Source organism: Triticum urartu, chromosome 6 (assembly GCF_003073215.2).
Source record: "Triticum urartu cultivar G1812 chromosome 6, Tu2.1, whole genome shotgun sequence".
Taxonomy (NCBI): Eukaryota; Viridiplantae; Streptophyta; class Magnoliopsida; order Poales; family Poaceae; genus Triticum; species Triticum urartu.
Window position 1 is genome coordinate 250,607,503 of NC_053027.1, and position 72,089 is coordinate 250,679,591.

General features: G+C 44.5%; 1 protein-coding gene and 1 pseudogene across 2 annotated transcripts; one reads left to right on the forward strand and one right to left on the reverse strand.

The window, feature by feature from the left end:
* The first annotated feature begins 31,126 nt into the window (after positions 1–31,126).
* On the forward strand, positions 31,127–50,093 carry LOC125512997. Of its 2 annotated transcripts, XM_048678044.1 has the most exons (7): positions 31,128–31,306; positions 31,439–31,528; positions 32,425–32,601; positions 38,381–38,551; positions 38,628–38,837; positions 48,712–48,797; positions 48,998–50,093. In XM_048678044.1, exons 1-7 carry the CDS (start codon positions 31,207–31,209, stop codon positions 49,643–49,645), a joined length of 1,482 nt encoding a protein of 493 aa, XP_048534001.1. In that variant the 5' UTR covers positions 31,128–31,206; the 3' UTR covers positions 49,646–50,093. The 2 variants fall into 2 exon arrangements, with proteins under 2 accessions (XP_048534002.1, XP_048534001.1); XM_048678045.1 differs by lacking the exon at positions 31,439–31,528 and having other exon boundaries at positions 31,127–31,306.
* An 18,247-nt stretch (positions 50,094–68,340) lies between these two features.
* LOC125516728 lies at positions 68,341–69,079 on the reverse strand (annotated as a pseudogene).
* Between the last annotated feature and the right edge of the window lie 3,010 nt (positions 69,080–72,089).

Here is a 72,089-nt window from a genome sequence, read left to right on the forward strand (position 1 = left end):
GACTTATATACCAGAAGATGGGCACCGGAGGTGGGCCGAGGAGGCCACAACCCACCAGGGTGCGCCTGGGGGGGCCTGGCGCGCCCAGGTGGGTTGTGCCCACCTGGTGGCCCCCGTCTGGTGTTTATTGGCTCCAATATTTCTTAAATAATCCATAAAAAATCTCTGTGAAGTTTCAACTCATTTGGAGTTGTGCAGAATAGGTGGCCTGACGTAGTTTTCCTGGTCCAGATTTCCAACTGCCGGAATTCTCCCTCTTGGTGTGTTCCTTGCAAATTATGAGAGAAAAGGCATTAGAATTACTCCAAACAGCATTATTGTGGATAAAAACATTATAAATAACAGTAAGAAAACATGATGGAAAATGGACGTATCATTTACTTTTGTTGAATTATTTATATTTACACTCGCAACATCATTTCCATCACTTTACCATTGATTTGTATCTTTAATAATTTACAGGCATTCTACTCGAACCATTCAAGAGAAAAAAGATTGATTCATGTGCTCCTTATGGGGTCGATACTCTTACTTTGAAAAAGTTACAACTAAACCATGTGCACTTGCAGGACATCAACAATCAATTTTAAGCTTGGGGAGTTGATAAGTGATATCTTTACACTCATTCACCCTTTGTTTAAATCTAGATATTTCATTAAAAGCAAGATATTCACCCCGATATTGCTACTAGTGACTAATGAACGCAAAGGATTCCACAAATCCTCTGCTTGATGTGTTTCCACATGAAATGGGCTAAAAAGGGAAGAAATCACGTGTGAACATGGAAAGGAGTGGAAAAGTAGATAGAAGAAATTAGGAGGAGGCGCACTGGAGAAAACAGCACAAAAGACGACGTTCCATACGACCGCGAGCGCTTGTATGAGCAACCATATGGCATGGATTCTGAGGCTCCTTGTCCACCTGAACAACTTTTATAAAGATGACCACGCCAAAATGCCAAACATAACATCCGCCAGCGAAGCCATAACATACCCCACCCCCTCTCATCAACCCTAGCCGCCACCATTTCCATTTCCATAGCCACCATCACTAGCATAGTTCATCTTCCTCGGGCTCATACTTGTAATCGTGCATCACACAACGCATCATTGTAAGACATATTATCAATCAATAGATCTTCAATATGTTCTTCATCGATCTGATCTCCATGTGTGAGTAGTTTGGTAAGGTATGGGTTGAGGCATAGGCCTTGCAACCCGATGTATTTGTTGTGGGGGTCAATGGAAGTACTTTGAATTAACGCCCCATAGGTGTGAAATAAAATTGCTCCGCAGATGTCTCTTGTCTCGTCTGCATTCTTCATCCCTGTAGGTACCCAAGATCATGGAGAGTGAGTAACGGGGAGGCTAAGGGCAGGGAAAACGTGAAGTGTTATTCTAAACACCAGTTACAGAAGGGTTTAGGACGGTAACACGGATCCAATCCTTGGGGATTCATGAGGTGTAGTCATTAAACGCCCAAAGCTCTTATCTGATTTTTGTAATCTTAATTATCGAGGCAACCCCGTGCGATGGATACGGCCTTCAGTTGGACAATTGATTCTTGATGCAGGACTCATGCCGGTCAAGATGTTATTTGGACACATCCCCCACTTTGGTTCGTAACAAGCACATCTCGATGGGTGACTTCCAACGCATAAATTAATATCATATTTGGTCCCAGCGCAAATACATGGTTGTAAGCGTTAAGACCTGATACATCTCCAACGTATCTATAATTTTTGATTGTTCCATGCTATTATATTATCTGTTTTGGATGTTTTATATGCATTAATATGCTATTTTATATGTTTTTTGGGACTAACCTATTAACCTAGAGCCCAGTGCCAGTTCTCGTTTTTCCTTGTTTTAGAGTTTCGCAGAAAAGGAATACCAAACAAAGTCCAAACGGAATAGAACATTCGTGATGATTTTTCTTGGGCCAGAAACACCCAAGAGACTTGGAGTGCAACTCAGAAGAGCCACGAGGCGGCCACAAGGGTGGAGGGCGCCCCCCAACCTTGTGGGCCCCTCGGTGACCCCCTTACCTAGATCTTCATCCTATATATTCTCAAATACCCCAAAAACTTCGAGGGGAGCCACTAAACCACTTTCTCACCGACGCAACCTTCTGTACCCGTGAGATCCCATCTAGGGGCCCTTTCCGGTATCCTGTCGGAGGGGGATTCGATCACGGAGGGCTTCTACATCAACACCATTGCCTCTCCGATGAAGCGTGAGTAGTTTACCACAGACCTACGGGTCCATAGATAGTAGCTAGATGGCTTCTTCTCTCTCTTTGATTCTCAATACAAAGTTCTCCTCGATGTTCTTGGAGAACTATTCGATGTAATACTCCTTTGTGGTGTGTTTGCTGAGATCTGATGAATTGTGGATTTATGATCGGCTTATCTATGAATATTATTTGAATCTTCTCTGAATTCTTATATGCATGATTTGATATCTTTGCATGTCTCTTCGAACTATCGACTTGGTTTGGCCAACTAGATTGGTTTTTCTTGCAATGGGAGAAGTGCTTAGCTTTGGGTTCAATCTTGTGTCCTTTCCCAATGACAGTAGGGGCAGCAAGGCACATCTTGTATTGTTGCCACCGACGATAAAAAGATGGGGTTTACATCATATTACTTGAGTTTATTCCTCTACATCATGTCATCTTGCTTAAGGCGTTACTCCGTTCTTTATGAAGTTAATACTCTAGATGCACGCTGGATAGCGGTCGATGTGTGGAGTAATAGTAGTAGATGCAGAATTGTTTCGGTCTCCTTGACATGGACGTGATGCATATATTCATGATCATTGCCTTAGATATCGTCATAACTTTGCTCTTTTCTATCAATTGCTCGATAGTAATTTGTTCACCCACCGTAATAATTTCTATCTTGAGAGAAGCCTCTAGTGAAACCTATGGCTCTCGGGTCTATTTTCCATCATATAAGTTTCAGATCTACAATTCTAGTTTCCTATTTATTTTCTTTGCAATCTTTTACTTTCCGTTCCATAAACCAAAAATATTACTTTACCGTTTATCCATCTATATTAGATCTCACTTTGCAAATAACCATGAAGGGATTGACAACCCCTTTATCGCATTGGTTGCAAGTTGGTGTTTGTTTGTGCAGGTATTCAGTGGCTTGTTGCATTGTCTCCTACTTGATTGATGCCTTGGTTCTCAAAATCTGGGGGAAATACTTACTCTACTTTGCTGCATCACCCTTTCCTCTTCAAGGGAAAACACAACGCACGCTCAAGAGGTAGCAGCAAGAATTTCTGGCACCGTTGTCGGGTAGATCTATGCCAAGCCGAGACATACCAAGTACCCATCATAAACTCTCATCCTTCGCATTACATTGTTCGCCAGTCACCTCTCGTTTTCTTATCCCCTACTTCTAAAACAACTTTTGAAAAGATTCACCTTTTCTTCGCCCCTCTTCCGTTCGTCTTCTTCGTTTGATTTTTGTGTGCTCTTGTGTTGGATTGCTTGCTTTGTCACGATTGCGCAAGATAATACCAAATTATGTGACTTTTCCAATACCAACAACAATGATTTTATTAGTACTCCGATTGCTCCCGATGCTAATGTGGAATCTTGTGAAATTAATACCGCTTTGCTGAATCTCGTTATGAAAGATCAATTTTCCGGCCTTCCTAATGAATATGCCGCATCCCATATTAATAATTTCGTTGATTTGTGTGATATGCAAAAGAAAAAAGATGTGGATAATGATATCGTTAAACTGAAGCTATTTCCGTTCTCGCTTAGGGATGGCGCTAAAACTTGGTTTTCATCTTTGCATAAAAATAGTATTGATTCATGGAACAAGTGTAAAGATGCTTTTATTTCCAAGTATTTTCCTCCCGTTAAGATCATCTCCCTTAGGAACGATATTCTAAATTTTAAGCAACTTGATCATGAACATGTTGGACAATCTTGGGAGAGGATGAAATTAATGATTAGAAATTGCCCTACTCATGGTTTGAATTTGTGGATGATTATACAAAAAATTTATGCTGGATTGAATTTTGCTTCTAGAAATATTTTAATTTCGGCCGTGGGAGGTACTTTTATGGAAATTACTTTAGGAGAAGCTACTGAACTCCTAGATAATATTATGGTTAACTATTCTCAATGGCATACCGAAAGATCTTCCACTAGTAAAAAAGTGCATGTGATTGAAGAAATAAATCTTTTGAGTGGAAAGATGGATGAGTTTATGAAATTATTTGCTAGAAAGAGTGCTCCTATTGATCCTAATGATATGCTTTTATCTACTTTGATTGAACACAATAATGAATCTATGGATGTGAATTTTGTTGGTAGAAATAATTTTGGTAGTAACGTGTATAGAGGTAATTTTAATCCTAGGTTGTTTCCTAGTAATTTCTCTAATAATTATGGTAATTCCTACAAAAATTCTTATGGAAATTATAATAAGATGCCCTCTAAATGTGGCGCCTGGATAATCATGCTACAGTAACTCCTCTCTAATGATGCCAAGTGATCATTATTTTGTCCTAAGAAAAATGATTAAGAAATATTTCAACCTCAAATTTAAAATAAAGTTAAACTATTAATTATCCAAACGGCAAAACAAAAGTGTTCATAATATTCAAGAATTCCAAGGCCATTATAAAAACAAAACCAACATTATTTGAAATTCCAACTTGACTCTAGCAACCAAAACAGTGGACCAACAGGAATTATTTTTGCCTTTTTAATTTTCCAAAATAGTTAAACACTCCCAAACGCTTTGAGACTTTTTGGACCAACTCAGAATATTGGAAGGTATTTAATGTGTCAGTCACTTATTACAAAAATAATTTGGTACCAAATAAAAATGCAAAACAAAAATAATAAAAGAAATAGAAAAGAATAAAGGTAAAAGAAGATACAGGGGAAAGCCTAATCTATTCGGCCGCTAGGCCCAACAAGCTAGGCCGGCCCACCCATCCCCCATAACCCCCACTCCCCACCAAACCCTAGCCGGTCGATCCCCACTCGCCCCACTTCGCGCCCATGTCTCTCTCCCTCTCACCCCCGATCCAGATCAGGATCGGGACGCTCAGGCCCGCCCCACCGTCGTCGCTCGTTGTCCTCACCGGAGCCCCCTCGCTAGAGCCGTCACCCTCCGCCTCGACCTCGCCTTCCCGACTCCTTCCTGGCCCGTCGACATCAACCCTCGCTGACTCGAACATCTACAATGCACGTGAGTGCCATCCCCATCTCCATCTTCCTCTCTTCCGCGGTCACCGTGCCCGGTTACTGCTCCGCCCGCGACCAAGAATGTCGTGGCCGTACTCGAGACATCTGCGCGCCTCGGACCGTCCGTCGCCTCCCCCATGCAGCACGCACTGCCCGCGCCCACCGGTGTCGTTCGCGTCCGCGCCTCGTGCCCCGACCCCCTGCTTGCTCCAGCCGCACCCCCCCCCACTGGTGGCTTTGGCAGGCGCCCAGACGGGCTGACGCCCGCATCGCCTACTCCACGACGGTCGCCCCGTGGCCTCGCCACCCCTCGCTGCAGCTCACACACGAGCCCCGCCGGTGCGCCTTGCCTCACCAACCTGCGCCGCAGCCTTCCCGCCGCTCGTCGCCGCCTCCTGTTGCTGCCGCCCAGCCTCTGCCTCCGCTCCCCCTACCGCCCGCTACCTCCCCCAGCTACGGCCAGCGCTCCCTCCGCCCCTGGCCGACACTCTCCTCTGCCCCGGCCGGCACCTGGGGCCAACCGGGTTCGCCCGCTCCAGACGCCCGTCGCGCCCGTTCGGGCGCCCCGCCCCGCTACTCGCCCGATTCGCTAGGCCCTGATGGGCCTATGACTAGGGGGGGCATGCCCAGAAGTTAAAAAAGGAATTAAAAAATAATAATAATACAAATGTTAATTAATTAATTAATTCGGATTAATTAACCTAATCACCTAGTTAACTAATTAATCGTGATTAGTTAGTCTTAGTCAATGACGAACGGGACCCACACGTCTATTGACCCAGTCAACATATGGTTGACTGCTGACATCACGCTGATGTCATAATTACATTTTCCAATTAAATTAATTTTGTTAATTCTAAAAATTAATTAAATCTTTAAAAATTAATATAAAATAATCCGTAACTAGGATGAAAAAACTTTGTACATGAAAGTTGCTCAGAACGACTAGACGAATCCAAATACGCAACCCGTTCATACGCCACACATCCCTAGCATAGCGAACCTGCAACCGTCCCCCTCCGATCCGTTTGTCCGAAAACGTGAAACACCGAGGATACTTTCCCGGATGTTTTTCCCCTTCGCCGGTATCACCTACTACTGTGTTAGGTCACCCTAGCACCGCGTATTTCCATGTTATATTTTGTGATGCTTTGATTGCTCTGCTATTTATTGTTTCTTCCCCCTATTCTCTCGTTAGACACTGAGACCCACGCCGCTACTACCCAGTACGACTACGGTGTTCACAACCCCTCCTTGCTAGAGCAACCAGGCAAGCCCCCCCTCCTTGATCAACCCAATATCGCCTATTCCTTCTCTCTACTGCTTGCATTAGAGTAGTGTAGCATGTTACTGCTTTCCGTTAATCCTATTCTGATGCATAGCATGTCTTTGCTACTACTTTTGTTACCTTTACCTGCAATCCTAAATGCTTAGTATAGGATGCTAGTATTCCATCAGTGGCCCTACATTCTTGTCCGTCTGCCATGCTATACTACCGGGCCATGATCACGTCGGGTGTTGATCACGGGTACATATTATACATATTACACATGATACATGTGGTGATTAAAGTCGGGTCGGCTCGTTGAGTACCCGCGATTGATTCACGGATTGGGGGCTGAAAGGACATACTTTCCCGATGGCCCTCTGAGTGGATCTTTGTGGCGGAGCGACAAGGCAGGTTGAGACCACCTAAGTGAGAGGTGGGCCTGGCCCTGGTCGGCATCCACGGTTACATCAATTAACACACTTAATGAGATCTTGGTATTTGATTTGAGTCTGGCCACTGGCCTATATGCACTAACCAACTACGCGGGAACAGTTATGGGCACTCGACGTCGTGGTATGCGCCGAAGCTCTTTTGATGTCAGTGACGGAGTGGCGCGCGCCGGATTGGACCGTAAGCCTATGCATGTATTAAGGGGACTAGGTCTTCTTTCGGCCGCCCATGCAACATGCAGGAGTGCAATGGGCGATGGGCCCAGGCCCCTACGCGCTTAGGATTTAGACCAACGTGCTGACCTCTCTGTTGAGTCTAGGTGGGGCTACGACGTGTTGATCTTCCGAGGCCGGGCATGACCCAGGAAAGTGTGTCCGGCCAGAGGGATCAAGCATGTTGGGCAATGTGGTGCACCCCTATAGGGAAGTTTATCTATTCGAATAGTCATGTTCCTCGGTAAAAGGATGACCCGAAGTTGTACTTCGACCTCAAGACAACTAGAACTAGATACTAAATAAAACACACCCTTCCAAGTGCTAGATACAACCCGGTGATCGCCCTCTCACAGGGCGACGAGGAGAGGATTGTCGGGTAGGATTATGCTATACGATGATACTTGGTGAACTTACCAGCTACTCTCTTCTATATGCTTCAAGATGGAGGCTGCCAGAAGCGTAGTCTTCGATAGGACTAGCTATCCCCCTCTTATTCTGGCATTATGTAGTTCAGTCCACAGATACTACCCATTGATGTCGCTTGAAGCTACGTCGGTATTTTCCCAAAGAGGAAGGGATGATGCAGCATAGCAGTGATAGGTATTTACCTCAGATATGAAACCAAGGTTATCGAGCTAGTAGGAGAACCAACCAACACAACGTAAACAAGCCATGCACACAGATAACAAATCCTCGCAACCCGACGTGTTAAAGGGGTTGTCAATCCCTTTCGGGTAACGGTGCCAGAAATTGGTGCGTGATGGGAGAAAGTTGTAATAGATTGAATAAATAGATCGCAAATAAAATAAAGTGCAGCAAAGTATTTTGGGGTTTTTGGTTTAGTAGATCTGAAAATAAACACAAAGGAAAATAGATCGCAAAGGCAAATAATATGAGAAAGAGAACCAGGGGCCGTAGGTTTCACTAGTGGCTTCTCTCGAGAAAAATAGCAAATGGTGGGTGAACAAATTACTGTTGGGAAATTGATAGAACTTCAAATACTCATGATGATATCCAGGCAATGACCATTACATAGGCATCACGTCCAAGATTAGTAGACCGACTCCTACCTGCATCTACTACTATTACTCCACACATCGACCGCTATCCAGCATGCATCTAGTGTATTAAGTTCATGGAGAAACGGAGTAATGCAATAAGAACGATGGCATGATGTATACAAGCTCTATCTATGTAGAGATAGACCCCATCATTTTATCCTTAGTAGCAATGGTACATACGTGTCGGTTCCCCTTCTGTCACTGGGATCAAGCACCGTAAGATCGAACCCACTACAAAGCACCTCTTCCCATTGCAAGATAAATAGATCAAGTTGGCCAAACAAAACCCAAATATCAGAGAAGAAATACGAGGCTATAAGCAATCATGCATAAAAGAGATCAAAGAAACTCAAATACTTTCATGGATATAAAAAGAGATAGATCTGATCATAAACTCAAAGTTCATCGGATCCCAACAAACACACTGCAAAAAGAGTTACATCATATGGATTTCCAAGAGACCATTGTATTGATAATCAAGAGAGAGAGAGAGAGGAAGCCATCTAGCTACTAAATACGGACCCGAAGGTCTACAAAGAACTACTCACGCATCATCGGAGAGGCGCCAATGGAGGTGATGAACCCCATCCGAGATGGTGTCTAGATTGGATCTGGTGGTTCTGGACTCTGCGGCTGCTGGATCAATATTTCGTCGGCTCCCCTAGGGTTTTGGGAATATTGGGGTATTTATAGAGCAAAGAGGCGGTCCGGGGGGGGCACCCGAGGTGGGCACAACCCACCAGGGCGCGCTTGGGCCCCCTGGCGCGCCCTGGTGGGTTGTGCTCCCGTCGGGGCACCCCCTAGGCACAACCAAGGCCCATTGTGTTCCTTCTAGCCCATAAAAAATCTTCGTAAAGTTTCGTGGCATTTGGACTCCGTTTGATATTAATTTTCGGCAATGTAAAAACATGGAAAAAACAACAACTAGCACTTGGCACTGTGTCAATAGGTTAGTACCAAAAAATGCTATAAAATGATTATAAAACATCCAAGATCTATAATATAACAACATGGAACAATAAAAAATTGTAGATACGTTGGAGACGTATCAGCATCCCCAAGCTTAACTCCTACTCGTCCTTGAGTAGGGAAGTGATAAAAACAGAATTTTTGATGTGGAATACCGCCTAACATGTCATATCATATTCTTTTCTTTATAGCATGGACATTTGGACTTTTATATTGTTCAAAGCAATAGTCTAGTTTGTACATGATAATTTAAATATTCAAGCATATCAACAAGCAACCATGTCTTTCAAAATATCAACGCTAAAATAAGTTATCCCTAACCCATCATGCTCAACCATTGATCCATTCATGAAACGCACTCGCATATTAGCTACACCTAATACTCAAGTACAATCATATTGCCTCCTAGTTAGTGCTTTTATTAGAGAAGATGGAGACTCAAATTCAAAAATAAAAATTGCATAAAGTAAAAGAAAGGCCTTTCGCAGAGGGAACTAGGGATTTATAGAGGTGCCAGAACTCAAAGCGAAAAACTTAGAGATAAAAACATTTTGGTAGGTGTATCCATCCCACCAATGAAAATGACTTAGAGTTCCCAACACTTTCCATGCTTAGATATATCATAGGCGGTTCCCAAACAGAAAATAAAGTTTATTCCTTTTTACACCATACTTTCAATGTACATGGCTAGCCGTATCCACGGTTGCCCTCCATACCAACACTTTCCAAGGAATTTATTATTTGATAATATAAAGTAAATTCTTTTTTTCATTTTAGGACTGGGCATCCCTAATACCTTTGCCTTACTCTCGTGGAATGACAAGTGAATAAACACTCATCGTGAGAATAACACATCTAGCATGGAAAATATTAGCCACCCCTCACCGCTCCGCGAGCGAAACGGACACACAAAAGAGAAGTTTATTTTTGAAAATTAGAGATGGCACATGAAAATTTGCTTAGAACGGCAGAAGAATACCACATATAGGTAGATATAGTGGACTCATGTGGCAAAACTGGTTTAAAGATTTTTGGATGAACAAGTAGAGATCATACTTAGTGCAAAATGAAGGCTAGAAAAAGATTGAGAAGCGACCAACCAAGAAACAGATAATCTCATAAGCAAGCATTAAGCAAAACTAACACCAAATAATGCACCATAAGTAGGATATAATTCCATTGCATGACTATTGACTTTCGTGCTTGCATAGGGAATCACAAACCTTAACACCAATATTCTTAATAAAGCATAATTACTCATCATGATGACTAACATATCAGATCATCATATCTCAAAACTATTACTAAGAATCAAGTTTTTTTGTCCAATGATCTTCATGAATTTTTTTTATTATATCCTTCTTGGATATCTATCACTTTGGGACTAATTTTCATGTGTTGCTTTTCATAAGCTCAAACAAATATAAGTGAAGATCATGAGCATAATATTTCTTTCTCTCAAATTAATTTAAGTGAAGCAAGAGAAAATTTCTTGAAAATTTTACTAACTCTCAAATAAATCTAAGTGAAGCAAGAGAGCATTTCTTCAAAAATATTAAAGCACACCGTGCTCAAAAAGATATAAGTGAAGCACTAGAGCAAGTCCATAGCTCATAAAATATTTAAATGAAGCAAAGAGAGCAATTCTAACAAGTCATGACATAATTTTGACTCTCCTAAAGAGGTGTGTCCAGCAAGGGATCAAGACTTAAAACACAAAATAAATAAAGAATAGACTCATATCATACAAGACACTCCAAGCAAAACACATAGTATGTGACGAATAAAAATATAGCTTCGTGTAAAATACCGATGGGCGTTTGAAGAAAGAGGGGATGCCACTCGGGGGCATCCCCAAGCTTAGTTGGTTGCTCATTTTTGGATAATAGCTTGGGATGTCAGGGCATCCCCAAGCTTAGGATCTTCTACTCCTTATTCCTTCATCCATCATAAGATAACCCAAAACTTGAAAACTTCAATCACACAAAACTCAACAAAACCTTCATGAGATCCGTTAGTATAAAAATGATAATAAATCACTACAACAAGTGATGTATAAAACCAATTCATATTTTGTTCTTGCATTATATCTAATGTATTCCAAATTTTCTATTGCAAAAAACTCATCAAAGAAAACCATATAGCCATCAAAATAAGCACACAACACAAAGAAAACAGAATCTATCAAAACAGAACAGTCTGTAGCAATCTGACTATTTCGAATACTTATGTAACTCCAAAAATTCTGAAAAGTTAGGATGACCTGAGCAATTTTTATATTGATCTACTGCAAGTAGAATGGATATTTTATCGCTCTCTGGTAAAAAATGAGAATTATTTTTGTGAGCACAAAAGTTTCTGTTTTTTCGGCAAGATCAAACAACTATCACCCAAGAAGATCCTAAAGGCTTTACTTGGCACAAACACTAATTAAAACATAAAAAAAACACAATCATAATAGTAGCATGATTGTGCTATCACTCAAAAATAGGAAGCAAAAAGCAAAAATAAATTTTATTCATTGGGTTGCCTCCAAACAAGCGCTATTCTTTTACGCCCTTAGCTAGGCATAAGATTTCAACGATGCTCACACGAAAGATAATAATCGAAACATAAAGAGAGCATCATAAAACATGTGAAAAAACACACTTAAGTCTAACATACTTCCTATGCATAGGAATTTTATAAGCAAACAAATTATCAAGACAAGCAAAAACTAGCATATGCAAGGAAGAGGAATAAAACATTGACAATCTCAACATAACGAGAGGAAATTTAATAACATGAAAATTTCTACAACTATATTTTCCTCTCTGATAATAGTTATATGTAGGATCATAATCAAATTCAATAATATAGCCATCATATAAAATTTTCTCTTCACGATCCACATGCATAAAAGTTTTATGATCTTCCAAGATAGTGGGATTAACATCAACTAAAGTCATGACCTCTCCAAACCCACTTTCATCGAAAATTTCATAAGATTGAACACTCTCCAAATATGTGGGATTATTTTTACCTAAAGTTGACACTCTTCCAAACCCACTTTCAAAATTATTGCAAATAACATAGTCATCATGAGGCTTAAATAAATTTTCAAGATCATAAGAAGAATCACCCCAATCATGATCATTGCAACAAATAGTGTTCATAAAAAAATTAGCATCCCCAAGCTTGAGGTTTTGAATATTATTAGCACAATTTACATTAATAGAATTTATAGTAAAACCATGCAATCATACTTTTCATTCAAGGAGCTATCGTGAATCACTTCATAAATTTCTTCATCACAATTTTCAGATTCACGATTCTCAAGAAAAACTTCATAAAGATAATCTAGTGCACTCAACTCACTAGCAATTGGTTCATCATAATTGGATCCCTTAAAATATTAGCAAGTGGATGAGGATCCATACCAATTGATTTTTAGCAAGCGAAGATGCAAGCAAATAGAAGACACATGGCAACAGAAGCAAACATGAGATCTGACGAGAAAATGGCGAACAAAAAAAGGCGAATAAAACGGCAAATTTTTGTGAAGTGGGGGAGAGGAAAACGAGAGGAAAATGGCAATTAATGTAAATTACGAGGATATGAGATTTGTGATTAGGAACCTGGTATATGTTGAAGATCCTCCCCGGCAACGGCGCCAAAAATTCCTTTTGATGTCACTTGAAGCTACGTCGGTATTTCCCCAAAGAGGAAGGGATGATGCAGCACAACGGCGGTAGGTATTTCCCTCAGATATGAAACCAAGGTTATCGAACTAGTAGGAGAACGAAGCAACACAACGTAAACAGCCCCTGCACATAGATAACAAATCCTCGCAACCCAACGTGTTAAAGGGGTTGTCAATCCCTTTCTGGTAACGGTGCCAGAAATTGGTGCGTGATGGGAGAAAGTTGTAATAGATTGAATAAATAGATCACAAATAAAATAAAGTGCAGCAAAGTATTTTTGGGTTTGTTGTTTAGTAGATCTGAAAATAAATGCAAAGGAAAATAGATCGCAAAGGCAAATAATATGAGAAAGAGACCCGGGGGCCGTAGGTTTCACTAGTGGCTTCTCTCGAGAAAAATAGCAAACTGTGGGTAACAAATTACTGTTGGGCAATTGATAGAACTTCAAATACTCATGACGATATCCAGGCAATGATCATTACATAGGCATCACGTCCAAGATTAGTAGACCGACTCCTACCTGCATCTACTACTATTACTCCACACATCGACCGCTATCCAGCATGCATCTAGTGTATTAAGTTCATGGAGAAACGGAAAATTGCAATAAGAATATTGATATGATGTAGGGAAGATCTATCTATGTAGAGATAGACCCCATCGTTTTATCCTTAGTAGCAACGATACATACGTGTCGGTTCCCCTTCTGTCACTGGGATCAAACACCGTAAGATCGAACCCACTACAAAGCACCTCTTCCCATTGCAAGATAAATATATCAAGTTCGCCAAACAAAACCCAAATATCGGAGAAGAAATACGAGGCTATAAGCAATCATGCATAAAAGAGATCAAAGAAACTCAAATACTTTCATGGATATAAAAAGAGATAGATCTGATCATTAACTCATAGTTCATTGGATCCCAACAAACACACCGCAAAAAGAGTTAAATCATATGGATCTCCAAGAGACCATTGTATTGAGAATCGAGAGAGAGAGAGAGAGAGAGAGAGAGAGGAAGCCATCTAGCTACTAACTACGGACCCGAAGGTCTACAAAGAACTACTCACGCATCATCGGAGAGGCACCAATGGAGGTGATGAACCCCATCCGAGATGGTGTCTAGATTGGATCTGGTGGTTTTGTACTCTGCGGTGGCTGGATCAATATTTCGTCGACTCCCCTAGGGTTTTTGGGAATGTTGGTGTATTTATAGAGCAAAGAGGCGGTCCGGGGGCACCCGAGGTGGGCATAACCCACCAGGGCACGCCTGGGCCTCCTCGCATGCCCTGGTGGGTTGTGCTCCCCTTGGGGCACCCCCATGCGCAGCCAGGGCCCATTGTGTTCCTTCTGGCCCATAAAAAACCTCCATAAAGTTTCGTGGCATTTGGACTCCGTTTGATATTGATTTTCTGCGATGTAAAAAACATGGAAAAACAGCAAATGCCACTTGGCACTATGTCAATAGGTTAGTACCAAAAAATGATATAACAACATGGAACAATCAAAAATTATAGATATGTTGGAGACGTATCACCCATTTCATTGATACCAATGCATATGTTGTGTAGATCCTTGCTTGCGAGTACTTTGGATGAGTACTCACGGTGTCTTTGCTACTTCTTTTTCCCCTTTCCCGGTTATTGCGATCATTTGATGGGGTCCAGGAGCCAAAGGATCCCGAGAATGATTCTATGTGGAGTCCGGCTTCGAGGAGTAGTTAGGAGGTCCCAGGCAGGAGGCCTTGCCTTTTCGGTCATTGCTACTTTTATGCTAGCCTTCTTAAGGCAAACTTGTTTAACTTATGTCTGTACTCAGATAGTGTTGCTTCCACCGATTTGTCTATTATCGAGCACTTGTATTCGAGCCCTCAAGACCCCTAGCTTGTATTATGATGCTTGTATGACTTTTTTTATTTTTAGAGTTGTGTTGTGATATCTTCCCGTGAGTCCTTGATCTTGATCATACACATTTGCATGTATGATTAGTTTACGATTGAATCGAGAGCGTCACACTGAATTTGAGAATAGTGTTAATGAATTTATAAGTTCGCAAAAGAATTTCAATGCTTTGATTGAAGAAAAATTGCTTAAGATTGATGATTTGGCTAGGAACGTGAATAGAATTTCTCTTGATGTTGATTCTTTGAAACTTAGATCTATTCCACCTAAGCATGATATCAATGAGTCTCTCAAAGCCATGAGAATTTCCATTGATGAGTGTAAAGAAAGAACCGCTAAGATGCGTGCTAAAAAAGATTGGTTTATAAAAGCGTGTTATTCTAGTTTCCGTGAAAATAATGATGAAGATCTTAAAGTGATTGATGTGACTCCTATTGAATCTTTGTTTTCCAATGTAAATCTTCATAAAGATGGGACTAGAGAAGAGTCAACTTTAGTTAGAAGGCGTCCCAATGATTCAGAGTTTTTAGATCTTGACGCAAAACTTGATAAAAGTGGGATTGGAGAGGTCAAAACTTTAAATAGCAATGAACCCACTCTTTTGGATTTCAAGGAAAATAATTATGATAATTATTCTTTAATATATTGCATTTCCTTATTACAATCCATGTTGAATTCTCCTCATGCTTATAATCAAAACAAAACTTTTACTAAACATATCGTTGATGCTATGATGCAATCTTTTGAAGAAAAGCTTGAATTAGAAGTTTCTATCCCTAGAAAACTTTATGATGAGTGGGAACCTACCATTAATATTAAGATTAAAGATTATGAATGCTATGCTTTGTGTGATTTTGGGTGCTAGTGTTTCCACGATTCCAAAAACTTTATGTGATGTGTTAGGTTTCCGTGAATTTGATGATTGTTCCTTAAATTTGCATCTTGCGGATTCCACTATTAAGAAACCTATAGGAAGGATTAATGATGTTCTTATTGTTGCAAATAGGAATTATGTGCCCATAGATTTCATTGTTCTTGATATAGATTGCAATCCTACATGTCCTATTATTCTTGGTATACCTTTCCTTAGAACGATTGGTGCAATTATTGATATGAAAGAAGGAAACATTATATTTCAATTTTTGTTAAGGAAAGGCATGGAACACTTCCCAAGAAAGAAAATTAAATTGCCTTATGAATCTATTATGAGAGCCACTTATGGATTGCATGCCAAAGATGATAACACTTAGATCTATTCGTGTTTTATGCCTAACTAGGGGTGTTAAACAATAACGCTTGTTGGGAGGCAACCCAATTTTATTTTCGTTCTTGCTTTTTAGGTCCTGTTTTGCAATAAATATTTCATCTAGCCTCTGGTTAGATGTGGTTTTTTGTTTTAATTAGTGTTTGTGCCAAGCAAGACCTTTGGGATATCCTATGCTAATAGTTGATTTGATCTTGCTGAAAAACAGAAACTTTTGCGCTCACGAAAACAATTCTCATGTTTAGCTGGAGAGTGCTTTTTAGTTGATTCCTTTTGCAGAAGATTAATAGAAAAAAATTCTAGGACTTCCTAATTTCTCAGGATTTGTGGAGTTACAGATGTATTCGAAATATTCAGATTGCTACAGACTGTTTTGTTTTTGACATATTCTATTTTTCACGTGTTGTTTTGATGAGGACATCAATACCATTGTTGCACCCACAGCCCCTGCTGCTATACATACTGGACCAATTACTAGAGCTCGCGCACGCCAATTGAATTATCAGGTACTTTCATTTCTTGGTAACGATTCTAATGTTCATGAGAATATGATGTTGCCTAAATTGGATACATTTGTTTTGCTTACAAATGAAGGGCCTAGCTTGGACAAGAAAGATGAACCTTGGAGCAAGTTCAAGCATGGAGATGATGGCATGCGCAAGGGGATCAAGAACGGAGTTACAAATGATGATTTCAGGACTTTGAAGCCACCATAAGGAGTGCATCGAGCCTTGGACGAAATATACGAGATGCCACTTCATAAATTTCGTCCAGAGGCTATTATAGGTGCCGCGTCACCTTATTATTGGGCGAGGCCCATGTATTTTCGAAATACTTAAGTATAGGCTGTTTTTAGAGTCCGTATGTGTGGGGAAACAAGAGTTAGGGTTGGTTTCGGACCCCTCCTCCAAGGGCCACGAAATCCCCCCCTCTTCCTCCATATATACAGCCCTTAGGGCGCCGTTTAGACTTTGGGTTTTGTTTAGATTAAAAGTTCGCCATAGCTGCAACTTCGCGTACTTCGTTTGTGTCCAGAGACCAGAGCAAGACGTCACAGAACCCCACCTTGATCAATAAAGCTTTCATCTTACATTCGCAATATCCAGATTGCAATCTCAGTTTCTTGCTTGTTCTTCATTTGCTCGCAGGAAACAGGCCCTCGTGGTTAGGTTGATCGTGCTCCGGCATGGTCAATAACCCCTCGGAGTTGGTTTAGCGATTGCTAAGGCGCGACGTCCTCGCATGTTCGTAGTCGGATCGTCAAAGTCGACTTCCTCTAAAATGATAGCCAGCATCTCATCGAAAGACGAGACACCTTTGCCTCTATCAAGTGGTATCAGATTTCCAGGTTGCTCGATGAGATTTTATAGTTTTTCATAGTTTAGGTTGAGTCTGTTCTTCATACCTATAGTCCACGAAAAAGCCAAAAAAATTAGGGTTAGGTCATCATATCTGAACCAATCTGAGCCTTTGCATAGTCTTTTTAGAGTTTTGCTTTATTGAATTTGCGGTTGCATCGTCGTGTCGAGTTGCTGGTCTTAGCGTCTAGTCCCTTAGAGTTTCGAGTTCTGTTCACGGGTTGTCACGCTGCCGCCACACCATCGTCATCATCATTACCATATACCACCACCCCACCATATACATCATCGCTGCCATATACAACCACCAATCCGAGTCCACATATACCATCGCCATATACCACCACCAATCCGAGTCCAGATATACCATCGCCATATACAACCACCAGTCCGAGTTCCTCCAGATTCATCTCCGCCACCAGTCCTAGTCCGAGTCCAGCATTTGTTGCTTTGTTTTGGAGTTCCAAATCACACGATACTTCGAGTCGTGACCAAGTCGGACTCCCCAACTTCCGTGCTATCCGCAGTAGAAAAATAGTTCCAAACTCAAAAAAAAACTAAGTCTGGAAAATTCTGGCTAGGCAGTTTTTAGACCATTTGTAGACTTTTTTGAAAAAAATTGTTGTGGAGCAAAAAAAAGAGGAAAAAAGTGCAAAAAAAAAATGAAAAAAGGAAAAAAAACAGAGAGTGCTCCTCCCTTGTTTACGTGTCGCGCCGTGATTTTGTTCGTGTTCTAGGCTCGCGTCTCTAGTACGGTCTAGCCTAGGACCAGCACAGTACCGTCGTTGAGCGTTTATTCAACTTTGCATATCTGAATTGATTATTGCTGACATTTTTGCTACCATATCATAAGCCTTCCCAGATCCACATACATCTACATCGTGCGTTTGACACCACCTGGCAATCGCTCTATCCAATCTTTGAGAATTTTGACTACGACGGTTGCCGATCACCACCTGCTGTTGGGTAAGAACTGGTAAGAATTTGAGATTCGCTTGCCGGATTTGTGATACACCACAACCACTTCCTAGTGGTCTGTAGGATCATATTCTTGTGTGTTTCTATTGCTGCTAACCATGGCAGGATCACAAGCCGATGAGACAGATTGGGAGAACATGACGAACAAAGAGCTACATGATAAATTTCAGCAAATGATGAGTGGACAGGTGCAAGATGTGCTAAACAGATTTGAAGAGGCCATGGAGAAGATAGACGGCATGGAGAAGACGTTCGAAACAAAGCTCGATAACAAGTTTAATGAATTGCTCGCGCGTCTTCCACCACCACCACCGGCTGCACCTAACGAACCTCTACAATAACAACAACAACAACATCAACATCGCCTTCCAAATCAAGTGGGACGGGCACTGCACATTCCCCTTGAGCCTGGTCAAAATTCTGGTGCCGCTGTCGATGCTTTTGTAGCTCCTGCTGCTACTGCGGAGGTGGAGGACCATTACGAGGATGAGGTTGATCAAAATCAGAACTACGTGCAACCACCAGCACCACCGCCACCAGGTTGTCCTCATGCATATCATCGCAATGGTAGGGCTGCACAACCACCTCAGGTACGTGATCATGACCATCTCCCTAAACTGAAATTGAACATTCCACCATTTGAGGGTAGATATGTTCCTGATATATATCTTAGTTGGGAGTTAGAAACTGAACAACGATTTACATGTTTACAATATCCTGAGGAGAGACGTATTCTTGCTGCTGTTTGTGCTTTCACTAGCTTTGCATGTGTTCGGTGGTCTGAACATTGTAGATTATATCCTATTCCAGCTACTTGGGCTGCTTTGAAAACTGCTATGCGTACTCATTGGGTTCCACCATATTATCAACATGAATTACTTCAAAAATTGCAGCGTTTAAGACAAGGAAAAAAATTCTGTAGAAGAATATTATCAGGAATTACAAACTGGCATGATTAGATGTGGTATTGTTCAGGAAAATGAAGCTATGCTTGCACGTTTTATGGGTGGATTAAATAGAGAGATTCAGACCATTCTAGAGTATAAGGAGTATACTAATATCACTGGTTTATTCCATCTTGCTTGTAAAGCTGAACGTGAAGTGCACGATTGACATGCATTGGTGCGAACTAACTTTTCTACAGGTCGATCTTCATAATGGACACCATGTGCATCCTCCATTTCCACTGCACCAGCACCTCCATCAGGTGCCACCTCCACCGTGATACAAGAAAGCAAGCACAACCACCACTATCTGCCAAGAGCACACCTGCTGGGTCTGCACAGAGTTCTTCTTCTTCCATGGCATCAACAGGGCACACAAGTGATATTATTTGTCGTCATTGTAAGGGAAGAGGACATTTTGCGAGAGAATGCAAATCTCAGCGTGTGATGATTGTTACTGAGGATGGTGGGTATGAGTCCGCTAGTGACTATGATGAGGAGACTTTGGCTCTTATTACACATGAAGAACACGGTGGAGAGGATTCTGATCATGACACGCAATACATGGCTGCTGAAGATGATGACAGGTATGAATGTTTAGTTGCTCAACGTGTTTTGAGTGTGCAGGTTACACAAGCTGAGCAAAATCAGAGGCATAATTTGTTCCATACAAAGGGAGTTGTGAAGGAACGTTCTGTTCGCGTCATCATAGATGGAGGGAGCTGCAATAACTTGGCTAGCATGGAGATGGTGGAGAAGCTATCTCTCACCACAAGACCACATCCACATCCTTACTACATCCAATGGTTCAACAACAGTGGCAAGGTTAAGGTAACACGTACTATTCGTGTGCATTTTAGTATCTCTACATATGCAGATTATGTTGATTGTGATGTGGTACCTATGCAAGCATGTTCCTTATTACTTGGTAGACCATGGCAATTTGATAAAAATTCTGTACACCATGGTAGAAACAATCATTATACTCTTGTTCATAAGGATAAAAATATTACTTTGCTTCCTATGACTCCTAATTCCATTTTGAAAGATGATATTAATAGAGCTAATAAAGCAAAACAGGAGAAAAATAAGAGTGAAATCAGATTATGGCAAAAGAATTTGAGCAAAAAATTAAGCCTAATAATAAACCATCGAGTGTTGTTTCTGAAATTAAATTGAAAAGTGCATGTTTACTTGCCACCAAATCTGATATTGATGATCTAGATTTTAGCAAATCTGTTTGCTATGCTTTTGTGTGCAAAGAGGCATTATTTTCATTCGAGGACGTGCCTTCCTCTTTGCTCCTGTTGTCACTAACATTTTGCAGGAGTTCGCTGACGTCTTTCCACAAGACGTGCCATCGGGATTACCACCTATTAGAGGGATTGAGCATCAAATTGACTTAATTCCCGGTGGATCATTACCCAACCGTGCACCATACCGTACCAATCCAAAGGAGACGAAGGAGATTATGCGTCAAGTACAAGAACTGCTCGACAAAGGTTATATACGCGAATCCCTTAGTCCTTGTGATGTTCCTATCATTTTAGTGCCGAAAAAGGATGGTACGTCGCGTATGTGCGTTGATTGTAGAGGCATTAATAATATTACTATTCGTTATTGTCATCCTATTCCTAGGCTAGATGATATGCTTGATGCATTGAGTGGCTCTACAATATTCTCCAAAGTTGATTTGTGTAGTGGATACCATCAAATTCGTATGAAATTGGGAGATGAATGGAAAACAGCATTTAAAACTAAGTTTGGATTATATGAGTGGTTAGTCATGCCTTTCGGTTTAACTAATGCACCTAGTACTTTCATGAGATTAATGAACGAAGTTTTACGTGCTTTCATTGGACGATTTATGGTAGTTTACTTTGATGACATATTGATTTATAGCAAATATTTGGAGGAACATTTGGAACATTTACGTGCTGTTTTTATTGCTCTATGTGATGCACGTTTGTTTGGTAACCTTGGAAAGTGCACCTTTTGCACCGACCAAGTATCTTTTCTTGGCTATGTTGTTGCTCCACAGGGAATTGAAGTTGATAAAGCCAAGATTGAAGCTATTGAGAGTTGGCCGCAGCCCAAAACGGCCACACAAGTGAGGAGTTTCCTTGGCCTCGCTGGATTCTATAGGCGTTTTGTGAGAGATTTCAGCACCATTGCTGCACCTCTCAACGAGCTTACAAAGAAGGATGTGCCTTTTGTTTGGGGTACCGCACAGGAAGAAGCCTTCACGGTATTGAAAGATAACTTGACACATGCTCCTTTACTCCAACTTCCTGATTTTAATAAGACTTTTGAGCTTGAATGTGATGCTAGTGGAATTGGATTAGGAGGTGTGTTATTACAAGATGGCAAACCTGTTGCATACTTTTCTGAAAAATTGAGTGGGCCTAGTCTGAACTATTCTACTTATGATAAAGAATTATATGCTCTTGTTCGGACCTTAGAAACATGGCAACATTATTTATGGCCCAAGGAATTTGTTATACATTCTGATCATGAATCTTTGAAACACATTAAAAGTCAAGCAAAACTGAACCGTAGACATGCTAAATGGGTTAAATTCATTGAGACTTTCCCTTATGTCATTAAACACAAGAAGGGTAAAGAAAATGTTGTTGCTGATGCATTGTCTCGTCATTATACTATGCTTTCACAACTTCACTTTAAAATATTTGGTTTGGAGACCATCAAAGATCAATATGTGCATGATGCTGAATTTAAAGATGTATTGCAGAATTGTAAGGAAGGGAGAACTTGGAACAAGTTCGTTCTTAACGATGGATTTGTGTTTCGTGCTATCAAGCTATGCATTCCAACTAGCTCCGTTCGTCTTTTGTTGTTGCAGAAGGCGCATGGAGGAGGATTAATGGGACACTTTGGCGTCACGAAGACGAAGGATATACTTGCTACACATTTCTTTTGGCCAAAGATGAGACGGGATGTTGAGCGTTTTGTTGCTCGCTGCACTACATGTCAAAAAGCTAAGTCACGACTCAATCCTCATGGTTTATATATGCCTTTGCCTATACCTAGTGTTCCTTGGGAGGATATATCTATGGACTTTGTTTTAGGTTTACCTCGAACAAAGAAGGGGAGGGATAGCATATTTGTTGTCGTGGATAGGTTCTCGAAAATGGCACACTTTATACCATGTCATAAAAGCAATGATGCTGTTAATGTTGCTGATTTGTTCTTTCGTGAAATTATTCGCTTGCATGGTGTGCCAAATACTATTGTTTCATATCGTGATACTAAATTTCTTAGCCACTTTTGGAGATGTTTATAGGCTAAGTTGGGGACTAAACTGCTTTTTAGTACTACTTGTCACCCCCAAACTCTGAAGTAGTCAATAGAACATTGTCTACTATGCTTAGGGTTGTTTTGAATAATAACAAGAAAATGTGGGAAGAATGCTTGCCTCATATTGAATTTGCTTATAATCGTTCATTGCATTCTACTACTAAGATGTGCCCTTTTAAAATTGTGTATGGTTTCCTACCTCGTGCACCTATTGATTTGTTGCCTCTTCCATCTTCGGAGAAGGTTAATTTTGATGCTAAAGAACGTGCTGAATTGATTTTAAAAATGCATGAGTTAACTAAGAAAACATAGAGCGTATGAATGCTAATATAAACTTGCTAGAGATAAGGGTAGAAAACATGTTGTGTTTGCACCCGGAGATCTTGTTTGGTTACATTTGCGCAAGGACAGATTTCCTAATTTGCGCAAATCAAAACTAATGCCACGTGCTGATGGTCCTTTTAAGGTGTTAGAGAAAATAAATGATAATGCATATAAACTTGAGCTGCCTGCAGATTTTGGGGTTATTCCCACTTTTAACATTGCAGATTTGAAGCCTTATTTGGGGTGAGGACGACGAACTTTCATCGAGGACGACTTCATTTCAAGAAGGGGAGGATGATGAGGACATCAATACCATTGTTGCACCCACAGCCCCTGCTGCTATACATACTGGACCAATTACTAGAGCTCGCGCACGCCAATTGAATTATCAGGTACTTTCGTTTCTTGGTAACGATTCTAATGTTCATGAGAATATGATGTTGCCTAAATTGGATACATTTGTTTTGCTTACAAATGAAGGGCCTAGCTTGGACAAGAAAGATGAACCTTGGAGCAAGTTCAAGCACGGAGATGATGGCACGCGCAAGGGGATCAAGAACGGAGTTACAAGCGATGATTTCAGGACTTTGAAGCCACCATAAGGAGTGCATGAAGCCTTGGACGAAATAACAAGATGCCACTTCATAAATTTCGTCCAGAGGCTATTATAGGTGCCGCGTCACCTTATTATTGGGCGAGGCCCATGTATTTTCGAAATACTTAAGTATAGGCTGTTTTTAGAGTCCGCATGTGTGGGGAAACAAGAGTTAGGGTTGGTTTCGGACCCCTCCTCCAAGGGCCACGAAATCCCCCCCCTCTTCCTCCATATATACAGCCCTTAGGGCGTCGTTTAGACTTTGAGTTTTGTTTAGATTAAAAGTTCGCCATAGCTGCAACTTCGCGCACTTCGTTTGTGTCCAGCGACCAGACCAAGACGTCACAGAACCCCACCTTGATCAATAAAGCTTTCATCTTATATTCGCAATATCCAGATTGCAATCTCAGTTTCTTGCTTGTTCTTTGTTTGCTCGCAGGAAACAGGCCCTCGTGGTCAGGTTGATCATGCTCCGGCGTGGTCAATAACCCCTCGGAGTTGGTTTAGCGATTGCTAAGGCGTGAAGTCCTCACACATTCATATTCGGATCGTCAAAGTCGACTTCCTCTAAAACAATAGCCACCATCTCATCGAAAGACGCGACACCTTTGCCTCTATCATGTTTGCTTATTTTAATGAATCTATGGCTAGTATCCGGGGGTATGAACCATGGAAAAGTTGGAATATAGTAGATATTACACCAATACAACTAAAGAATGAGTTCACAACAGTACCAAAAGTGTTGATTTATTTTCTTATACTAACGGATCTTATGAGATTTTCTGTTGGAGTTTTGTGTTGTGAAGTTTTCAAGTTTTGGGTAAGGATTTGATGGACTATGAAATAAGGAGTGGCAAGAGCCTAAGCTTGGGGATGCCCAAGGCACCCCAAGGTAATATTCAAGGACACCAAGAGCCTAAGCTTGGGGATGCCACGGGAAGGCATCCCCTCTTTCGTCTTCGTCTATCAGTAACTTTACTTGAGGCTATATTTTTATTCACCACATGATATGTATTTTGCTTGGAGTGTCTTGTATGATTTGAGTCTTGCCTTTTAGTTTGCCACAATCATCCTTGTTGTACACACCTTTTGAGAGAGACACGCATGAATCGTGATTTATTAGAATGCTCTATGTGCTTCTTATATCTTTTGAGCTAGGCAATTTTGCTCTTGTGCTTCACTTATATCTTTTTAGAGCATGGCGGTGGTTTTATTTTATAGAAATTGTTGAACTCTCGTACTTCACTTATATTATTTTTAGAGTCTTTAAAACAACATGGTAATTTGCTTTGGTTATAAAATTAGTCCTAATATGATAGGCATCCAAGAGGGATATAATAAAAACTTTCATATAAAGTGCATTGAATACTATGAGAAGTTTGATTCCTTATGATTGTTTTGAGATATGAAGATGGTGATATTAGAGTCATGGTAGTAAGTAGTTGTGAATTTGAGAAATACTTGTGTTAAAGTTTGTGAGTTCCATAGCATGCACGTATGGTGAACCGTTATGTGATGAAGTCGGAGCATGATTTATTTATTGATTGTCTTCCTTATGAGTGGCGGTCGGGAACGAGCGATGGTCTTTTCCTACCAATCTATCCCCCTAGGAGCATGCGCGTAGTACTTTGTTTCGATGACTAATAGATTTTTGCAATAAGTATGTGGTTCTTTATGACTAATGTTGAGTCTGTAGATTATACACACTCTCACCTTTCCGCCATTGCTAGCCTCTCTAGTACCGCACAACTTTCACCGGTACCATAAACCCACCATATACCTTCCTAAATACAGCTGCCATACCTACCTATTATGGCATTTCCATAGCCATTCCGAGATATATTGCCATGCAACTCTCCACCGTTCCGTTTATTATGACATGCATCATCATTATCATATTGCTTTGCATGATCATGTAGTTGACATCGTATTTGTGGCAAAACCACCATTGATCATTTTTTATACATGTCGCTCTTGATTCATTGCACATCCCGATACACCGCCGGAGGCATTCACATAGAGTCATATTTTGTTCTAAGTATCGAGTTGTAATTTTTGAGTTGTAAGTAAATAAAAGTGTGATGATCTTCATTATTAGAGCATTGTCCCATGTGAGAAAAGGATGATGGAGATTATGATTCCCCCACAAGTTGGTATGAGACTCCGGACGAATAACAATAAAAATAAAAGAGGCCAAAAAAATGAGAGAAGGCCCAACAAAAAAATGAGAGAAAAGAGAGAAGGGGCAATGCTGCTATCCTTTTACCACACTTGTGCTTCAAAGTAGCACCATGATCTTCATGATAGAGAGTCTCCTATGATATCACTTTCATATACTAGTGAGAATTTTCATTATAGAATTTGGCTTTGTATATTCCAGTGATGAGCTTCCTCAAAATGCCCTAGGTCTTCGTGAGCAAGCGAGTTGGATGCACACCCACTCAGTTTTTTTTGAGCTTTCATAAACTTATAGCTCATTAATGGGCATCTCCATAGCCCGTTGATACACCTAGTTGATGTGAGACTATCTTCTTCTTTTTGTCTTCTCCACAACCACCTTCTATTCCACCTATAGTGCTATGTCCATGGCTCACGCTCATGTATTGCGTGAAAGTTGAAAAGGTTTGAGAACATCAAAAGTATGAAACAATTGCTTGGATTCTCATTGGCGTTGTGCATGATTTGAATATTTTGTGTGATGAAGATGAAGCATAGCCAGACTATATGATTTTGTAGGGATAAGCTTTCTTTGGCCATGTTATTTTGAGAAGACATAATTGTTTTGTTAGTATGCTTGAAGTATTATTGTTTTTATGTCAATATTAAACTTTTTTGAATGTTACGGGTCTGAACATTCATGCCACAATAAATATAATTACATGGGTAAATATGTTAGGTAGTATTCCACATCAAAAATTCTGTTTTTATCATTTACCTACTCGAGGACGAGCAGGAATTAATCTTGGGGATGCCTGATACGTCTCCAACGTATCTATAATTTTTTATTGTTCCATGCTATTATATTATCTATTTTGGATGTTTCATATGCATTAATATGATGTTTTATATGATTTTTGGGACTGACCTATTAACCTAGAGCCCAGTGCCAGTTCCTGTTTTTTCCTTGTTTTAGAGTCTCGCAGAAAAGGAATACCAAACAGAGTCCAAATGAAATAAACTTTCGCGATGATTTTTCTTGGACCAGAAGACACCCAGGAGACTTGGAGTGCAAGTCAGAAGAGCCACGAGGCGGCCATAAGGGTGGAGGGCGCGCCCAGGGGGTAGGACGCGCCCCCCGACCCTATGGGCCCCTCGGTGACCCCTTGACCTAGATCTTCCTCCTATATATTCTCAAATACCCCAAAAACTTCGAGGGGAGCCACGAAACCACTTTTCCACCACCGCAACCTTCTGTACCCGTGAGATCCCAATTAGGGGCCTTTTCCGGCATCCTGCCGGAGGGGGATTCGATCACAGAGGGCTTCTACATCAACACCATTGCCTCTCCGATGAAGCGTGAGTAGTTTACCACAGACCTACGGGTCCATAGCTAGTAGCTAGATGGCTTCTTCTCTCTCTCTCTCTCTTTGATTCTCAATACAAAGTTCTCATCGATGTTCTTGGAGATCTATTTGATGTAATACTCTTTTGCGGTGTGTTTGCCGAGATCCGATGAATTGTGGATTTATGATCAGCTTATCTATGCATATTATTTGAATCTTCTCTGAATTCTTATATGCATGATTTTATATCTTTGCAAGTCTCTTCGAACTATTGATTTGGTTTGGCCAACTAGATTGGTTTGTCTTGCAATGGGAGAAGTGCTTAGCTTTGGGTTCAATCTTGCGGTGCTCGATCCTAGTGACAGAAGGGGAACCGACACATATTGTATTGTTGCCATCAAGGATAAAAAGATGGGGTTTTCATCATATTGTTTGAGTTAATTCCTATACATCATGTCATCTTGCTTAAGGCATTACTCCGTTCTTTATGAACTTAATACTCTAGATGCATGCTGGATAGCGGTCGATGTGTGGAGTAATAGCAGTAGATGCAGAATTGTTTTGGTCTACTTGACACGGACGCGATGCCTATATTCATGATCGTTGCCTTAGATATCGTCATAACTTTGCGCTTTTCTATAATTGCTCGGCAGTAATTTGTTCACCCACCATAATAATTTCTATCTTGAGAGAAGTCTCTAGTGAAACCTATGGCCCCGGGTCTATTTTCCATCATATAAGTTTTTGATCTACAATTCTAGTTTCCTATTTATTTTCTTTGCAATATTTACTTTCCGTTCCATAAACCAAAAATACCAACAATATTACTTTACCATTTATCCATCTATATTAGATCTCACTTTGCAAAAAACCTGAAGGGATTGACAACCCCTTTATCGCGTTGGCTGCAAGTTGGTGTTTGTTTGTGCAGGCGTTCGGTGGCTTGTTGCATTGTCTCCTACTAGACTGATACCTTGGTTCTCAAAAGCTGAGGGAAATACTTACTCTACTTTGCTGCATCACCCTTTCCTCCTCAAGGGAAAAACCAACGCAAGCTCAAGAGGTAGCAAGACCTCATATGCGTATCTATTTTATTACAAGTGTTTTATCACAATTAGCTTGACTGATCTGGTCAAAAGATGGAATTATTTCTTTGACAAAAGTTTGCTAGAGACTATCGCTTCAAGGGAGCTTTCCTCTTGCAGGTTCGAAAACCCAAGGTCATCCCTTTGGGGAAATAGGTGTGGGGGTACTTTCCGCTTTGTTATCGTGTCACTGAAAAGGATGTATCACTTTCAAGTATCTTGATGAATGCTTATGGAGTAAAGTTCAGGGTTGGATTGAGAAAACCATGTTCACCGCGCAAGGCGGTTCTGGTTAAATTCGTTTCTCACGCGGTTCCGATGTATCCGATGTCTTGTTTTAAGATATCATGGGGGCTATGTGAGCACCTTAATATGTTAATCACGAAATTTTGGTGGGGCAGTAAAGATGGACAAGGCAAGCCAAGTTGGGTATCATGGGAGGGGATGACACGGCCGAAAGGGTGGGGGCCTTGGTTTTAATGATTTTGAGCTCTTTAATTTGGCTTTTCTGGCGAGGCAGGCTTCGCGCATCCTGCAAAACCCTGAAACCCTGACTACGAGAATTCTGAAGTCTGTTTATTTTCACTCATCGTCTATATTGCAGGCAATAGTAGGAAACCACCCATCTCAGGTTTGGAGAGCTATACTAGAAGGGAGGGACATCCTAGTCCAGGGATTGATTCGACGGATAGGCGATGGGGAAATGACAGAGATCTAGAGCCATAATTGGTTACCTAGAGCTAGGATGATGATGCCCTATGGATGTGTTCTTGCCGACTTGCCTCATTGTGTATCAGAGTTGATTGATCCCACAACTGCCACGTGGAACAGAGCACGGGTCGAGGAGGTATTTATTCCAATAGATGTCCTGGTTATATTGAATATTTCTTTGTGTACAAGAAATATTAGTGACTTTTGGGCATGGAATCATGACAAGAATGGGGCATTTTCAGTTTGGTCGGCATATAGAGTGATGATTGCCACTAAATACCGTATAGAAGCTTGGCTTGAGGAGAGAGTTGGGTCGTCTAACTTGGGATAGGAGGAGGCGTCATGGAAATCATTGTGGAAAACACAAGTCCTAGGAAAGATAAGGATATTTTTATGGAGATTGGCCAAGAATTCTTTACCCACGGAGGATGTATGGTGTCATTATAATATGTCTACAACACCCGCGTGTGGCCTGTGTGGGATGGAGGACTCATGCCGTCACTCTTTGTTAGAGTGTTCGATGTTGAGGTACATTTGGGAATTAGTGGACGATGATTTGGCAGAACATATGATGGCAACCAATGAACCAAGTGTGAAACAATAGTTTTTTGGAATGATGGATTCACTGTCCCATGAAGTGTTCGTTAAACTAGCTGTAACTCTATGGGCTACATGGTGGGCAAGAAGGAAGGCCCTGCATGGAGCATTTCAAAGCCCACCATCTACGAACCTGTTCGTCTTCAATTTCATTTCGGAGTTTGGAGTTATTTATCTAAAAGCCTCGAAACAACGACATCACGGGACAGAGGTGCGGCAGGGTCCAACTCGTATGGCGGCGCCACCGTCAGGTTTTGCCAAAATCCACATAGATGCGGGTCTTGCTAGATCAGGTATACGAGTTTTTGCGGCAACTGTTCGCAGGGATTCAAATGAAACTTATTTAGGCTCATCCGCACTGGTGATCCATGGTGTTCAAGATGTGATTACTCTCGAAACAATTGCTTGCAGGGTAGAACTATCTTTGACCAAGAATCTTCTTCTCCATGGCTGTATGATTGCCACAGATTCAAAGCAAGTAGCAAGGGACATCCAGAAGGGAAGTAGAGGGTCATATGGTCAAATTATTGCTGAAATCAAATTGAGAGCTTTGAATTTTATTTGTAGGGGCGAGCATCGAATAGTGAAGCCCATTCGCTGGCCAAATTTTCTCATTCGTTAGGTTGCAAGCGTCATATTTGGTTAGGTCAATCCCATGATTTTTTATCCCAAACATTGTGAACTTTGAGGAGTAAAGCTTTGGGATATTTTTAAAGTCAAAGTCCGTAACATGGTTTTAGAAAAAAAACTCTACAAATACTGGGGTGCCAAACTTATCCTAAGGCTATATTTGATAATAAAGTTTCGTACAACCCCAAGTATTGTAAACTAAAGTATATTAACCTATTGGTGCAAGATACTGCAGTTTTTATATATCAAAGTATTTTAAAGTGTCAACAATACAGAAGATCTGTTTGGCTAGCGCCGTGAGTAACAACGTAAAAAATGTTGGCTAGCCGTTGAAAACATGAGTGTTCTTAAAGCTAGCTAGCCGGGCGCATGCAAACTGTTAGCTAGCCAGTTGGGCGCATGCAAACACTAGTATTAGCTCATATGCATAAACTGAACCGACATGCACAAGGCTTGTAGATTTCCTATTAGAACGCTCAGCAACACGATGTAGGCGTCTTGATCATCATGGGTGGAGCTGCGCATGAACGGTTTGGCCTTCTTTCACGACATGGCCACTTTCTTCCAATAATCCATAATGTGCTTCTTCTTAGAATAGCTTCCGCCGCCACCGTGGCCAGGCAAGAGTACGGATCGGTGCGGCCGCAGAAGTCAAGGTCGATGACCGATGCAAGAGGTGGGAGAAGAAGAAGAAGAAGAAGAGGGAGACCCCTTTGTTTTCGCTGTTGTCATCCACCGACGGAGACATCTTCGAAGGCAATATGGTGGCTCAACGTGAGTTGTTGCAAACAGTCATCGAAGAATAAAATGATCGAAGTGTGATGGGCTCGTTTTTTCACTTGCTATGTTTTGAAAAAAAGAGGTTCAGGGTTCTTTTTTAAACAGAGAAAATACTTTGGTTTTGGAAATACTCTAATTTTAATACCTCAGTTTTTATTTGTGACCAAATAGGTCACAGTAATTAAAACTACAGTAACTAGAAAATTGTCTGATATTATCAGAATACTTTGAAAATACTTTGCTATCGAGGCCTAAAGCAGTAAAGCTCCTTTTCGCTTTCCCCTTTCTTTCTCCCTGCTTTATAACCCGAGGTTCACCAGAAGCGGCAGCGCCACCAAAAATTCTCGCCATGAGGTTGGGATCCATGCCGGTGTTCTCCCTCTTCGTCAACGCGCTCCTCCTCTTCGTCGTCCTCCAGTCCGACGCGAATGCGTTCGCCACCCCCACAGGTCAATCCATCCAGCATTTATTGCTCATTTCTTCAAAATGCAGGATTCGATCTTGCTTTCTCCGCTCCGCTTTACTTACTTCATTTTTCTTTGCGGGGGGCTTTACTCACTTCGTAGCGGCATTGATTGCAGATAACATCGTGAGGCAGCTATCGTCGGTGGTGAGGTGGCCACGCGGTTCTCCCCCCCACTCGCCCAAGCAGTCCTCACACCCCCAGTATGGTGAGTGGGCGCCAGCTAGTTGCTGATCCTGCCCCGTTTCGAGGGTTTGCTTAGTTTGTTTGTTGAAGATTAGCGAGCATTGCGAATTCGGGAGAGCGGGAGAGAGATGCGATTCCATTTGGCTTCGAAGTTTGTTGTGCTTCTTATCTTGGTGTAAGATGCGCAGCTGCAATTTAGTGACCGATTTCCATCTAACCTTCTACGAGTAATTACTAATAGTACACTGAATGGAAGTACGAAATACCTGTGGTAGAAGAAGTGGGGGGAGGCTCGACAGAAGCTAATTATTTCTCTAGATCTCATCTCCTTTTTCTATATTATACAGGCCTTTGCATAAATATTGTCAGGTTGTTCTTGTAAAGTTCATAGCTCTTTAGCAAATAGCATGTTTTAGTCTTGTCATTTTACTTTCATCTCTGGCATGGCTCGGTTTTTTCAACAAACCAGTACGGCGACCTAATATTTCCTCTTTGATTGTAGGGTCACTCAGTTTGAAAGCTGTGCAAAATGAATTTGTTTGTATCTTTGTGATGTACGTAGTAAACATCTTTTCATTCTTGGCACACATATATTGATTTTTTCTCATCAATAAATGAAAGATAGGAATAAAACAGGAGCAGCTGTACTAACCATAATATTCTCATATGGGTCAAACATTTTGAACATTTCCTAATATTTGTTTGTCTCGATGACATGTGAAACTCTTAAGCCCAGATTTATGCTCATGTTTAGTCCTCATTCTAGGCCTGACCTGAATTATCTGGCAAGAGTTAAACTGATTCAGGTTTAACTCGTTTGCAGTCACAGCTGGTGAATGTGGGTTATAGTGGCTGATGATATTTTTTGTTCTTGCTTGAGCTTAATCTCATGGTTATGGTATTTATCTGATTTGGCAGATGGGAATGTAGCAGTGCAATATGAGAGTGGCTACTTTGTTGAGACGCTTGTTGAAGGAGACAAGCTCGGTGTCACGCCCCACACCATTAGGGTGTCCTCAGTTGAGGGTGGAGAGCTTCTTGCAGTAGACTCAGCACATAGCAACATTGTGCGAATAACCCCACCATTATCTGAATGTATGTTTTTCTCTTGCTGCCCACAGTTCAATGCTTATATGGTTCTCTTCAAGTACTTCTGTGCACATTTTGTGGGGCTTCTGTATGGTATGAAATCAGTTGGGCTTTCTGAAGAATGGCCATGATTATCCTCATAGTGGACCATGTCATCTTTTTAAAGAAAAACACAAACTACCAGATGCAACTTTTGGACCAATTTCTTGAACATATCAGTGGATTATCCAAAGTAACCAAGAAGTATGCAAATTGTGATGATGTCAAGGATCTGTGGAAACGTATCTAACCGCGCGGGGCCACATTTTATTTATATTGCTTACAAACCTTAGTTACAAGGAAATATGTTTAAACTCCTGACCTTTATAGATTTGTCCGGTAGCTAACAAAGGTGAGATCCTATTGTTAGAGTTATATTATAAGTCATGTACCCCTTTGTATTTATCCCGTTGTATAAGGGGTTTCCTGCATATGTTTCACATCTGTACATGTATATATATCGGCCTATGGCCTCATGGGAATACAAGTTGCTTTCCTAACATGGTATTAGAGCTTTAGGGTTTTTTTTCGCACGCGCAACTCGTGCTCCTATCGATCCATGCCCTCGTCGATCTCCCTCCTGCTCCAGCGCGCTCGAACTTCTCCAGCCGCCAGGGGCGCCCGATTCCTCCCATCGCTAGGTCCTCCAGCACGCCAGGGGCGCCTGATCCCCAGGGCTCCCGATTCCTCTAGTCGCCAGGGGCGCTCGCCTCCTCCCGATTCCTCCAGTCGCCAGGGCTGCCTGATCCAGTAGCCAGAGCCCGATCCAGTCGCCAGAGTCCAAGCCGCGCCTAGCCTTTCTCTGGATCCAGCCGCGCCTGCCTTTCCTGCGATCCAGCACTCCCGGCGGCAGCCTGGGTGCCAGCGCCGATTTTCCTGCAGCCGTCCCCTGCTGCTAGCGACGACTGTCTGCGGTTCTCGTCGGGATCGTCTCGTACTTGTTTCCTAAAAAAAACGTCTGCTGCATCTGGCTATGTTGCTGTCCCTCGCTGTCCGGTGATTTTCGATGGTACTAACTACACCGAGTTCACTGGCTTTATGCGCATTCACATGCGTGGCATCCGTCTCTGGGGTGTTCTTTCTGGTGAGGTCTGCTATCCGCCACGTCCGGTTCCTCCGGTGGCCCCTACTCCGCCGACTCCACTGGTTCTTGCTCCTGATGCTAATCAGGCCGCCAAGGATGCAGCTAAGCTTGCTGATGAGGCTGCTGATCGTGCTTATGATGAGAAGGTTTTGGCTTATGAGGAGGCTCTTCAGATTTATCATGGTGCTCTGTCTGCTTACACCCAGTGGCTTGATGATGATGCTCGTGCTGCAGCTGTTCTCACTGCTAGTGTTCTGCCTCAGTTTGCTTCTGAGTTTCTGGGTCTTCCTATTGTCTTGAGACGTGGACCTGTCTTCGTCAGCGCTATCAGCCCTCTGGTGATGCCTTATACCTTTCTGTGGTCCGTCAGGAGCATGCTTTTCAGCAGGGTGACTCTACTGTTGATGACTTCTATGCATAGAATTCTGCTATCTGGCGCCAGCTTGATTCTCTCCGCAGTGCTGGTTGTCGTACCTGCCCCTGTTGCCAGGCTGTCCAGGCCAATTTGGAGTTTCATCGCGTCTATGAGTTCCTGTCTCGGCTCCGTAAGGAGTTTGAGCCCCGGCGTGCTCAGTTGTTTGCTCGTGGCCGTATTTCTCTCATGGAGGCGCTTTCTGAGATTCGTGCTGAGGAGACTCGCTTACGTGGTGCTGGTTTGCTGGAGGTTCCCTCTGTGCTCGCTACTCGGGCTCCTACGCCACCTGCTGCACCGACCCCTTCTCGCTCGAGTGCACCGCCGCTCTTGCCCACTCCTTCTGGAGGCTCAGGTCGCCCCCGTCCACATTGCGACTACTGCAACAATGATGGTCATCTTGAGTCTCAGTGCTACACGAAGAAGAAACACCTGCGCAAGGCGCGATCATCATCTTCAGGGACTTCGTCATCCACCTCGACAGCTTCAGCCATTGCTTTGACTGAGCATGATATTCTGAGACTTAAGCGTCTGCTCGCGGCTTCAGGTTCTTCCTTGACGGGTACTGCTGGTTCTGTGACTGATGCTTCTCGCACTGAGCAATCACCCTCTACACAGTCAGGTACATCCCCATGGGTTCTGGACTCTGGAGCTTCTTTTCATATGTCTTCTCATTCTTCCATTTTGTCCTCTCTTCGCTCGCTGGATTCTCCTGTTCATGTCCTCACTGCTGATGGTACTCCACTTTCTGTCGTTAGTAGAGGCACTCTTACCACTCCTTCTTACTCTGTTCCTGATGTTGCTCATGTTGCTTGACTTACCATGAATCTATTTTCTGCTGGTCAACTTACTGATTCTGGTTGTCGCGTCATCCTTGACGTTGACTCTTGTTCTGTCCAGGACCGTCGCACGCACACTCTGGTTGGGGCTGGCCCTTGCCGCCGTGATTCTCAGGGTCTTTGGGAGTTGGACTGGCTTCATGTTCCTTCTGCTGCCACCACTATCGCCAGTTCCTCCGCTTCAGTCGCCTCTGTTACTGGTTCCTTCAAGCAGTGGCATCATCGACTTGGTCATCTGTGTGGCTCTCGGTTGTCGTCTTTAGTTCGTCGAGGCCTTCTGGGGTCTGTCTCAGGAGATGTCTCTTTAGAGTGTCAGGGTTGTCGTCTTGGCAAGCAGGTTCAATTACCATATTCACATAGTGAGTCAGTGTCTAAGCGTCTTTTTGATTTAGTCCATTCTGATGTATGGGGTCCGACTCCTTTCGCTTCTAAAGGTGGTCATAAATACTACATTATTTTCATAGATGACTTCTCTCGTTACACATGGCTTTATTTCATGACTTCTCGTAGTGAGGTGTTGTCTATTTATAAGCGTTTTGCTGCCATGGTTCATACTCAGTTCTCTTCACCCATTCGTGTTTTTCGTGCTGACTCTGCTGGCGAGTATATCTCTAAGATGTTGCGTGGTGTTCTTGCTGAGGAAGGCACTCTCTCAATTCTCTTGTCCTGGTGCTCATGCTCAGAATGGTGTGGCTGAGCGAAAGCATCGCATCTTCTTGAGACGGCTCGTGCATTGCTGATTGCTGCCTCTCTCCCGCCTCATTTTTGGGCTGAGGCCATCTCCACCTTCACCTATCTTATCAATCTCCAGCCTTCCGCTGCTCTACAGGGTGGTGTTCCTTTCGAGCGTCTTTTTGATCGTTCTCCCGATTATTCGATGCTTCGCTTGTTTGGTTGTGTTTGCTATGTTCTTCTTGTTCCTCGCGAACGCACCAAACTGACCGCTCAGTCTGTTGAGTGTGTCTTCTTAGGCTACAGTGATGAGCATAAGGGCTATCGTTGCTGGGATCCTATCGGTCGTCGGATGCGTATCTCTCGAGACGTGACTTTTGATGAGTCTCGTCTCTTCTACCCACGCCCATCTTCCTCGACCTTTTCAGTGGAGGATATCTCTTTCCTCACTTTTCCTGACTCACCTATCACCCCCGTCGAGCCTGTGCCTATTTGTTCCGCTCCCTCTGTTTCCCCACCTCTAGTCGATTTGCTGCCACCATCTTCCACGGTCTCCTCGTCTAGCATGTCACTGGATTCTACACCTTCATCTCCGGTGACTTCTTCGTCGCCACCCCTCGATTCTACCTTGGCGATTCCTCCTTCTATTGTTCCATCTTTTCCTCAGTATTACACTCGTCGTTCACGTCCTGTGGATGCCTCCGTGGATGTGTCGTCATCTTCCTCTCAGCCTACTTATGGCTTGCGTTCTCGTCCTCGTCCGCCTGTTGATCGCTTTGGATTTCCCACCGCTGGTGCTGCTGTTCTTGAGCCGACTTCTTATCGTCAGGCTGTTGTTCATCCTGAATGGCAGTTTGCGATGGCAGAGGAGATTGCTGCTCTTGAACGCACTGGTACCTGGGATCTTGTTTCCCTTCCTCCCGGAGTCCGTCCCATCACTTGTAAGTGGGTCTACAAGGTTAAGACTCGCTTCGATGGTTCTCTTGAGCGTCACAAAGCTCGTCTTGTGGCTCGTGGTTTTCAGCAGGAGCATGGTCGTGATTATGATGAGACTTTTGCTCCTGTGGCCCATATGACCACTGTTCGTACACTTCTTGCCGTTGCCTCTGCACGCCACTGGTCTATATCTCAGTTTGATGTTAAGAATGCTTTTCTTAATGGTGAGCTGCGTGAGGAGGTGTACATGCAGCTACCACCTGGGTATTCTGTTCCTGATGGCATGGTCTGTCGTCTTCGTCGCTCTCTCTATGGCCTTAAGCAAGCCCCCCGTGCCTGGTTTGAGCGTTTTGCCTCTGTGGTCACTGCTGCTGGTTTTTCAGCAAGTGCTCATGATCCAGCATTGTTTATTCACCTTTCTCCTCGTGGTCGGACTCTTCTTCTCTATGTTGATGACATGGTCATCACTGGGGATGACCCCGAGTATATTGCCTTTGTAAAGGCCCGTCTTAGTGAGCAGTTTCTTATGTCTGATCTTGGCCCTCTTCGCTACTTTCTTGGGATTGAAGTCCCTTCTACCTTTGATGGCTTTTTTATATCCCAGGAAAAGTATATCCAGGATCTTCTTGCTCGTGCTGCTCTTACTGACGAACGCATTGTTGAGACTCCTATGGAGCTCAATGTTCACCTCCGTGCTACTGATGGTGATCCCCTCCCTGACCCGACGCGTTATCGTCATCTTGTTGGCAGTCTTGTCTATCTAGCTGTCACTCGTCCGGATATCTCTTATCCGGTTCATATTCTGAGTCAGTTCGTCTCCGCTCCCACATCGGTCCACTATAGTCATCTCCTTCGTGTTCTCCGATATCTTCGGGGCACAATCTCTCACCGTCTATTCTTTCCTCGCTCCAGTTCTTTACAGCTTCAGGTTTATTCGGATGCTACGTGGGCTAGTGATCCTTCTGATCGCCGTTCACTTTCTGCTTACTGTGTTTTTCTTGGTGGTTCTCTCATTGCCTGGAAGACGAAGAAACAGATTGCAGTTTCCCGTTCGAGTGCCGAGGCTGAGTTGCGAGCAATGGCTCTTTCGACGGCAGAGGTGACTTGGTTACGGTGGTTACTTCAGGATTTTGGTGTTTCTGTCACTACACCGACTCCGCTCTTATCTGACAGTACAGGTGCTATTAGCATTGCGCGCGATCCTGTGAAGCATGAGCTCACCAAGCATATTGGTGTTGATGCTTTCTATGTACGCGCTGGTGTGCAGGATCAGGTTATTGCTCTTCAGTATGTGCCTTCCGAGTTACAATTGGCGGATTTCCTGACGAAGGCCCAGACTAGAGCACAACATGGCTTTTATCTCTCCAAACTCAGTGTTGTTCATCCACCATGAGTTTGAGGGGGGTGTTAGAGTTATATTATAAGTCATGTACCCCTTTGTATTTATCCCGTTGTATAAGGGGTTTCCTGCATATGTTTCACATCTGTACATGTATATATATCGGCCTATGCCCTCATGGGAATACAAGTTGCTTTCCTAACACCTATAACTAGCACAATTTTTTTCTAATATTTCCTCTTAAGTGGCGATGCTTGACTTACTGTCACCAAAGAGTACCTTATTGCAACTGGATTTAGGGCATCCTTGAAGAAATTGGTCTCGTCTGTTCAAGTAGTATGAAATGCACTTTGATGTACAAATTAACTAAGAGCATGCACATGTGCCTAAATGAATATAATTTATATGTTGTAAGCATAGTTCCAATAGTTTGGCTAATGGGAATGATATTACAATCTCTGCAGATAGCAGGGGAAGGCTAGTTGCTGGTTCTTTCCAGGGGCATGCAGGTCATATCGATGGTAAACCTATTGATGCAAGATTCAAACGCCCCACTGGTGTTGCTGTGGATGATACAGGAAATGTTTACATTGCTGATACAGCAAATCTGGCAATTCGAAAGATTGGCGAGTCAGGTAAGCTAATAGTTTAATAGTACAAGGTCATCCATTTGTTTTGCTTTAACAGTTGGTGGTTGAAATTTCTGTGTAGGGGTGACCACTATTGCTGGTGGAAAATCCAATATCCCAGGGTATAGGGATGGTCCCAGTGAAGATGCAAAGTTCTCTACTGATTTTGATGTTGTATATGTGAAGAAAATGTGCTCTCTGTTGGTCATTGACCGTGGGAATGCTGCCCTTCGGAAAATCGTCCTTCCGCAAGAGGACTGTACTTACCAGGATGCCGCATTCCTATCTTCAGGTTCATTATCTTGTTTACTCGTTTCTGTTTGTTATTCTAGTGTACACAGATGTTTTTCCTAGGAGAAGTTTTAATCCCATTTATTATTGAGATTCTTCAAACCCTTTGTTGGAAAGATGGTTTCCTGGACTGGGACTGGACATGTGAAAATAACTGAAACATTTTTAATAGGAAAGGGATGCACCTTGTTTTAAGGACATGATTTGATCATGTGAGTCTTTTGTTATGTTGAGTGTTGCACTGATACTGTTTGGAAGGCCTGTGCTAGAATTTGGTTTGATCTTGTAGTCCGGAAGTATCAATACAGGAGAACAACAGAGATTGACGCTGGAATGGAGAATTGAGTTAGGGGGATTAGAAGAACAGAGAGGGTATTGTGTACATAGTGAGCTTGGGGAGGAGAAAGCCAAGGCCATTCTGTGCTGCTTGCCGCCTTCCTGTGCTGCTACTTCCCCCTTTTGCAATCATCGGTTTAGGCCACAAGCCTATGATTGTCTAGCCCACAGTTCAAGTCTACCAAGCCCGATTCTTCTCTAGGATGCATATTTGACGTTCCCTCCCTTGAAATGTGGCACTAATGCTGCATTGGGAGATGAAACCAGCCGACCTGGAAAAGCCGGATCACCCCCGCATCGTCCCATGGCAACGCTAGCGGTGCTCTCGTGCCCCCACCTCCCGAGCCGCTAGCAGTGACTCAGTACTGTCTTGCAGTTGGATCTCCCCTTTTTACAATGGTGGTTTCACCGGTGGCGCGCCACAAGGAAAGGGCAAGTGCTTGCGAGTCAACAGGGCTTTGCACGGGGGGGGGAGGGGTGTGGTAGCGTGGGAAGTCGTCCGGCAAGGGCCGGTTCTCTTGGCCGTCAGGCCACCTTTAAGGGGTAGTTCTGCGATGGCCGGATTCAGGGGTTGAGTGTCTTTGTTGGGCCTGGCACACCACCTACCGCAACACTTGGGCGGAGGAGTGGCGCCATGGGGTGGGACCAAGAGCTATGCTAACAGCGACTACTACGGGGGACAGTGGCGTTGTAACCTGCAGGATTGCTGCGACCGCTATGTTTGTGATGCCGGAACCGGTGCGTAAGGAGTAGCAAGGCGGGCTAATCTCAGGGCATGGCACCGCCTTTGCGAGCTTGCCGGAGGCACGCATGGAGCCACCGCCCAACATCGTCCTCAAGGGCTTGATGGTGCTCCAGGCATGCGGATGGATTCAATAACAACAATGTGTGTACTCCGGATGAAAGCCCACAATCTGACGAAAAAGGGTTACCCCCGCTTTATATTATAAAGCAACGACCACAACACAAAGTAACAGTAGCAAGGATCCGGAGACCGGCCCGAACACACACACACAAGTACGAGATACATAAGTCTTGCTGGGGGAGCAACACAACAATCCCCAAAATCGAGCATCAAGCATCATAAGCTAATTCGGCTCCGAAGGAGGGGGGGCGGCGGGGGGAGTGGGTGACATGATCTTGAAGAGATTTGCTATAAACAAGGATATCATCAAAGTAGACCACAACAAATATACCAATGTAAGGGCGAAAGACATGATTCATAAGACGCATAAAAGTACCCGGTGCTTCCGATTGACCCATAGGCATGACTAGCCACTCATACAACCCAAACTTGGTTTTGAAAGCGGTTTTCCATTCATCACCCTCTTGTATGCGGATTTGATAGTAACCACTCTTAAGATCAATTTTGGAAAATATAGTGGCACCACTAAGTTCATCAAGCATATCGTCAAGGCGTGGAATGGGATACCTATAACGAACGGTGATAGCATTGATAGGTCTACAATCGGAGCACATGCGAAAGCTTCCGTCTCGTTTTGGCACAAGAATGACCGGGACGGCACAAGGGCTCAAACTTTCACGCACATGTCCATGGTCTATGAGATGCTTTACTTGCCTTTGTATTTCTTTGGTTTCTTCGGGGTTGACGCGGTAGGGAGCTTTGTTCGGAAGCGGTGCTCCAGGGATGAGGTCGATGTGGCGTTCAATGCCTCGTAGTGGAGGTAGTCCCGGAGGTAGCTCGTCGGGGAAAACATCATGAAATTCCTGCAAAAAAGAAGACAACACTAGAGGAAGGGTGTGAGAAGTGTTAGTTTGTGGTGCATTGTCCTTGCACACGAGGACGTAGTGTAGGACACTAGATGGGTGCTCACACACTCCTCTTATCTCACTTTTGGTGGCAAATAGGACTAAGTTCTTCTTTTCTCTCATCGTGGAGGTGTTCGATTTGGGCTTGTGGCGCTCACTCTCTTTTTGGTGGCTCGCTCCCTCACTATGATCTCCACGATGGGTGGCTTGCTTGCTGGCGATCACTTGGCTTGGTGACATTGGACGGAGGACGTACTCCTTGCCCTTCATCTTGAAGATGTAGTGGTTCGTTCGGCCGTTGTGGATGACTCCTCTATCAAATTGCCATGGGCGTCCAAGAAGAAGATGGCAAACGGTCATTGGAACAACGTCGCACTCCAAGGTGTCTTCGTAGGCGCCAATTTTGAAGGAGACTTGTACTCGGTGCTCGACTTGGATGGTGCCGGAGTCGCTAAGCCATTGCACTTTGTATGGATGTGGATGCTTCGTCTTGGGCAATTGGAGTTTGGAGCAAAGTTCTTCACTTGCGAGATTATGACAACTCCCTCCATCGATGATGACCTTGACGGATCGTCCATTGATGCCGGCCTTGGTGTGGAATATGTGGCATCGTTGGTCTTCTTCTTGGTGATGTTGGAGAGTCAAGACTTTGGAGACAACAAGGGCGGGACTTGAATCTTCATCGCAAAAGACTTGTTCCTCTTCATCGTTCACTTGCCGGTGCATGGCGACTTGCTCGATGGCGTCCATTTCTTCTTCACTCATTGAGTCATAAGTGCCGTCGTCGTTGAGGATCATGGTCCGCTTGTTGGTGCACTCATAGGACTTGTGGCCTCGGCCTCCGCATGTGAAGCATTTGAAGGAACTTGTCTTGACGGTCTCATCGGTTGGAGTGGATGATGATGAAGCTCTTGGCTTGAAGTTGCTCGTCGTAGGAGGATGACTTGGAGTTGACGAAGCTTTCTTGGAACTCGACTTGTCGATGTTGCTAGTAGAAGGCTTGGTAGACGGCGTTGGAGTCGTTGAAGCTTGGTTGTTGGAGAAACCGTATGTCTTGGAAGAGAACTTGGCATACTTGAAATCATCTTGCACTTGGCGTTCCGCTTTGGTAGCTTAATGCACTAGCTCGATGAGGTTCGAGTATGGTTGGAAGTCGGCGATCTTCTTGATAGGATGGTTGAGTCCATTCAAGAAACGTGCCATAGTTTGCTCATCATCTTCCGTGACATTGGCTCTTATCATTGCAATCTCCATTTCCTTGTAGTACTCTTCAACGCTTTTGGTTCCTTGCTTGAGTAGTTGGAGTTTCTTGAAGAGGTCGCGGTTGTAGTAGGTAGGCACGAAGCGTGCTCTCATGACATCCTTCATTTGCGCCCAAGTAGTGATGGGTGGTTCACCTCTTGCCTCTCGGCGCTCGATAACTTGTTCCCACCAAATGAGGACATAGTCTTGGAACTCAAGGGATGCCATCGCGATCTTCTTCTCTTCTTCATAGTTGTGCAAACGGAAGATTTTGTTGACCTTCAATGCCCATGAAAGGTACTCTTCGGGATCGTTGCTTCCGTTGAACTTGGGCATGGTGAACTTGAGCTTGCCATAGCGTTGCTCTTCATTGTGTTGGGGTCGGGGATGATGACGCCCATGTTGTAGATGGTTGTCAAGCTCGTGTCGCTCTTGGTGAGGAGGGTTGTCAACCTCATGTTGCTCTTGTCGTGGAGGATTTCCATTGTCTTCATGCTCTTGATGAACTTGGTGTTCTTGGCGAGCTTGTGGAGGAGCTTGAGGAACTTGACGATGCACGCGAGCTTGAAATCCCCGTTCTTGAATTTCTTCGCGAAATGCTTCTTCTTGTTCTCGAGCTTGTCGGCCTCGGTTGGCTACGGCTCTACTTGAATCTTGGAGGGCTTGTTGCGCCGCAAGTGCTTGAGCTTCACGGAGTTGTTCTTCTTGGCGTTGTGCCTTGGCATCTTGTGCAACTTGGTATTAACGCGCTCGCTCTTCCTCTTCATGTTGGCGTTGTCGTTGCCGTTCTCGTGCTAGCGCAAAGGCCTCTTGAGTTTGACATTGTCGGGCTCTTGAGAGTCGGTGTCGCGTAGGGGATTGAGGCTTGCTTGACGATCGTTGCGCGCGGCACGGCGTAGAGTGTTCGATGTCGGTGTACTTGAGCCAGAGAGGGTGAAGTCGGAATGTCGACTTGAGCGGGTCCTTCTTGATGAAGACGAAGTGGAAGAAGAGCGGTTGAGCAAGAAAGCGCGAATTTCGTCCATCCTTGCGTCATTCTCTTGCTTGTGATCGTCTAGCTTGTGGTCGAAGTAGTCCCTTGTACGTTGCTCGGAGAGTCGTAAGTCGGCGGCGAGGTTGTCGATGAGTTCACTCATGGCTTGTTGCTCTTGATGCAAAGCACGTTGTGCACCAAAGAGGTGACTCTTGGTGACGTAGGAGTTCATGTCATCGTCGTGCTCAATGAAGAGTGGGTTGGTAGAAGTACTTGGCCCATCCATCATTCCAAGATACACAATGTGAGTGGTAGAAAGAGAAGAACGAATACCAAATGTATCTTGACCGAAGTTGAAAGTGGATCGATGATCACTCCAATGTAGGACAAGGAAATAACACAATTGGTACTATCTCTTGTCGGTTTCTCACACCTACACAAGTAAAAGCTTATGGTGGAGCTTGGTTAGGATGGTGGCACAAAATTTGATGCAATTGTAAGTGAGCTTCAATAATGTTGGAAAAGATTCGCAAGATGCAATGTAACAAGTAGACCAAGCATAAGGTAGACGGAAACACACACGCAAAAAGATAAGTGGGGTTGGGCAACCAAGGATGAGCCAAAATGTGGAATCCACGAAAATGCTCTTGTTGCACAACACTAGAGAGACGCTAGCACGATTGCACAATAGGCGGATACAAGAACTTGTGCACAACCTACTTAGCAAAAATGCAACGACTTCTATCCCAAGTATGCTCTATGCAAGGTGTTTCTATGATATGATCCAAGATGATCGAGTATGACAATCTTAATGTTGTATGATGCGATGGTTCTTGCTTAAAAGCTCTTTTCTTATCTTTTCTCTTTGCTTAAAAGCTTGTTTGGCTCTTTGATGTTGGAGCTTTTTTCTCATGCAATGCTTGACGAACCAAGATAGCAATTGTGTATGCAATGACAACTTTGTGACACCAGAGATGATACCAATATATGCAACAATGATGTATGTATGCTATGGGAAGTATGATCACTAATGTGCACAAGTCTTCTTGCCGGCAATACTCAATGGCTAGTCTCGATGGGTAAGCAACGCAAAGGAATAAGGCTATGATGGCTATCAATGTAATGGCAAAAATAATGTATCACGATACCAAGACAAGGTTACTGGGCTTGCTTCCGGTATGGTGTCAAAATGGTGGCACGAATACCAAGGTGTAGTCGAGGTGGCCGTTGTTGATGACGCGTCCATGGCGAAGATGAGCGGCGGTGATGTCGATGTTGAACCGTACCTAGGTAGCCGAAACACAAAAGGATACTGAACCGCAACTCAAATTCTCAAAGCTCGAAGTGGCAACACGTGTCGGAGTGCGAAATGGGCCAAATGGTGGTGGTATGCGGAAGTGGTGATGGTGTATTGGTGGTGGGAGTGCGTATGCGGAAATGTGGGGCGGTGGTGGTGACTAAACTGAAAAAATTCAGTTTCATCAGGGAACTCCGGACGTCCGGTGGGGAGCGGTCGTCCGGTCGTCGGACGTCAGGTGGCTAGCGGACGTCCGGTGCCTGGGCACTGCTCGGGCACGGGAAGAACTTCACGTGGACAGGGTGGATGAGGTGAAATTCGTCGATTGAGGGCGATTTCGTGGATGGAAAGTGGTGGAGACAAAGGGGAAAAGCTAGATCCACTCAAAACAAAGCAAATCCATGGATCCAAACCAACAAAATCTCAACACACTAACAAATCACAAAAAAAAATTGGGGCTATTTTTGTGGGGAATTTTTGAATTAGGACGAAAAACAACAAAACAAGGCTAGCAGCACAACGGGGAGGCTCTGAAATTGTGATCAACATGGCTCATGATACCAAGATGATGTGGGGTAGAACCCTAATCGCCCGATCTTTCACGAAAGGAGCGGAATCCCGCGAAGAACGCGAGGGGGAAACGAGGGAAAACACAAGGGAAACACAAGAGAATCACTAAACCAACACAAGAAAGTCACACATGTGCTAGATCCTCGAATACATAGGGTTCACACGGTACACGATCAACCAAGGACGATACAAAGGTAACGGTCTTCTCCGTGAGGAGGTCTTGATGTTCTTCCCTAAAGAGGGGTCTTGAATCCGCTTGGGGGATCTTCCCTAAAGAGGGGTCTTGATGTTCACAAAGTATCCGTATGAGGTAGTAGCCATGTCTCATGTGCATCAAAGTGGAAATGTGAGAGGAGAGATGTCACCTCGGTTTCAAGAGCTCTTGCACGTGCTCGTGTCATTGGTCCAAGAGGTGTCGTAGGAGATGTAGTTGGGTCCATGGGGATGGCCTTGGGATGCTCCGCATCAACACCCTTGTTGGGGTTGCGGCCGCCCATTCCCGAAGGGAGGTACTGGGGTTGACGCTGGGGGGGGGGGGGAATGTGAAGGTTGTTTAAAGCCAGCCGATAGGCGAAAGAGAATTCAAAAGTTTTGTTTTGATCTGAGTATCGGCGAGGAGACGAGCCGAGCAGCTGGCTAGTGCCCGCCGACGAGCGGGACCAGCGGTCACGCGGTTAGGAGCGGCGCTCCCGGCCACGCCAATGGTCCGGGGAGTGGGAGCGGTCCTGGGCACGAGGGTCGCGTCTGTTGGAAGCCCCCTCCATGGCGGCTGCCTTGCCCTTGAGAGCAGCCGCGCGCAGCTCGGCCTCCCGCTGGCTAGCCGCAGGAGAGGGGTGGCGGCCTTTAGAGCCGCAAGGGTCATCCCTTTCTGCTGCCCGCCGCTTGGGCCGCGGCCCTCCATCATCGGCCTCATGAGCCATGAGACCGGGCGGGGGCGGGGAGGAGTAGGGAAGGAGAGAGGGATCTGCAGGTGGAGGCGGCGCACGGGAGATGAATGAAGCAGAGGAGGGATGCGCGTCGGGTTGGAACCCTAGTAGAGGGGCGGCCTCCATAGGCCCCAGCCTGGCCAGTGGACGCGCCGGCCCAACTGGCAAGGCCACCGACGGTCCAACCTGTCCCGCCAGGGAGCCCACTGAGTTCCCCCTAGTCGGGCCTGCAGCCAGGCCCACTGAGTTCCCCCTAGTCGGGCCCGCAGCCAGGCCCACCATGCATGACAGGCCCCCCCCCCCCCCCCCCCCCCCCCCCCCGACGCCTGCGGCCCAAGCGGCAAGCAACGGCCCAGCCCATCTCGCACCACCGCGAGAGGGGAGGGTAGGGTTTCCCCTGTACGAATGGGATAAGGTGGCGCGGCGGCGCCGGCCGGTCAACCTCGAGCACGGCGATCAAGACGGCGTCCGAACCGGCATGGAATGCCTGGAACCGACCCCCGCGAGGCACCGGAAACGTCCCCAACCGCAGCGCTGCTGGAGAGGGGATCGCCGGAGCTGCACCGCGGACATTCGACGCGATGGCAGCGAGGGCATCGGGCGCTACCGCCCCGATGTCCGCCCGGCGCGCCACACCCCACGCGCTTGCACGGGTTCGCCGCCCACGATGCCCAGCATCGGGCCCCCGAACCAGAATCGAGGAAGGCAGGGTGGGGAAGAACGTACCTGAGCCACCGCCGCCGTTGCAGGGAGGTCAAGCTCCGGCCGTAGCCGCGAGCTGGACCCCGAATCGCCGCGCAACAGGGCGAAGATCAGCCGCCGTCGCACCGGCATCCTTGCGGTTCTCCTTCGCCCAATCAGCCCACCGATGGCCCGTCCGCGAGAGGGAACAGGGGAGGGCAAGGACGAGCGGCGGAGTAGGGGGGACGACGCCATGGCGGTGGACGCGTGCAGGAAGGGAACACCGGGAGGCACCGGCGAGGGGGGACGCGGTGAGGCGACCGGCCGAGGTGCGACTCCTCACCAGAGCACGCCATGGGGGGTCGAGTCTTGAAACTATTCAAAACCCACAATCTTCCCTTTCAAGCTGGATCAGACAATGTCGGTATGCGGGCGTTGTGTCCTTGACTCCTTGTTGAAGATGTTGGCTTGAAGCTTGTCTTCGGGAAGAAAATCCAATGTTCGACCTTTGGTAGGACTGGTCAACTTTGGCGCATGTACGACAATACTTTCTTCAAGGCTTTGTCTAGGAGTAGCATATTTCCATTTAATTTGGTCACATACATAGGTTTTGTGGTAGGTTTGTGGAGATCCTGTAGCAAGTCAGATCCATTTTGGTTGGGCTCGCCTTTTTTTTAAAGCCGATTCATTCGGCATCGAGGCAAGGCTTCGGATCTTCGGTTGGCATTCTTAAATAATAAATAATATATGACTGTGTATCAATCAACACAGAGGCTAGGGGTGCTACCATCCTTTTCGAAGAAAAAAAACTTACCCCAATCAGCTTGAGCTTTTGGGTGAGCTGGCCGGTGCATGCAGTTCTACATGGTATTAGATTCTACATGGTATTAGAGCCAAGAGGTCCCGAGTTCAACCCCCGGCTGGCGCAATTTAAATAAAAAGATTGCAGCCCACGTTTAGTCTATGTGTAGGCCCGAGGAAGCCACTTGTGAGGGAGAGTGTTGAAGTATTGCACACTTCTCCCCGTCAGCTGCAGGTCCTTGCTGTCCAATGTGAACCAACCACCAGTCAATAGCATTTGGTGCACATCCTTGGCAATGAGGGCATGTACGATGGTGCTGTCTTAGGAGTGCCATGTAGGATAAATAATGAGGTGGAAGAGAGAGAACTCGTAGGAAAAGGCTTGTCTTCTCATGATCTCTTAGCACAATATGTCTCACCACGTTTTTAGGAATAGCTAGTTATTGAAGATAAGGCTAAGATATGACCCATTGTAGACGTCTTTTTTTGTCATCTCTAAATTACATGCATGACTTAAAATAAGACTATCTTATCAACCGTTGTACATGCCTTGAGACCGAAAACCAGATTATTATGCCTACCCAGTGTACTTCCCAAAAATAGCTTAGCCCGAGCCCTGAAGTGCTCCAGGTCTGAACTGAATTAGGACTGCCTCCAGTCCTCAGTTGAATTCATTCTAGCAAGAGCATGTACGATATCAAACTTTCTGTGTGCTTGCTGCTCAGGGTAGGAAATTCGTTCAATCTTAAACAACTTTCATGCTGCCACTGCACATATTGTGCTAACACCATGCCTTGGCATCAAAATTCCAAGGATGACCTAACAGTCTAGCACGTGTTTGACTGATCAGCAGCAAAACCCGACCCCAAATAGGCACCCTTCAGGGAGCAGTGTTCTTGGAGGCTCTGGCTGTACATGTCCTCAAAGGGCCTTATGCTGAAAAGTGATGCATAATAATGACACCCCATCTCAGCAATAGTCTGTAAATATTTTTCAGCGCAATATATAGTCATATCAATTTGAAGTCTTATAACAGTAGCATAACAGCAATTTATCTGATGGGTCATATGGTCGATGGAATCGTTGACCTTTTATCCTACCTTAACTATGATAAATTGATAATAAGAATGGTTGGATTTATGGTTAGTTTCATGCTGATTGTCCCTGATAAAACTGCCGATGCTGATCATTATTTCAGGCCATGTGGTACTTAATGCAACTGTGTCGAAATTAGCACTTGAATAGATTTGATCATTGATATCACATTTTTTCCCCACAGATATCATACTGGTTATTGGTGCCGTTGTGGCTGGATATCTCTTTTCTGTGGTACAGCACGGATTTGGTTCATCAACTTCTGAAAAGGTATCTTATCTAGTATATTGGGTTTCAGTTGTCCATGAAGTAGAATTTTTCACAGGGAATATGTAGTTTGGTGTTCTTGGATTTTTCTTTGATGTACTTTTAATTGTTAAATAGCAGAGCAGACTGAAACAGCAAATCTCTTAATTCGTTTTCTCAAATGAAACCGCTGCTTACTAAAGTAAAATTCGATGACAATTCAGATAGAAGCATCTGAAGATGGTAAACAAGAGAGCAGCACTGCAGGAAAGCCACCTTTGGTTGTGGAGAGCCTTAAAGAGGAACCAAGTGCGGGATGGCCGTCTTTGGGGACACTTGTTGCTGATCTACTGAAGCTTGCTGTTGAAGGTGTGGGGAATCTTGTCCTCAACATTGCCCCGCTACGCATGCAACCTGTGAAGAGAAAAACAGGCCTCACTCCTCTCAAAGATAGGCCTGTGATGACCGAGGACAGGGAGGAGAACCCAGTAGCCCAGAAGCTCAGTAGCACCCCAATGATAACCGAGACGCGCCATGCTCCTAGTGCTGCTAACGAGACTCTGGCAAAGGCTCAGAAGAGCATCAAATCATCGAAATTCAGGGATTCTACTCTCTCAAGCAAGCACAGGTCCACCAAGAGACAGGAGTACGCTGAGTTCTACGGTTCAACCGAGACACCTCAAGCAAGCGCAAAGGTCCCAAAAGACCGGCTCCGCCACCGTCATCGGGAGAAGAGTGGGGAGGTTACCTATGGGACTGGGCATCCAGAGCCTAAGCCCTCAGAGATGAAAGCGGCAGACTACAGCGATCCGAAGTATGATCACTACAACATGAGAAGCAAATATGGTGCTGACAGCGGCTTCAGGTACTGACTGATGGAAGGGCTCTCGTCATTGTGCCTACAGCCTTCTTACCGTCATGCCTAGGGTGTCTTTCGACGTCCCCAGTGTACTAAAAGCACAAGGATGCTGCTTATGGGTCACTGTCTCGCCCTACTCTCCGCCCGCAAGATGTGGCAGGTAAAGTCAGTCTAGCAATTTAGGTGGGGGTAGACGTACGTCGTAAGTAGGTAGTATGTATCGATTTCGGCAAGCCGGATGTAATTTTCGCAGATAGCAACTTGTAGTTGTAGCCAGTAAGAGCAACTCCAACCGGGCCACGCCCGACTATGCCCGTTTGTGTCTGCGCTGACAAAAACGATGGCCCAACAGGGAGACCCATTTTCACTATGAGATTTCGGCAAGCCGGATGTAATTTTCGCAGATAGCAACTTGTAGTTGTAGCCAGTAAGAGCAACTCCAACTGGGCCACGCCCGACTATGTCCGTTTGTGTCCGTGCAGGGAGACTCATTTTCATTTTGTGTCCGGACTCATTCTCGTCTCAAATTTGAGACATATTTGGGTCCGAAGCAAACACAAAGCAGACGTTTTCTATGTTCCTTTCGTCCACCTCTGTCCGTTGCCGGTCCTGTGTGGCCCACCTGCCATCCATTCACACAATTTTTTTTCTCTCTTCCTTCTCTCTCGCACCCTGCCATGACGCAGGAGTCGCCGCGCTCGGCCTGCTCGGACGCCGCCCTGCTGCCGCGCTTGCCCTGCCGTGAGCAATACGTGCATCCACGCGAGCGAGCTAGCTAGCTTCGCTGCATGGGTGTAGGCCCGTGCATGGCGCCCCACGCGAGCTAGCCAGCTAGCTTTGATGCACGGTGGGCGCCGGCTCGTGGCCGCGCTCGAGCCACTCGCATCGCCCTGCTCGGACGCCGCCGTGCTGCCGCGCTTGCCCTGCCGTAAGCAATACGAGCATCCACACGAGCGAGCTAGCTAACTTCGCTGCATGGGTGTCGGTCCGTGCATGGCGCCCCACGCGAGCTAGCCAGCTAGCTTTGATGCATGGTGGGTGCCGGCTCGTGGCCGCGCTCGAGCCACTCGCATCGCATGCCTTTCCGCACTTCCGCCATGGCTCGGGAGCTCGCGTGCATACCTCGGCCACGTCGCCGCTCGCGTCCGACCCGGCCTCGCCCTGTCACGCAGCCGCAGGAGCTCGCCATGGCCTCGTCCCGCCATGCAGAGCGGCCGGCCCGTATGCAGCAGCAGGAGCTCACGCGCCCGTTTCAGCCTCGCCCCGCACGCAGCAGCAGGAGCTCGCGTGCCCGGCCATGCCCCGCCCCGCAGCAGGAGCTCGCCATGGCTCGGGAGCTCGCGCGCCCGGCACGGCCTCGCCCTGCCTGGCAGCATGAGAAGCTCGCGCTGCCGGCCCGGCCTCGCCCCGCATGCAGTAGCCGCTGGCCTCGCCCCGCGCCCGCCCGGTGCTTCTGCAGGCGGCCATGCTCGTCGTGCCTCGCCTCGCGCCACGCCCGGGTGGTGCTGATACAGCCGTCGGCCTCGCCTCGCACCCGCGCCGGTGCCCGGCCTCAAGAAATGCTTGTGCGGACATTCACAAAATGCGTCTGTCTTCTGTTGGGCACACCAACCGACCCAAACAAAAAAGCAAACAGGAACAGACGGACGAGCGACCCAAACGGATAAAAAGTGGACAAAATCGATGTCCGTTCGGGTCGACCCGTCGGAGTTGCTCTAAGTTTGACCTGTTATTTCCTAGCATACATGTCGGTTGGTTGCTCGAGTCAACCATTTCTATTTCACAACAGGTGAGGATATGATGAGATATGAATCCTCTGCTGGGGAACACAAACTTCTCCTTTTTTCTGTTCCTGTTGGATATCAGAAACCGTTCATCCGGCGTGATTGGGAGAAATCATCTATCCTCCATTACCATTGGGGTTTAAGCACATGATCAAATCGAATGCAGCTGCTCTTGGTTCTCACCGAGCTGCCATGGTCGGTCCTGGTCCAGCATTGCATAAGCAGTGGTCCATTCTCGAAATTTTTTGTCATTTTGTGTTGGGTCTATCCCGGACCCTTCCCCCCATTGCCTAACTGATTTTGAAAGGGGCATGGGTCTAATTAACCCCCAAACTACCAAGCATGCCAAACATAATGAAAGCTACATCATGGTCCCTTCCCAAACATAATAAAAGTTGCATCAATGTTCATGAACCACTGAATGATCACTACCCATCAGAGCCACTGACGTGGTGTTGTCGCTGTTCTTTTACCGGAGATGTGCTTGTGCTGAACCCTTGAATTGATATGAAGCACCTAAAACCAAACTTGGCTATCGTGCATTGACAACGAGAAAACCTTACCTCGTCGCCTCCAAGAAGACGCGATGAATCTACACTGGTGCTCTGTCGACTTTGTCATAAACTCAAGAAGAATCAGAGCCCGAAAGACCAACTCAAAGAACAAATGACACCATCTGTCAGTGCTAAAATCAGCGGATCTTGGGTAGGGGGTCCCGAGCTAGTTCTAGGAACAATGGTAAGAGGGGACGAAGGGAGATAGTGTTAACCCAGGTTCAGGCCCTCTTGAAGAGGTGAAACCCTACGTCCTGCTTTGATTATATTGATGTGATGAGTACAGAGTACAAGATGATCTACCTCGAGATCGTATGATTGTGTTCTAAACCCTAAGGCTGGGAATCGTGCCTCTAAAGACTAAACCCATTGGCTTGTATATGCACCTGGGGTACCTAGGTTACACACATGGTCTGTTGCCAATGCGCCGGCTATAGAGCAATCCTTGAAGTACACGCCAAGTCTTCGGAGGTTTCCATCTTGATTACGTCGAGGTTCATAGCTTCGGAGGTCCTTCCTTTTAGTGATTGGCGGGCCATGAGCCCGGCCCATGGACTGCAGGTAGTATAGGTTAGCACCCTTTAGTCCAGGACATCGTCAGTAGCCCCTGAACTGGTCTTCGAAGCCGAAGACAGCAGCTTCCTCCTCGGAATGGTTCCTTTAGTTGATGTCTTTGGCTTGGCAGACAAGTTCCCCCTTTGTCAATGTGTGTTCGGATCCGAGGTCATTCAAATCATCCTTGGCTCCCAAGAGTCCAAGCATCCGCGTTGCTCAGACCAAGAAACCTTCTCCCTGAGCAATCCGAAGACTTGCATCTCGGATCTGTTTACGGGACCCATCGAACATGGTCCCAATTATTGCTTATACTTTTCTTGACTCTCGTGCAACTGGGGAACAAGCGTATTGATGGCTGGATATCGAAACGTCCCCCATCGCCTGATCTACCAGGGTATTTCACCATCTAGGGTTACAACAAATGTTTTACACCAACATTTCCTCATCTTGCTTCAATACGAAATCCTTCCCTCAGGCTAGCTGAAGAGCTTCCGCAATGGTAGGCGCCCCAGGTTCGTCGATGCATCCCCACGGTCCTCTCCTGGGTGAATGGGGAAGTAGCTCTATCACTCGTCTTCAATTAAATCGACTCGCGACTTAGGGCTATTTGCCTGATTCCGATCTTGCGCTTACGCGCCCTGGTTTGACGTCCATAGATGGCCCGGTGCTCACAGATAATCCCCCCCACCCACACGGGGGGGGGGGGGGCAAGTTTGTTTCGTCCCCTTCCTCCAGCTTCATCCGTTCCTTAGGGGTTTGTTAGAGTTCTATGGGATCCAACCCCACCATCTTACTCACAACTCAGTCTTGCATATCGCGGGATTCGTCACCCTCTGCAAAATGTACCTTGGATGCGAGGCTCACTTTGGGTTATGGAGGAAATATTCCTGCTTAATGCCCTATTCCTGAGATGGGAAAATTCATGAGGTCGGAGGGGCCGAGGTATGCCGAATTGCTGGGGTCGGCTATCTCCTAGGCACCCCCATGGAGGATGTCAAGATGTGGACTACCGAATGGTTCTACATGACTGACGTCCCACTTTATAACCCCGTCCTACGCTTCATGTCTTCTCCCACACACCTCCCAAGAAGCATTTCAATCAGCTGCCAAGGAATCCCTCTCAAGAAGACGACATTGCTACTTGTGAGCTGCGTTGGGATTTTCTCCTAAGAGGAAGGGTTAATAAATACAGTAGCAGATAAGTATCTTCCTCAATGAGAACCAAGGTTATCAAACCAGTAGGAGAATCACACAAAGCCTAGTGAACAACACCTGCACACACAAGAGCAAATACTTGCACCCAACGCGAGTAAGAGGGTTGTCAATCCCCTTTGAACTCGTTACTTGCTAGGATAAATCTGGTAGTTATAGATATATAAATTGAAAACTCTGTTAAAAATATATAAATTAAAAAGTAAAATAACAAGAGTAAAATTGCAGCAAGGTATTTTTGGCTTTAGTAATATGATAAAAGTAGACCCGAGGGCCATAGTTTTCACTAGAGGCTTCTCTCTTGAAAAATAGCATACGGTGGATAGACAAATTACTGTTGGGCAATTGATAGAAAGCACATAATTATGATGATATTCATGGCTATGATCATGTATATAGGCATTGCGTCCGTGATAAGTAGACCAGAACGATTCTGCATCTACTACTATTGCTCCACCAATCGACCGCTATCCAACATGCATCTATGGCATTAAGTTCATGACGAATAGAGTAACGCTTTAAGAAAGATGACATAATGTAGACAAATAAACTCAAGCAATGTGGTTAGACCCCGTCATTTTTCCCTTAATGGCAACAATACAATACGTCCCTTGTTACCCCTACTAACATTGGGCGAGGACACCGCAAGATTGAGCCCATCACAAAGCACCTCTCCCACTAAAGATAAATCAATATAGTTGGCCAAATCAAATGGATAGATCGAAGAGAAATACTGTAACACCCATGATGCGGCTATATCTCCCACGTGTCGGAGCACGACTTAGAGGCATAACCGCACAGTAGGCATGTCGCAAGAGGGGTAGTCTTCACACATCCCATGTACTGAATATGAAAGGGATAGATAGTTGGCTTACAATCGCCACTTCACACAATACATAAATATAGCATTACATCATCCAGAATACAATCAAGGTCCGACTACGAAACCAACATAAATAAAGACAACCCCAAATGCATAGATCCCCGATCGCCCCAACTGGGCTCCTCTACTGATCATCTGGAAAGGAAACATAGTAACATCCCGAATCCTCGTCGAACTCCCACTTGAGTTCGGTCGCGTCCCCTGCACTGGCATCATCGGCACCTGCATCTGGTTTTGGAAGTAATCTGTGAGTCATGGGGACTCAACAATCTCACACCCTCGCGAACAAGACTATTTAAGCTTATGGGTAGGAAAAGGTAGTGAGATGGATATGTAGCAAGCACTAGCATATATGGTGGCTAACTTACGCAAATGAGAGCGAGAAGAGAAGCAAAGCTCTGTCGAGAGGCTATAATGATCAAGAAGTGATCCTGAAACTACTTATGTTCAATCATAACACGAGACCATGTTCTCTTCCCGGACTCCGCCGAAAAGAGACCATCATGGCTACACACGCGGTTGATTCATTTTAATTAAGTTAAGTGTCAAGTTTCTACAACCGGACATTAACAAATTCCCATCTGCCCATAACCGCGGGCACGGCTTTCGAAAGTTCAAAACCCTGCAGGGGTGTCCCAACTTAGCCCATCACAAGCTCTCACGGTCAACGAAGGATATTCCTTCTAGCGGGAAGACCCGATCAGTCTCGGAATCCCAGTTACAAGACATTTCGACAATGGTAAAACAAGACCAGCAAAGCCACCCGATGTGCCGACAAATCCCGATAGGAGTCGCACGTATCTCGTTCTCAGGGCAACACCGGATGAGACTAGCTACGAGTAAAACCAAACCTCAAGTTTCCCCGAGGTGGCCCCTCAGACAGCTCGGTTCGGACCAACACTCAGAGGAGCACTGGCCCGGGGGGGGGGGCAATTTGAGGAAATGCCACATCTTCCGTGGAACTTTGCCCCTATACCACACCTTTCTTTTTATTAGATTATATACCACACCTTTGAGTAGTAGCTGGACAAAATACCACAAATAGTTTTTTTCCTTCTTTTGCACCATCAGGCACTCACGTCATATATATTAGGATGAATTTGCCCTCAGCTCATTTCCTGGTCATACGAGGTGATCACAGAATGAAGCACGGCGCCGCCTCGTCGTGCCTACTCCCGGCGCCGCCGCCTCGCTGTGCCAGCTCGCCGGTGAGCCGCCGTCTCGCCGTGCCTCCTTTCCCGCACCACCACCTTGCCGTTCCTCCTTCCCACTTGTCGCCCGTACCTATGCAGCGCATGCCCCGTCCAGACTTAGCTGCTCGTTGCAGTACTGGCTGGCTGGAGAAGTTGTCGTTGTACATGCTGGCTGCTCCATCAGTTGCAAGCTACTCGTTGCTCTGATTGCTAGCTTTATTAGCATATGGCTCAAATACTAGTAACACACACTAATAAATTTCTTACCTGATGGCTGTACCAACTATTGCAAACAGTTATGGATGCTTGTCCATATGGATGTAATCAAAATTCAGATTGGGATGTAACATGTGGTGATATATAGTTCTGTTGATAGGGATATAATCAAAATTTCTACAACATTTTCACCTAAAATTTTGACATGACCTCTCTCTATATATGTACCACACATATCAAAAGAAAATATATATATGTGACAATCCAGAATTAATATATCTGAAAAGTTGCATCAAGCTTTTAAGTGAATAATCATCTGAGTACACACACTGACAAAATCACAAACATTGAAATACAGGAATTTAATCGAAAAGCATTGACTTCTTAAAGAAGTGGCATTAACTTCGTGCAGATCAATAAACATAACAAGATTACAAAATGGCATGCTACACTCTTTTTCTCTTCCTCGACGTGAGCTTTTTTGTGGCCTTCACAACTACTTTTGGTGGAGAAGTGGGAGTCCCAGTTTCCATAGAAAGTTGCCTACACAATACATCAATTTCATGCATTAAAAAAATAAGACCAATGTTATACACAATTCAAGAAATAAATCAGATTTGTTTTCACCTCCTTGTGATTGGAAGAGGGCTGCCTTGTAGGACAGCCACTGAAGATGTACCTCCAAGAGGGCTGCGAAGAGATGATTGACTACACAAAAAAGTATTGTGTAAGATAAAAACATGCCACAATTGTAGAGATATTGAAGATAGGCTGGAAAAAAGTTACCTACGCGTCATAGGTCGAGGGCTAGCTTGTGGGACACCCAATGGAGACATCCCTCCAAGAGGGCTACGAGGAGATGATTGACTACACAAAAAACATTGTTTAAGATAAAAACATGCCACATTTGTAGAGATACTGAATATAAGGCCAAAAAAATACCTCCTAGTCATAGGGCGAGGGCTCGCTTGTGAGACAGGCAATGGAGACATCCCTCCAAGAGGGCTACAAAGAGATGATTGGCTGCACAATATGTAGTTTGAGAAAAAAATATGCCATGCCCACTTGAGAAATTGGAGGGAAGCTTTATTTATTACCTCCTTGTAACAGGACGTGGGCTGGCTTGTTGGAGAGCATCTCCTGGGATTGTACATTCAACATCAATTTCGGTGTTTGGTTTTATCTTTCTAGGTTTCGATTTCCTGTCAAGAAATCCAAATATTGTTACAAACTCGAGCATTACAAGAGAAAATATGAGTTAAGAAAATCTGAATCAATATAAATGACCTTTTCTTCACTCCATTAGTTGGGCATCCAGCTTGCCTGTGTCCAAGTTGCTTACACTTCTTGCACCTGTTTTGGCTTCCTAATTGACCTTTTGGTGGTGGTTTCTTTTTATAATGTCCTCCTCCATTTTCAAGGCAACTTTTAAATCTCAACTTTCTTTTTCTTCCCTTGGAACTTTTGGGGAGTGGTGCATGCAATACAAAATCTAATTTAACATTAGGCCATTGTGATCGATCTGTGAGGGGCTCTACAACCTCCTTATATGCTGCCCTAAACCTTTCTAGAGAGTAGTACTCATGAAGATAATCTTCCATCTTCACGTTCCTTTTCCCAATCAAGAAAACAAGTGCATGTTCACATGGTTTACCTGTGTGCTGCCACTCAAGGCACGTGCACTCACTTTTCTCTATGTTAACCACATGCCTCAAATTGTCTTTGTTGATGTCCCTCACCTCACCTTTCCAATTACTTGATCTGGTAACTTTCAAGTGCCCAAGCCCTCTTGTTCTATTATTCACTTGTTGTACAACTACTGGTAACATTCATCCTTGTAGCTTCTCCCCAATCTTTCTCCTTGTTGCAACCAATTTCATTATCTTTCCATGAAGTGTGTCAGCTAACACATCTACGGGAAGATCTTTGGTTCCTTTTATCCAATTGTTGAAGGTCTCTGCAAGGTTGTTATGAATGTAATCACACTTGATCTCAGTGTCAAAACTAGACCTCATCCACTTCAGATTATGGTAATCTTGCAAGTACTTGCCCACAATTTGGCTAGATTCTAGAACATTGGAAAAGTGGTAGTCAAACACTGATGGTCTATGTGTCTTTCTTGTAGCCCACATGCGTCCAATTATGTCACCATTATATCTTTTTGAAAAATTCTGCATTAAATGCCTAAAACACTCCCTCTGTTCCGCTTGAGGAAAAACTTTCTTAACTGCATTTTCTAGGCCTTTACATGCATCCGTACATATAGCAAGCTTTGAAATTGGTCCTAGTGCTCTATGCAACTGTGTCATGAACCATTTCCAATTATCTTCATCTTCAACCTCAGTGAAACCAAATGCAAGAGGGAACATCCAATTATGTCCATCTAAAGCAGTGCATGCAGCTAAATGACCATTCCACTTTCCATTCAATGCAGTCGAGTCTATGCTAAGATAAGGCCTACATCCAGGATGAAATCCATCTACATAAGGCTTAAGTGCCATAAAGAATCTGTGAAAGTAAACTTTACCGTCCGTTATTTTAGTATCGACCTCAACAATGCTTCCAGGGGATCTAAGTACCATCTCTGCTTTGAAGTTGAATAGGTAACGGAAGCTACTACCCCAAGAACCATATATCTCATCCTTTGCTCTCTCTCTTCCCTTCCATACAGTGTGATAGCCATTGGTTACGTTCCAATCTTCCTCCAGCGTTTCCTGTAAATCCTTGCAGCCAATGTTCGGAGTTTTCCTCAAGATCTTCTTAGACCTTTCTTGAACCCAATCTTGCGAGGCCATTGCTGAATTTAGCCTGCTACTTGAAACACATGTGTGTGCTGGTCCGATCTGGTTAACCTGCATACATAACAAAGTTGTTAGTGTTCCTCAAATAATATGATGCTACCATAATAGAAATAATAGAAAAGGTGAAATATTAAGCTATGTTAGTACCCTGGTCTTTGTCTTGTCAGCCATAATATGACATGTTATTTTCCATGGACAATCCTCAGCCATACAATGTGCCATCCACCTACTCTTGTCAGCTCTGTGAGTCCCAAGGTTGAATTCTTCATTAATTGCCCATTGCCTCATAGCTCTCCTACAATCGATCATCGTTGGAAAGATTGAACCTTTCTCAACTTTAGGATGATCTTTGTCATATGACATTTCTACATCTTCAGGAACTTGGTCATCAACTGGTATAGCTCCCTCAGCCATTAACTCCTCATTAGCATGGCACACAACAACTGGAGCTGGATCCTTTACTGGTTGAGCATCCTCAACCTCATCCTCAATTCCAAGTACCTCACACATGTTTTCCTATGACATAGGAGCTATTATATCATCACCAATAGGAGTTATCTCAAGAGTTGACCAATCAATGACAACACCACCATCAGATTGCACATATCTCTCATTATTACGAAGCACATTACAATTTGTAGAATCATCAACACATGACGCACTACTAGCATTTGACTGGTAAATGTCAGAACTTGAGCAAATGATGTTGTCTACTATCTCACTAGATGGGATATTTTCTGAACAAGATGATGCTGTAACCCCCTTTGCAATGTCCACAACTTGAGCTAGCACAAGCAATTCTTTCTCTTCCCATCTCTCAAGAAATGATGTGAGCAATTTCTAGTAGTTATCAATCCTCTCAACTGATTCAAAATGCTTGTCCTTGCACAAAATATGGACCTCCTGCCCACTCCCCCAAACAACTTTGGACCCAATGAGTTCTATCAGTTTTTCAACAGTAAAACATTTCATGTTAACCTCAAATTCCACATCATGCTGGGAAACTTGATGCTCGCTGCCATCGTCAAGCTTTGCGACAAATCAAAGAACTCTAACAATTAGTTTATAAATGACAACGCGCAACTCCACACCTTCTTCCCTACAAAATTACATGTTTTTTCAAATAGAAACAATGAGTAGGCCTAAGTATATATATTCCTCAATATGCAGTAAACAATTCACGAAATCCTTCAATTCAAAAACTTAGGTTGATCGACTAACCGTTCCAGAGCTGCGCCCTCTATCTCTAACCGTTCTGGAGTTGCACCCCCTAGCTCCATCTCTGTGAACAATACGATCTACTCGTACTTGTGAAGCTGCCCACTAGTTCTCCTCTTCCACCATAATCTCCATGCCCTAGGGTTTTTTGATACACAGGTCAGAATTCAGAATTCAGATCAACTGAGAGAGGGAGAAAGGGATGGAGGGAGCGAGGGAGGGGGAGAGAGCGATAGGGAGGGAGAGAGGCAACCTGTCGGGGCGGCAGCAGAACGTATGTGTGGACCGTCCGGGAGTACAGGAAGCAGGACGAGGCGACGGCAGGATGAAGCACGTCGAGGTGGCGGCGCGCCTGCAAAGAAGGAAGGGCGAGGCGTCAGTTCGGGGAAGGAGCACGGCGAGGCGGCAGCTCGCCATGGCGGAGGCACATGGAGGCGGTGGCGCTGGGAGGAGCACCGAGGCGGCAGCGGCGGCGCTGGGAGGAGCACCGAGGTGGCGGGGCGGCTGCGTCGATTGTTTCGTATGACCAGGAACGAGCTAAGGGCAAATTCGTCCTAGCAAAAATGAGGTGCGGGCCTGGACGTGGAAAAGAAGAAAAAACATCAATTTGTGGTATTTTATCTAGCTATTGGTCAAAGGTGTGGTATATAATCCACTAAAAATAAAGATGTGGTATAGAGGCAAAATCCCAGGAAACATGTGACATTTTCTCAATTTGCTCCCAGGGGGGGGGGGTTAAAATAAGATGACCCTTGAGTCTGCAGAACCCAAGGGAAGGTATATGGTGGTAGGTAGGCAAATGGTAAAACCAAGGTTGGGCCTTGCCAAAGGAGTTTTATTCAAAGCAAACTGTCAAGGGGTTCCCATAACACCCAACCGCGTAAGGAACGCAAAATCAAGGAACATAACACCGGTATGACGGAAACAAGGGCGGCAAGAGTGGAACAAAACACCAGGCATAAGGCCGAGCCTTCCATCCTTTACCAAGTATATAGATGCATTAAAGTAAACAAGATATAATAATGATATCCCAACAATAATCATGTTCCAACAAGGAACAAACTCCATCTTCACCTGCAACTAGCAATGCTATAAGAGGGGCTGAGCAAAGCGGTAACATAGCCAAACAATGGTTTGCTAGGAAAGGTGGGTTAGAGGCTTGACATGGCAATATGGGAGGCATGATATAGCAAGTGATATGTATCGTGGCATAGCAAAAGAGCGAGCAACTAGCAAGCAAAGATAGAAGTGATTTCGAGGGTATGGTCATCTTGCCTGCAAAGTTCTCCGAGTTGACAAAAGCTTGATCCTCGTAAGCATACTCAATGGGTTCCTTGATCACGTAATCGTCTCCCGGCTCTACCCAAAGCAAGAACACAAGCAAAGGAAACAACAATCAACCATGGTGCAATGCGCAAACAACATGATGCAAAACATGACATGATATGCGGGATGTGATATGCAATGCATATGCGTGCTTCGGAAATAAAAGATTGAACCAGGCATCAACTTGGCCAACCAAGTGTGCCGCTGGAAAGATGAGTTGATTTCGGTCGAAATTGATATAAAGATCACCGGAATCGGATGCACAGTTTGCAAATGGCAAGCAAAACAATAATGACACAATTCCGCGATTAACAACACGATGCCATCTAGAATGCAACAAGAAACTAAGCTACTACATACCAATATAGCAAAAAAGCACATGGCAGTGATCTACTCAATATGCTTGCCAAAAGATGAACACTGAGCTACGGCTAATTCACACAATAGTAGGTTCAAACAAGCATGGCAAAAGTGCAAAAGATATCAGCATCACAGACTTAGTGAAAATAACAACATGTCAGGAATTAACATCAGGAAGCAAAATTTAGAGCAATATAACAACATGCTACAGGAACAGAACATAGAAAACAAAGGCATGGCATGAATCTACTCAAAGCATAGATCAAAAGACCCTTACTGACCATAAGCCAAAAGGGCACAGAAAATATGATGGCACCCATGTAAACATAGCAAGTTTCGTTAATAGATTCAGACTTAGCAGAAAAACTGAGCATGGCAAAACAGCGATATGAAGGCATCTTTGCGAGCTCGATTCACTCATCACAAGGCATTGCATGGCAAGATAAGCATAGAAATAGCAAGAAGACATGTTCATTAAGCTAACCATGGCAAGAACAAGTCTATAGCATGCATGGATCAACTACAACAACCTTGGCAAAATTGATTAACACGTAAACAATCTGCCAGGAACATTTCATAACAAAAGTAGAGCAAGATTAAGTCATGCTAGGGCACTCCATAAATGCAAACAGGGGCATGGATGGATAGAGCATAACCATATGTCAAAATCATCCTTACTGAACATACTCAAAAGAAGCATGGAACTCACTGTAGCAACATGAACACATGGCATAAAAATAACAGCAGGGAAAAGCCAGTGAAATTCTAAGTCCCTGAAATCAGCAATATCATGAGAGCTACTTTGCATGCATGTGCTAGTCACCACATTGATCATAAAAATACATGGCATACACCCCTATAGAGATGGCATGGAATAGCCCAAAACACATGTAGAGCTCATGCCCATATGCAGCACACAACAAATGTGGCAAAAATGACAAATACTCATAATCTGCTAAGTAACAGGAACTAACATTTTATAGCACTCTTGCATCAACGATTTGGGCATCAAGATGGACTCAAGCAAGCATGTCACAATGGAACAAAATGAAAAGCACATCATGATGAACATTTCGATATATTGCACGCACATAACGGAGCTGCGGATGAGAAGTTATATCATGATGAATGGTGCTTGAAAATATAGTAGATGAAAATGACTTAGGGAAAAAGAGGGGGGAGTGGACCTCCAGATCTAGGGTTGACCCGGCACGGACATGCTGGTAGGCCCGGATCTCGCCGGAGATGCGTTGGGACGGCGGTCGGAGCAGGGTAAGATGGCCGGAGGGGAGGAGAGGCGCCAGATCCGGGTCACCGAAGGAGGATGGGGCGGCGCCGGAGTTGGGCGGCACCGACGGTGGTCGGGCGCGGCGAGGCGCGCGGTTGGCGACGGTCGGCGCGAGGCAGAGGTGACGCCGGGGCGAGATGGCGGCGGCGCGCCGGCGGCAGGGCAGCGAAGGCGCGGGACGGCGGGCGGCTCAGGGAGGAGCCGGGCGTGTGGGGCGGCGGCGGCCGAACCGGCCCCGCGGGGGCCGGCTGCGGGCCGGGCGGGCCGGACGGCGGAGGCGGTGGCACTGGCGATAGGTGGCGGACAGCGATTGGTCGGGCGGCGGCGGCGGGTTTCGTCCGGCACGGACGGACACGTCCGGTGGCGGCGGGGGGGGGGGATTTTTAGGGTTTCGCCCGAATTTGGAGGAGGGGGCACCTATTTATTCATGGAAGGAGGTGGGAGTGTCCAAATGGAGAGCGGTTTTAGGCCACGCGATCGTGATCGAACGGCCGAGAGGATGGAGGGGTTTTGGATGGGTTATTGGGCCACTTTGGAGGGGTGTTGGGCTGCAACACACACGAGGCCTTTACGGTTCCCCGGTTAACCGTTGGAGTATCAAACGAACTCCAAATGGCACGAAACTTGACAGGCGGTCTACTGGTGGTGTACCAAGGCCGCTTGGAAAATCTCGGTCCATTCCAAGAATGTTTAACACCTGCTCACGAAAAGAGACAAAAGGGGGCGCCGAAGGACGTAGGAGTGTCGGATTGCAAAGCGGACAACGTGGAAAATGCTCGGATGCATGAGAAGAACACGTATGCAAATGCGATGCACATGATGACATGATATGAAATGCATGACATGGACAAAATGCAAAACAAAGACAAAACCCAACCACGAGGGAATCTCATAACTTAACACCGAAAATGGCAAGAGTCGGAGTACAAATATGGCGAGTTACATCCAGGGCGTTACAAATACAAACCTATAAAATCACGCATAATAAAGTTCAGGAAATACTCAATTACTTTAAATGAATATTCCAATCATAAACCTACAATTCATCGGATCCCAACAAAGACAACGCAGAAGAAGATTACATTGAATCGATCTCCATGAAGATCATGGAGAACTTTTTATTGAAGATCAAAGAGAGAGAAGAAGCCACCTAGCTACTGAGAAAATGTCAAAGTGTCACTATGGAGGTCGGAACAAGCATCTACCTACCAAGTGAATTGTGATTGAAATGACGATGGCAACAGGTTTAGCTCTATCCACTGAAATTGAATCCATCGATGCGGTAAAGGACAGAGCAGAAACAAATCCTCCATTTCCTTGCCTTGCGACCGAACAAAGAAGAAATGCTAGAGTGAGGAGACCTGTTGGTTGACCAACTGAAGGAAACAACGCCTCTCCTGCTTTGCTTACTTTTGGCCAGCATTCGTCTTCGGCTGACAATAGCGTTTACAGCTCTATTGGAAATCGAATTTCTATGCCCGTCCATAAAAAGCATCAACTTCTAGTGCCGCCATCCACCACAAGAGTAGGTAACCTGCTCGCTCTTTTCTCTATTATGGGATCTAGGTATATCTTCCAACTCTCCTTGCTGCACACTGGCATAGAAAGCAGCCTCATAAACTGCATTTTGTAACTGAACCTCCATAGTTTTCAAACCTAAGGGTGGATCAAAAGGCACTGGTATTCTCTAATCTAACTTGAATTCAGATCAATAATCAAGGGACACAAGAAGAAGGCAAGAGCGCGGTTCCGGCTAAAACCAACTCTGCGAGGAAAGCAGAACTCAGTGGTGACTGATCCGCTCGAACCACACTACTTACTTAGGCTCACTTACGAGAGCTCCCCTGACTCTGATCTCTGATCTAGTAGATGCGAGAAATCAATCCAACTCCATCTGATCTTATGATCTTTGTAGAGGACAAAGGTACTAGGGATATTTCCTCCATTTATATTCATAAGAAAGAACTCCCACTATTCGTTTGTATCAGCCTTTAGCGGGTCTTGGTGAATCAAAAAAGGCATAGATAATGCGCATTGCTTTTGAGTTCGATTTGAACTAACTAGTTTCCACGGTTCTCCAGGAACCTACCGTTTGTTTGGAGTATAGCCAAGTGGTAAGGCATCGGTTTTTGGTATCGGCATGCAAAGGTTCGAATCCTTTTACTCTAGATTATGAAGACCCGATCGGATTTGTCAAGAACGAGCTAACAACTACATGGGAAGCGACTCAGTATCAACATACCACCTGCCCGTCTTATCAATGACAATCATCCGTTTGGATGAGGCCATTCTAAGGGTTGTTTAGGATTGGTATGTGCTCTCTTCCCACGGAGTTCTTGTCCCCATGACCAGTATCACCAGAGGCAAGACCTGTAAGCATCAAGCCAGCCAAGAAGTAGAAGCTGGTAAAGATGGCACAAACAAAAGAAGAAAGGAACTTGGTTGGTGATCTTACATACGGGAGGCCTTCTATAGAGTCAGGCAAATAGTGATTTCGCTATAGATACTGGGATCAGAAAATGGTAGTGGATGTGGATGCCGAACAGGTGGCACGAAATGCTCATTCAACGGACGGAGTCATACCACCGCCTCCTCCTACAAACAAGCAAGTTCTAAGCTTTATCGATCTTCTCCGGCTCATGAAACTCTGGTCTAATGCCCGCCTTTAGAAATGACCCATTTCTTCCTATTATCCATATCCACTAGGGGTACGAAGGAGAAGGAGACCAGATGCGTTAAGCTAGTTGGTAAGAGTTCTTGTCATTATTGATAGTGGCCCTAGAGAAAGAGCTTACGCTGATTGTTCTAACTTCATTCATATTTGATTCCGCAACTGAGACCTTTTCCCACATCTGTGCCAGGAGGGCAAGCGGTCAAAGCAGAAAGGTTTCTCGCTTCTCCGTCTGGAAGGACACCAAATGACCAAATCCCATCGATCTTTCCTTACGACTCGACTTCAAAAAAAGGCCGCAGAGGGCTAAAGGCAGTATCTTTAGTCTACCCAACTCCCTTGCTGCCTATTTCCTTTTATATGGTCATTCTGTGGGGCCACAAGCACCATCAATTGCATTATCCCTGGCACCACACATCATTCCAATCAGAATAAGTGGGAATGCTGGTTGGAAAGACAGAGAAATAGAATAATGAGAATCATATGGTCTGCTTGGGAAGATAAGCGAAGAAAGCTCTAAGGTTTCCCTTCCTGCATTTAGAGCTTATCAATTCGTCCCATGCTATATAGTGAAGCACAGCTATCTATAAATCGAGCATATCTTTTATCCGGAAGGTAGTGGGCTTTCACTCGTACTCTCCCTTCCACTTCACACTTGCTAAATTAGGCTGAGTGTATGCACACATGAAAACAAACAGAAAACAAGTGAGCACTTTCTTTCTATAGACAACGGTCAAGTCTGCGATCCAAACAGTGATGAAAAGAATTCTCAAATCATTCGCGGATGGACGTGAAAGAAGGAAGAACCAAATGGCACTACTTCCTCAAAGCGAGCTTCGGGTACCCGATCAAGGGACTAATGAAACACAAGTACATGTCATACAGAAGCTCCACTCATCCCTCCGCCAGCCCAACCTAAGTTTCTATCGGACTGAGCTATTCTTCAATCCAGTGCCCTAATCCTTTCGAACTTGGGTCCAAAAAATAGTGCTATTGTACAACCTGTGGAAGTCAAAGCACATTCTAAGTGGGCCGCATGGGTCGGCCCTTTCACCTCATTCTTTTCTGTTTCCACGCTCTGAAACCGGGTTCTTTCACTTCAATCTCTCTCATAATCAAGCTGAGATATGATGCTGTTTCATCCTATAATTATGAGAAATCCCTTGTTGGCTGGGACGGACCCTTAGTATAAGATAAGTCAACACAACATGTTGTGTCAGTTTCTCAAAAGACATGGGCTCGCCTTTCGGGGTGACTAGCTGCATTCATTGGTTTGTTTTCTTCCACCAACTTCACAACCATCCTTCATTGTTGACAGGCAAGCTCAACCACAGTTTCCGTAGTTTGGTTCAATTCATTCGGCATTTCCATTTCCAATTGGTAAGTTCTATTTTCTCCGACCCAAGGAAGAAGATCACAAGCGGGAGTCCCCTCTAGGAAGAGATGCTTTCCAAAAGCCGTACGCTACCGTTGAATGGCCAAATAGGGATTGTAATAGAGTAAATAACTAGAGTATCCCGTCGTAGTGGTAGCTGCACTTACGCGACCGGGTCCGAGCCACAGGACAAGACCAAATTGGACTGGATTTTTCACATCCGCGGATGGAAGACCGTAGATTTCTCACTTTCCCTACTCGGAGAGCACATGTATGTAGTCCGCCTGTATCTACTTATTTATTCAGAGAGCGCTATTAATAGGATTCAGAAGTCATACAAGCTATGGCGGAGCCGTTTACCAATGCACCCAGTTCTCCTCATATTTGATTCTTTTTTTGGTATCATTGGTTCCACGTACGTCTTTTGGGCGAGCTTTCTTCACTGTCATCAAAACCAATGCTCAAACCGAAGCTTTCCGAGCAGTTGTTTATTTATCACTTTAGCTGCTGTCGTTTTCCTCTTCCGAATTAAGCGAGTGAAAAACAAGGGGATCAGAAGAAGAAACAATAAGAATGAGGGATTGAAGTCCGTTTCCTTCGTATCGTATTTCAACGGATCGGATAGTTCTAGTATTTTTTGATTACTCCTTCCTTTTTCCCATCATTTGACATAACATAATTAAGAAACTGTTGATGGTCAATAGAACGAGTAGAGAAGAAAAATGCCCTTATTCCAAAGGAAGTGAGTGCCAAAGCAAAAATAGAGTAAAGAACAAAAGAACGAAATGCAAGGGTTGCATCCGCTATTTCAAGTCCGGATGGTTCCTCCTCTAGGTTATTGAGTTGGCTCCCCCGTTATTCTTCATCAGACAACGCACACTTAATGGAAAAATGAGGTATATTTTTGGAAAACTTCTCTACTTACGACTTTGTTAGCGCTTTGAGGGCTTGAGATATTTTATAAATAAGAAAGAAGTCTTTCTCGGGAGATGTCTCTGCTGATACCGAGTATCAATGCAAAATGGCTCCCGCTTCTTCTGAAAGAAAACAGGGGAAAAATCAATATGGAGCCGTCAGAGGCTTATCTGGCCGATATGACTTCCTAAAATTCTTTCCAGATAAAAACCTAAAATGGAGGGGTTGGGGCTTTGGCTCCAGGCTCAAACTCTATCTTGTGGTAGACTGCCCTCCTAGGGAGCGCTTGGGCAACTAACTTGTGGGGCATGACATCCCAAATTCATCATTTACATTAGGAATTTCCTGAAAAAAGTCTTATGTGTATTGGATCTGCTCTTCTGTTAGCATGAACACATGAATGAGATTCTTCTTATTCTTCCAAAATAGAACCCCCACGCTCACCTTTCTTAGGACTATCAAGCCTTCTCGAATTAGGTCTATGGTAGAAGCTTTGAACGTAGACCCGGATACAAATCTTTCACTCATTGAAAAGTGAACACCTGTGACTATATCGTCCTGAAGACAGATGCGGCGGGAAGAAGTGGCATTTAGAAGTGTTGCTGACTTTACATTTAGGTTTCGGCATAACAAAGCTTGCACTGTCTTTACGCACTTAGGCGCACAGCGTGCCGTTGGTAATGATTCTACTACGGTGCTGCAAATTCGCAAGCTAATCCTAAGTAATCATTGTTGTTCATTGGATTCCTCTGGAATTACTTTGTTAGGATTGAAGAATTGCAGCAATTCTTCCTGAATAGACTCGATTCTCCCGTCGAGAGTTTCTTTGAAAGTCTTACCTTAACTCTTCCGACTGAATATGAGAAAGCCTATAAAACAACGAGCTACTATCATTTCTTCATTATAGATTGAGATCTTCTTCGGACTTGATGCACAAATAGATGGAATAGCAGCAAATAACATATTTCTATCCTTCATATCCGTAGAAAGAAATCTCATCTCTAGGTAACTCCATCCTTTTCAGCTCTGCTCGCTCACTTTTGAAAGGAAAGGAGACTGATCTTGACATCGGCGTTGGTTTTCCCAACGAAACGAATCCGTTTTGGATTGAGATTTCACATAAGCATTGCACAATGATCCGCATTAGGTGGGGAGCAGCAATGATACTGCCGGCCAGGAATAAGTACTTATCCCTCTTATACTTAAGAAAAGAGAATAGAAGTGGTTCCTTTTCTTTCTATACAAAATTCGACGATTTCGTTTGTGTTCATGTTGGCATAGGAGAACTACTAACTTCCGCCATCTGCATTAGTTACGTTAGCGTAGGTAGGTGGTTCTCATGCCAAAGGGGAAGATCTCACTCAGCCAAGTGCACAACCTGAGTAAGTACACTTATCGAGGAGTGATAGGGCAGTAGAGTTTGAGGCAAAAAAAAGATTTGGGTGGCTATGGGTGATATGGGGAATCTAACAATTAATTGACAATGATTTCACCGTGATGTGCATTGGTAGCTTCAAGACGAAGGCATTTTCCATATGTAAGCCACAATTTCAGTATCTTATTCTTCTGAACCAGGAAAAGCATTCTGTAAGGAGGATGAAAGAAGAGTATGAAAAAGGAAGTCAAAAGTAGTAGTCTTTAACAAGGCTTTCCTTCATTAGCGTAAATATCTAAAGTAGAGGCTTTGGTATAAACATAAATCCCATAATAGAGGGATCGATCATCACATTCTGCTTTGTTAAGAAAGAAGGATAACCTAGATAGATAAAGGTGGAATGGACTTTGTGCAATCCCATCCATGGAAATATTTTATTTACTATAGAAATATGTATGATGTGCTGCTTGGAAATCCGCCATCGCTTGCCCTCTAATGGCCTTCTATGGCGCATACACAATGTCGAACTCAGTAAGGATGATGGCCCCATCTTGGCAATCTTCCTGTAAGCATTGGTCTTGTCATGAGATATTTAAATGGGTGAACTTTGGAGATGAGGGTGAACCAATGTGCTATCATGTAGTGCTGTAGCTTCTTGACAGCGAACACCAGTGCAAGGCAATGTTTTTCGATAGGAGAGTACGCATGTTCAGCTCCTACGAGCACATGACTGAGGTAATAGAGGGCATTCTCTTTCCCATTTTCATTTTCTTGTGCCAATAGAGCCCCAAGAGATTCATCCAAGGCCGTGGTGTAGAGTATAAGCTCCTTCCCTGGTATCGGCGCAGCCAGGACTGGCAGATTGATGAGATAGCTTTTGATGCCATCTAGGGCTTGTTGGCAGTTTTCATCCCAAAAGAATGGAATGTCTTTTCTAGTTTTTCTTGTAAAAGGTTGGATTCTTCCTGCAAAATTGGCTATGAATCGCCTGATGTATGCCAGGTGCCCTTGAAGCGAACGCAGCTCCTTAAGGTTTTGAGGAGGAGGAATTTCGAGTATGGCCTTGATTTTACTCGGGTCGATTTCTATTCCCCGATGTCGAATGACAAACCCTAGGAATTTTCCTGACGAGACCATGAAGGCGCACTTCAACGGGTTTAACTTCAGTGCATGTTGCCTTAGGCGGTCGAATACGATTCCGAGATGTTGAAGATGTTCTTCATAGGATACCGCCTTTACAACGAGATCATCTACATAGCACTCGACAATCTTATGTATTATCTCATCGAAGATCTTAGTCATGGCGCGTTGATATGTAGAACCGGCATTTTTGAGACCTTTGGGCATAACCTTGTAACAGTATATGCCTATTGGAGTGCGTAAGGCTGTGCTTTATCAAGGCAAGCTTCTCTTTCTTTCGCCAATGAAGTTCATATAAGTGTATAGAAAGCCTTCTTTTCACAACCATGCACAAACCAAAGTGCTGCTGAAACGTGAAATCCATGCACCAACAAGTTCCAGTTCATAAGCAATGAAAAAGCAGAGTATATGGCAGGATAGTGGCTAAACTGTTCACTTGAGGAGAGTGGGAAGTGACTAGTCCGATGGGAGAAGAGCTGAAGTGTGATCTTTCGATCCAATCTACGTCGACTAAAATCCATGTCTCATGGCACGAGGGCCATTGCGAGTTGATGTTGTTGCTTTACTGTCACAGTCTGTCCTCAAGAGAGGCATCCATTCCTGGCCAGACAAAGTTCCTATTAGTTCTCTTATAGGAAGCTAGTATACCTGAATGGCCTCCGGTAGCTGTCGCATGCAGTTCTTGTGCTATCCCGGCTCTTGCATTTCCAGCGGTCCCCACATAAAGCCTCCCTTTTTTCCTTAATACCCCTTCCTCCTCTTCCCAACCATCTTGTCATCCTCTCGCTTCACTAATGCTCTTCTTAACTTCTTCAGCTAATTTTTATCCTTCGTAGCTTTGATTCACTTCTCCTATCCAATCCGGCAACAACTTGCTCACAAGGGTGCAACCACTGAATTTGTAACGACACAATGATTTGAAAAACAATCAAAACATATGTAAAGAACACAGACAGTAAAGGTAGAAGACCATTTCCGGGTAGATAGGAGAGCTATTAAAATCCACAAACATGAATCAGAGTTTCGACTGGGTTCTTTAACCAAAAGAAGACTTTTCTACAAATAAGAGAATTTCTCATTTTTTGGTTTATACCGAGCCAAAACATAGAATTTCCATTGAAGAAGGAAGTAAGGATGCTTGCCGGAGAATCAAGAAATAAATACTTCCCATTCTGATTCTTTTTTAGTTCCCAAGATATAATTTCTTTGTTTTTGGCAAGAGCGGTGGGTGACAACGTGCAAGACTAGATAGATTTGGCTTTGATCTGATCAATAGGAATAGGAGGAAGCGTTGGAGAGGTACCAAATGACTGAAGAGGGGAACCCATCTGACCACATGTAGAGCCAGCCCATAAGTAAATTCAAGAGAATTTCTTCAACTTCCAAAGTATGCGAGTGAGGTAAAAATTCCATGGATCGACCTCATCACTCACATCCAACAACTAGTGAAAGATGTAATGATGAAGCTATAGGAGAAGAAAAAGCGTTGGTTTTGATTGGTAATCTTGAGTTGTCATCTTTTGAAAGAGAGTAACTTGCTGGATGGAGAGCAGCTAGGAGAATAAAGTTCATCTTTACCCCATCTTTCATT

What these genes read in the sequence shown, in the direction of transcription:
- LOC125512997 (XM_048678044.1), top strand. Translation starts at nt 31,207, where the DNA reads ATGAGGTTGGGATCCATGCCGGTGTTCTCCCTCTTCGTCAACGCGCTC. An exon ending in TCGAAAGATTGGCGAGTCAG is followed by an intron (nt 38,552 to 38,627) that starts GTAAGCTAATAG and finishes ATTTCTGTGTAG; the next exon opens with GGGTGACCACTATTGCTGGT. An exon ending in GTTCATCAACTTCTGAAAAG is followed by an intron (nt 48,798 to 48,997) that starts GTATCTTATCTA and finishes ATGACAATTCAG; the next exon opens with ATAGAAGCATCTGAAGATGG.